At 37.8% G+C, this 72,089-nt stretch overlaps 1 long non-coding RNA gene across 1 annotated transcript; it reads right to left on the minus strand.

Annotated features, from left to right (window-relative positions):
- Nucleotides 1–24,861: 24,861 nt before the first annotated feature.
- On the minus strand, nucleotides 24,862–43,148 carry LOC119532430. Its single transcript, XR_005216540.1, has 4 exons — nucleotides 42,948–43,148; nucleotides 41,342–41,438; nucleotides 25,903–25,981; nucleotides 24,862–25,087 (listed from the first exon to the last, which is right to left on the minus strand). It is a non-coding gene; the product is annotated as an uncharacterized LOC119532430 (long non-coding RNA).
- Between the last annotated feature and the right edge of the window lie 28,941 nt (nucleotides 43,149–72,089).

Raw genomic sequence — 72,089 nt, forward strand, 5'->3', positions numbered from 1 at the left:
ATATTTCTGGGCATTGGCTTCTGTTTCCTTTAAGAGATTGGAGAATGGTTACTGAAATTGTTCAATTTGATTTAAAGTTAAATAAAAATGTGAAAGTCTAGGGTGCATTAATAAGATGATCCACCTGCTTTTAATAATAGGATAATTCACATCCTCATTGTCAGAGCAGAAAGCCTCCCGATAAGGTCAATCATTAAACTCAATATGTTTCATTCTTTGGTGCCATCTCACTTAGATTCTCAGTGCCACTTGTCTGCCCTTCTTTTCCACTATGCACCTATATTGCAAATTTAGTTCCATTAGGTAGATGCCTGCACCATTATGGAGAATGATTTCATCATTTTCAAAGTGCCAAGTCATTTAAATACAGTACAGTCCTTGGTCATATTTAATCCAAACATTTACACACATCCAGCGCCTTTTTATCTTTTTAAATAGAATGCATGGCTTATTTTTAAATTACATCCTCATTCATTCTCTACAAAAGCATCAAGAAAATCCATCCATGGGATTTAAATTCTGGTCCACAGGTGCTGCTTCCAATTCCTGGCATGGCCATTAAATCCTAGCCTCAGTGTAATTCTCGGCATGATACTCTTGTGTCAAGGCAGGAAAAGATAAAATAGAAACATTTTTTTTTCCTCTCCCAGAAATTATCTACACTGAAGTGTGCTGTAGCTTTTGCTTTCTCCTTTATTTATACCAAATTTAAAGAGCATTTTAAATAAGGATCCCCTTGTCAATGGGATATCAATGGGAAGTAAGATGCTTGAAATGACACAAGTGCTTACAAAAAAAAAAAAATTATGAGGTGTGCATGATTTCAATCACCACGTGGGGTCGATTAGATGTGCATCTATTTGGGGGAGGTTTCTTTTGGTATAATGGGGCTCCCCAGGACTTGGGTGCTCTGATTAATACCAGCACACTGCAACAGTCCTGAGAACTTGCTGGCTCCTGCAAATCCTTGAAACTATCTTTTCACAAATTCTCTCTCCTTTTGCCCATATTTGCCCTCTTATCAGTTTCTACTATCAACTATTAATTGATCATATAACAAATGCACAGATGCCCTGAAGATATAGGTGCTGTAGCTTGCTTTCTCCCATTGCTGTGTAGATACTGGCTCCATAAGAAATCTCTCTTGTCAGTTTGGGAAAGCAGTTAGACCTTTTGCTTAAAACACACAAACACACACACACACAACTTGGTCTCAGTCTACCTTGTCTCATTGTACACTTCCAAAAAAATTCCTAACAGTGCAGTGGGAACTTCAGGGAGAGTCTGAATGAGAGTCCCAAATAATCACAACTGTGCAGTTGTCCTGGGCACCTCTTTGATGGGCTGCCATTTGCTCCCACTCACCTAGAGAGTTTGTGGATTGCCTGATGTGTGTGTGTGTGTGTGTCTGTATGTGTACACATTTTAACAAATTTTCAAAAGTTGCCATGGGGAGAGAATAAAAAGAAAGCTCTTCAAAAAGAAAATTATTTTCACAGCAGCATCATGAGAAAAACACCCTGCAATGGATATCTTTGAAGGTCGACTGCAATCTGAACTAATTGGGGAGGGAGGGAGAGAGCTTTCAGTTTTGCTCACCTTTTATGATGGTCTCAGAGAAGTGATCGGTAGCCAAATGCTTCCTACAATGAGTGGTTTGGGCACTTTCTAAGCAAAAGGAAAGGCTCTTCTAGCTGCTTCTTGTTCATGTCACTGAGAGAGGTCACCACCTGTCCTCTTTTGCTTGCCACTTCTGATTATTGGGTAGGTTCTGCTCCAAAAGTCATCTTCTGTTGTGAGGACATTAATCTCCTCCCCAGCATGGAAATGACTTGATAAGAAGGAGGGGTGGGAACAGGAAAGCTGATCTCAAAGACCTCAAGATCACAGCCGAAGAGCATTATTTATAGGCCTTTTCTAGAAATCAACTTCAATCTGTGTGAATGTACTACGTTTAACCTATAACAGACAACAAGCTGGTGAATATTTGGCACAATTATGAAATTGGCCGCAGCCCTGGGAGGGAGCAAAGCACAATCTGGGAAGTGCTGGTACTTCTTAGAGTGTGTCTGTTGTGATTGCTAGCTGGTTTCCACAGATTCTTGCTGAATATTATGCCATTAAGCAGTGTGAAAGAAAACCAAAATATATGTTTACTGGGTACTAAATAGTAAGTGCACTTTCAAATGCTCTTTAATGGCTAGGCTTTAAAGTCATCGTGGAGCACCCTCAGAAAGCGAAAGCAGCATCTTTCACGGATTTCTGTTATTGTAACGACTATGAGATGCTGAACAACTGTGCACTGAGTTTTGTGAACACCCCACAACTTTGCACCCTTAAAGGCATATTCAGAAAGAGAAAACAGCCCTCTGCCAATATAAATTCTTGAACTCATAGTTTTACTTGAAAGATTGGTGATGTCTCAGCTGTATTTTCCCAGAACTTGAGTGACGCTCCATGTGTCTGGTTCAACATAATAGTGGCTACACCTCCCGGGGGATTCAGAGGGAGAATATATGTTTAGATGGCGAGTTATAGTGAGCAGAGGCTGTAAATACGGCAAAATACTTGTGGTGTGAAAATACAGATATGTTAAGAGGATTTATAAACAAAGTAGTTTTTGAAGTTTCCTGTTCATTGTATTGTTATTTTTTATGTTAAATGTACTTGTACTCCATGGCTGAACAGACAGGCAGGCCAAGGGAACAAAATAGAAAGTCCAGAAATAGGCCAAAAACAGACTAGACTTTCTTTATCTGGTAAAGGGAACATTTCAAATCAGTGGGAGAAAAGAGGACTATTCAATAACTGGTGATAGGATAACTGGGAAAAATCTGAAGTTGGATCCGTATTTCATAGCTTGCTCAAGGATAAAGTTTAAATAGATAAAATATTTAACTGTAATAAAAGGAGAACTAAAGAAAAAAGAAAAAGAAAGCATACAAGTACTACAAAAATGCATGGAATGGTTTCTTTATAACCTTAAAGTGGGGAAGAGAGAGAAAAGTCAGAAAAGATTAGTATATTCAACTACATGAAAATGAGAACTTCTGCATGAAAAAAAGTTGTAACTGAAGTCAATAGACAAATGACAAATTGGGAAAAAATATTTGCAACTTATGCCACAACCTAAGGGAAAAGTTCCCCAATCATAAAGAGCTCCTAGAAATTATAAGAAAGATACCAACTCCCCAAAAGAAACACGGGCAAAGTATCTGAAGAGATGCTTAACCTGAAAAGAAATACAAATGGCTCTAAAACAAAAAGATATGTGACCTCACTAATAATAGCACAAATTTCAATTAAACTATGGAGTTGTACTATTTTTCACCTATCAGATTGGCAGAATTTCAGAAGTTTGACATTATGCTTTGTTGGCAAGGTATGGGGAAACAGGTACTTTTGTCCACCATTGATAGAAGTGTAAATTGGAACAACCCTTATAGAGGGCAATTCAACAATTTTCATCAAGATTATAGATGCAGTTCTCTTTGGTCTAGCAATTTCACTTCTGGGAATTTATCAGACTTCAGATATATTTGCATACATGAGGAACAACAAATGCGCAAGGTTATTCATTATAAAAGCAAAATATTGAGAACAATCCAAATGTCCATCAGTGTGGATTAATTAAATATAGTACATCTATACAATGAAATACTATGCTGTTATAAAAGGAAGAAAAGAAGGAGGAGGAAGATCTCTGTGTTCTGATGCGGCTACAGTATTAAATGAATAGTGCAGAACAGTGTGAGTAGAATGCCATCATTTGTGTAAGCAAGAGGTAAACTAAGAATCTCTATTAGTATTTTTTAATATTTGCATAAAGAAACTCTGATAAAACTACACGAGAAACTAACAACATGATTTTATGTGCAGCATTGAGAGAACTGGACAGATGGATTTCAGGGATGGAGGGAAATTTTACTTAGTAAACCTCTTAATCTTTTTTTTAAATTTTTAAGCCAAATTTTCCAAATGTTACCCACTTAAAATTTTGTTTCATTAAAATAATTAAATGAAACAGTTACATTTAAAATGAAATCATTTTAAAAATCAAATAAAACAAAAAGTTTATGGTGGAAAAAATTATACCATTACTAATGAAATTAATTGCTTTGCTAATTAGGGCAGATATATGTCTATCGATGCAATGCAATGATGGAAGAAGATTTAGGGCAGCTTTTATAGAAAATATTAATTTAGTAGTCCTTCACTATGATATATCCCTCCATTTATAATATATCTATGATTTTTCCCTTCACTTTCTGGTTAAAATATCAGGAAAATTGAAAAATAAATTAAGGAGGGATTATCTCCATTTGGTTAGCTTCAAAAACATTTTTTACCATTTGAAATAAAAATTGGACTCAAGACCTCCTTTGTAGTCAGCTCTAATCTTTAAAAAAAAAAAATCATTTCTGCATTCCCAAAGTAGAAATTAACCCTAATATTATCTTACAACCAAACGAAAATTTGCCCAATTATTAATTCTGCTTCAATCTTAACTTCAACATGATACCTTTAGGTGAAACAGAACATAAGGTTAAAGAAGCACAGCCTCGAGAATCAGAGTTGATGCTACAACTGTATAGTTTAAAACTATATTTATTCTAAATTGCAAAATATTAGGTATTGTATGTGATGTTTAAGTTGCAGCTGTTGTTCTAGTAATAAATGTAATATTCAGCAGCATTTCTCATACATTACTCAGTTCATCATTAGTGCCATTTTGCCTCTTTATAATAATGTGCACTTTCCTTTAGAAAGAGCTTGGTTATTTCTTTGGTTGGGCCTATTTGCTCCTTTTTTATGTGAGATTTTTCAATACTACGAAATGATGCAGAGCAAAAAAGGTCCATCCACTTCATTTGTGTTGCCTCCTGCGTTACCTAAACCACAACAGCACAATGACAGACAACAGAGCCTTTCTCCTCTCTAACAATTCAGTCACCATGACAACCAGCAGAAGAACGTTGGGCCAGAAAAAAGCATTGAGCTTGAGGGACTAGACTAATCAAAAAATGGAATAACATGGCAACAATTACACTGATGAGTGAGAGGGAAGCTACAGATGCATTCAGACACCTATGGCACTGCAGACTCAACGCATTCAGCATTTTGTGTTTAGTGTCTTGTGTTTTTGAGAGCAGGTAAATAGACAAGATCGAATTGTGTAACAGAATGTCAGCGCTCTAGTTAAATAGAAAATTCCTTTCCTTTGCCTGTGCTACTTCAAGCGCATTGAAGAGGGTTTAGGGGAGATGAGGTTTTGAAGTGAAATGTGTAATAGATACAATATGAGTGCCACAAGGCAATGTTATTTAGTTTTAAAAAAGTAAACTTGGGTATGGATACCCCTCCCCTTTTTTTTCTCAAATATATAGGTACAAATAAAGTGAGGATGCTGCTGGGTTGGTGGCTGACACTATCTTAAATCCAGCGTCATGTCAGCAACATACCTGATTCAACTCCTTTAATGACTCTCTAGGGTATATTGGTTCCTATTGACAGAATCAGGCACCACAATTTTAGCAGCATCAGTTCTAGTGACTAGAGAAAGTTAAGATGAAAGGGGTATGATGGTTCTGAGGGTCAGATAACATTATAAGTAGATACCCTGCTCATCTCCCACTTCTACAACTGCCTCATTTACCTCCTTCAGAATTCCCTTCCCATCCTGCAACAATTTAGTATAATGTATATGTATATTCCTTTTAAATGGCATTTGTGTTTGCATTACCTCTTGATTGCAGATGTAGAGTTGCTAGATTGTAAATAGGTTTTGTATATCCTGACCTCTGTCTCAATTTCTCTGAATTTTTCTCATAGTTTTTGTACTTATGTATGTGTTGTGTTTAATTAATGGTGGACATTTTTAGTGAATCATGTTAGCTGGTTTTGAACAATAGACTTTTCAAAAGCAAATTTTTCTCCCCATTCCTTAAACAGAAAAATTCTAATTAGGATTATTTTCTTAAATTGTGAACAGGAACCCAACACGCATGTACACGCACACACACACACACACACACACACACACACACCAGAAGGTATGAAATAGAGAAATTTGAGGTAGGGAGGAATGATTCCTAAATTTTTATGTTGCCCAGTTTAAGTTATTTGTAATGGGGTGGGATTATAAGTCTCCAGTCTGCAGACTTCGAATTGATGCTATCCCCACAGATCTCTGGTTGTTACCTGTTCTGTAAGTTAGCATATTCTCTTAGGCTAGTTATTTTGACTTTCTGTGACTAAGGTTAGCTATCTATAAAATAGACTGCTTTTTGACCCTATGTTATTGAAAAGAAAAAAGCGTGGAGGAGGGACGAGCAGGAGGCATAATGAGTTTATTTTGAGCCTATAGATAAATGTTTATTGATGATAAGACAGGTTTTATAAGAATAAATGAGTTATTTTCTTTATTTTGATCTTGGTGTGAGGGCAAAAGCGTCTAACTAGAAATCACTCATTAGGAAGATGATTCTAAATCATTTTCCTGGGTTAATTTTCCTTTTGCTCAGGTGAGAGGGAAGTATGGTTAGGATAATGACCACCATTTAAAAATGTTTATTTTTTCATAGCTCATCTACTTCTCAGAAAAGAACCTGAGACAAGACACATAAGAAATGGGACTTCTAATAACACAGAAACTCATTAACAGAAGCTAAAAGACATCAGACAAATGTAGAGAGATAGTTGAAGGAAAATTCTTATAAATACAGCCTGGAAAGGGGTGCGATGTCTAGCTCTGAGCTTTCCAGCAGCCACGCAGAGAGGAGCCCTGTGAATTACAGAGAGTAAACATCTTGTTGGTTCTTTAAGAGAGACATTTTTCTGGCACTGAGCTCCTCCAGGTGGAATTTCCCTGGGTTGTGGTCTGGGGGAGGTGGCCAATGAATTGCCACAAGAAGTCTGGTTTCGGCAGATGTGGGGGACAGCCCTCTGTGGGAGATAGGGGGGAGATTTGTCTTTCTGACTGGCTGATGCGCATTCTGAGCCAGGAGCAAAGGAGGGTCGCTCTTTTCCTCCTTGGAACAAAGCATGAGTAGGAAAAGAGGAAAAGGGAAAAAGGGCATAAAGAAGAAATCCATAGCCCCTGGCAGCAAGTTCCGACAGCTTATTTGGAAACCACCATGTAGAGGACGGCTTCAATTGGGCCAAAACATTTGTTTTTACTAAAGACCTTCTTGCTTTAAAGGTAAAGAGGCTGATGACTGGATATTAAGAAAGGGCTTGTCAGATATAGTGGGCCTCCTCCCCAAAGAAAGCCGGTTGAGCTGCTGCCAGGCGATTTCATGCCAAATACGAATGGAAAGTGAGGGTTTCTATGAGATTATTGTGAAAAGATGAGTAAACAGCTGAATCAGCTTTGTGGGAGATAAACAGTGATAACTTGAGTAGACTACACTTTACAAAAGCCAGATCTTATTTTAGACAACATAAGCGTGATCATTCTTTCCATACAGTCGCTGATATTTTACTTTACTGTGAAGAAATCTGCTTATCAGTTTTAACACCCTTCTCTGAGTTGCCAGATAAAAGGCCACAGCAATCTGATGAAATTTATCTTTAAAATGTTTCTATTATGCTTGGTGACAATGCATGCTTCCACCAAGGACTTCTCTAGTATTTTTTTTTTTTCATCATGGATGAAGCAGGAATCAAAAAGGACTTTTCACTTTGTCTCTGGAGAACAGTACAGGCATGCAAACACAGAGCCTGGCATTGTGTTAAGCTTTGCAATGCTGTAGGGAACTGGTGGTGCCGTGCACATGCATCAAGGCAGGATTCTTTATATTCTAGCAAATTTATCTCAGCTCCCAAACTAGTTCATTCTTATCTAGTTTTATCTTTTCTTTCCCTTGAGTAGACTCACACATTCTGGAATGTGTCTGAAGGGGAGTGTTCTAGTTTCCTAGCTGCTAAAACAAATACAAGACAATGGGCTGGCTTAACAATAGGAATTTACTGGCTCACTGTTTCAGGGGCTAGAAGGCTTGATCCTCCCAGGGTCAGTATCTTCTGGTTTGCCAGCAATCTTTGGGGTTCTTTGCCTTTTCCATCACATGGCAATGCACAGGGCGGTGTCTTCTCCTTTTTCTTCCGGGTTTTGTTGACTTCTAGCTTTTGGCTAGACCCCATGGCTTCTCTCCTCCATCTGACTTTCACTCTGCTTATAAAAGACTTCAGTAATTTGGATTAACGCCCATCCTGATTCGGTTGGGTCACACCCTAACTGAAGTATCTTCTTGAAGAGATATTATTTACGATGGGTCCAGATCCACCAGAATGCAGATCAAGACCAAGAACGTGCCAAATTGGAGTATGCAATTCAATCCACGTCAGGGAGAAATCCACTAAGAGTTCAGATGAAGGGAAGAAGCAGTACACGGGTTTGGTTCAGCTTCTCTCATGCCAGGCCTTCATTGTAGGGTCATGAAGCCTGCCCCTTGCAGGGTATCTGCCCTCTGCAGACACTGGTGAATCACTTCATACCATTATTGCTAACCCTCTCTGCAGCCCTATAAAACTAAGTGTTTTTATCTTGCCAGGATATGCATGTAAGAATTCATGAATTAATTCATGTATTAATCTGGCATACATTCAACACGTTAGTGGAGGCCTACACTACAATCAGCAGATACTGTTGTAAATATTGAAGACCCAGTGATAAACCAGATATGGCTCCCTGCACAGAAATGGGAAAACTAACGCACAGAAAAGGAAGGGGTAGAACCAGAATGTGAAGTCATTTGTATACTTCTGAAGCTCATGCCATTTCCTCCACACCATGCTGTTCTCTGACCAGTACCTGTCTTCTGATGTGTAAGCTTCCTAAGGTTAAGAGCACTGATCTGGGAGCTCCAGGTCCAGCATTGCCACATTTTAACTGGGTGATTCTTGAGAAAATCATTCAAACCTCTCTAGCTTCTACTATTTTACCTATATACAGAGAATTTTAATACCAAATCCATAATTATATAGTAAGGCTTAAATGAGATTGTGTGTACAAAGTCCTTAGCACTGTGCTCAGCACAAATTACAGGTCCAATAAATATAACATGTAATTGTCATCTTCTTCATTATAGCTCTCTCTTACTCTGAGGACCTCTGGGGCTGTTTGCTTTTGCCCAGAATTAGTCTCTCCCCTTACTTCCCTAGCTGGCTTTGCTGCAGTGCTCATCAGAGTTTTTGCTCTCACCCAAGCTGGCACTTGTCATGATTTTGCTGTAAACACTGAGAGTCTGCAAGGACAGTGACGGAGAAATGCACTTGTGCTCAGGAACACTTACGTGACCTTACTTGGTACTAAACTATAGAAAGGGACACCATTTCTGTAATGAACATATAGACAATATAAATTATTCAAGGAGAGTTGTGTTTCTTAGCCTTTCTCCTATAGCCATTGCTCCCAAGGCTCTTCCCTGCACCTGCTGTAACAGAGAGCAAGAGGCATGGATGAACTGGGCAGAGCAGTCCCAAGAGAAGGACTCTGAAGTCTTGAGTTTTAGATCTCTGATCCTGAGACTCACAGAGGAGCGAATTACTTGTGCTCTTAATCCCCGTCTTTGAAGTTGAATGTGAGAAATGGTGGGACAGTCAGGAAGAGGAGCAAACCAATGACTCACATAGACAGGCCAAGATTGCAAGACTGGGGTGAGGCCCATGGGTAACTGTGGGACTGCCAGTCATTGATGTGGCCCAGACCACTGAGTTAGATAAAGGAGGGGGGTTGCAGCATATGTGGTAGGGTCTTGGGAGTTTGTCAGATGTTTCCTGTCTCCCAGCTAAATTTAGACTGGATCCTGTCATGGTCCAACAGTGACTTTTAACAGCCTCCTTATCTGTGCTTTGGGGAGGAACTCATCCCATCTGCAGTCACCCTAGGCCAGTAATTTCCAAACTTTTCACCAAATGGCACCCTCTAGCAGTTCTGGTCCTACAGGAGGCAGAGGCCAAGATGGAATGCAAAGTAGAAGAGATTTATTTGGAGGAAACACCTGTGAGGGATAAAGGGGAGAGGGAGCAAGAGGAGCCAAGGGAAACTGCACATGGTGATTCAGATCTGATGCCTGGGAAAGAGAGGAGCAAGGAAAGAGGATTGGGTAGAAAGAAATTCAGGACAATGATGCAGCTCTGAGAAAGTCTCCGCTAGGCCAATGGGCAGCCTAAGGGAGGGGGAGGCCTGCACTGGGGAGGACTGGCCCCTGCCAAGTGTGGTCTTAGGTTGGGAGCAGCCCTACCCCCATCCCCCACCCCCCGGAAGACAGCCTCAGCGTGGAGCCTGCAGTGAATCCCAAAGGTGCGTCAGTGGAGGCTTTCTGCACACCTCACTCCTTGCACTAGGTTCTCTTGAAGGGAGGTCTGATTGGCACACTTCCACAGCTGCCTTGCACACACTTGTTATTATTTTTTCTCTAATAAACCCCATATTTTGAAGATTTTTCCTATTAAAATTGCTTATATTGAACATATATATATAAAGGCATATGTAATAGCCCACAAGAGCTTTCTGATTAGAGGAGATAGTGATAACAATAGCTTCTGGGTCTAGGCACTGGCCTTTGTGCTTTACATATGTTACTTTAATCCTGTCAGCATCCCTGTAGGCAGGTACTATAATTATTCCCACTTTACAGGTTAGGAAACTAAGGTACTCTTCCAAATGAATAGAAGAGCCAAGATAAGAACTCAGGGGGCAATCCAGGTGATCAAATGCCAGCCAAAAGCCTCATAGAAGACTAATGAACAGTGTTGAGATATTGAAAAGAATTTTCAGTCCCTATTGCTGTTTTTGAGAAATACTACCCTGCGTTATTACCACAGCTAGGAAAAAGTACATATTCTTTCAAGTTCCACAATGTCTTTCTTTCAACACAACTGAGGTGAATATGAACTTCTTAGCAATAACGTCTTGTATCCAGTGCCAAATAGTCTTACATTTTAAGAGAACCCAAATTTGTTCCTTTATAAGGAGAGACAGAAAGCACATAATAAATTTATGTAGCATTTACTATGTCACATCAAGGAGATACAGGGATAAATAAGTGATGGCGACTCCAGAATTTCTATGTGGAAAGGGCTGGGGGACAGATATCTGAGGACAAGTGTGAAGGGATTAGGGACTTGTCTTGACACTGGGTTTAGCATGCTGTAGACTGTGTGTATATATAAATATATATATATAATTTTTATTGTAGACTATAACATAAAAATGATAACTTTCCAAGTACAATTTAGCGTGTAGTTAGAGAGCAAATTTCAAAGAATGTTATGGATTATAGTTCCACAGTCTCAATTATTTCCTTATTGTGAAATATAACAGATATGCAAAAAATTAATATCTTTTAAAGTATGCTTTAACAAGTAGTTATATAGGAAATTTCGTTTTGCAGAGTAAAGAGGAGCTGATGGAGATAAAGTGGTGTAAGCCCGCCACCTTCAAGCTCCTCCTTCACGTTGCCGTATGTTAGTTAATAAGGCATGGTTCTGTGGGCTCACAGAACTTACAGCTCATTTGAGGCATAAGGTGAGATTTATGAAAGATTTAAAGGAACAGCACAAGGCAGTCTTCTTTATCTAATAAGTAATATTACAACCTCAACTCCCAGTTCTTTTCCCAGGCCCCTGTTCTATTCTCAGTTCCACCCAACTGCTCCAGACTTACAGAGCTGTCCCTCCTCCATGCATAAAAAACATTCTTTCTTCATTCCCTCATTAATTCATTAAACAAAATCCTAGGGAGTGCCTAATAGGTGCCAGGCACTGGTATATTTCTCTGGTTCTTTCCCCGCAATTCTGAGCACATGGGAAGTACTTAATACAGTGAATCTGTCCTTGCTGTTTTTGTTTCTAGTTGATGGTCTCTGAAGGACCCAGGTCAGACTTCAGCTCCTGGGCAAAGCTTTCTGCACCAGCCTCCAACACATCATAGGCATTATGAACAGATTATGCCACCACCCTCTGTCTATGTCTGTCTCTTTCTTGTGAACACATCAAGGACATGACATGGTCCTACTCATCTTTGTCATCTTTGGACCTTGTCATGGGGCCTATCATAGAGTGGATGCTCACAAACTATTGTGTAATGAAGGAGGGAATGAAAAGTGAGCCAAAAAGTTCCACTGAATTGTTTGTTGCTTTAAAATGTATACATTTCTGCATTTCAGAAGGACTAGAAAGACACGTGCCGAAATGTAATGTGAAACAATGATTATCTGTAGGGGCTGGGATTTGGAAATGGTATTTTTTTCCTTAGTGCTTTTAGAGTTTTGTGGATTATTAACATGAGCAGCAATTCATGTTATCAAGAAAAGATATTTGGACTTTAACTTGTGGGGAGGAAGACATCAGCATTTCTAGGCAAGAGGAGAGATGTGACAAGAGCTAGAGCTGTGGGAAATTCGATGGGATGGTGGTTTGCAACATGGTCCTTGTCCTCCTCGCTCCAGGCGCTGAACAGACCATGTTTACTGTGCCTTTGTAGTTCAAATTATATCACTCTTTCATTGAACTCTCAGCACTCTGAAGCTATTATTGCATTCAGCCTTCCAATTAGGGGCAGGCATGACTAACCCCATTGGACAGGGGATCAGAGAGATTATGCCTTTGACCCAAGTTTAAGGACCCACACTATGCTCTCCTATAATCTAACCCTCTATTCCTTAGCTCAGAGTGTCTTATTCCTCTCCCGCCTAGTGCTAAATGCTTACTGACGTGAGCAATCAGCATGAGCCAGGAAGCCTAATTATGCTTAGTTTACAAGCAATGTCATTATTAATGGCTTCAGAAAGTTTCATTCCTTCTCCTTTCCTCCACTGTCCCTGACTCTCTCTTAACTGTTTTTTGTTTGTGGTTTTGTTTGTTTTTTTATTCAGCAATGATCCTTATATTTTTATTTCTTCTCCACAGTTAGAGGGGACATAAATGTGTATTTTGTACTCTTGAGCTCTGTTGCTTCCAAACTGGTATGTGAAGTTGCTATAAATGTTATGAGTCACTAAAGAGAAAGTTCAAGCCAATCCTTCCCCTCTGTGATGCAAGAAGTTATTTTGAAAAATGCAAAATATATCATGGTGCAGTCATTTGTGTCTACAGGGGTCAGCTGGGCCTCGCGGAGCAGATTCAATGGCAGGCTGTCTGGTGATCTGGCTTCTTGGGCATCGTGGGCACAGGCATACCCCCTCAGGCCACCACAAGACTCTCTAGTCAGAACTAATTCATGGGAAGATGACATCCTAGATTAGGAGGAAGTGAGTGGGCCTCACACATGCAAGGAATTTATAAACTTGAGTTATTCTTGACTAGATTTTAAAACTCTTCTAAAAAACTTATTAGTGATAGCATGGGCTAGATTCTCCCCTACATATAGTTTATTATTTCATAGTAAGTTGGGTGATTTGGAGAGATAAATCGAATACATTAATCTCCACTAACATGTTAGCCATGAGTCCTCATGTATCATCTTTCCCAGGCACCTTATGCTTTTGCTCAGTTAGCTTGTTATCTGTTTCTAAGAGGCCCTTGGTGAGTGAAGTCAATGGTGGGCTTTTAGGTCCCTGAAGAAGATATCTGTGGAAGCCCCCAAATCCCATCCAGAAGTAATTCCCTAATATAGCTCTATACCCGGCATCAGGAAAATTATCATATCATCTTTTCAGCCAAGACTTTTGGAAAATCCAGAGACAAACTCCTAATTACTTTAGACAAATCATTAATATGTTCTGGGAAGTCTGTTTTTTGTTTTTTTATTTCCTCCAAGGTGGAAATAATTGAGGTTGCTTACTGCATTAGTTGGTAGGCGGTTTTAGCAGGTTCTTTGAGGTTTGTGGCAGAGTGCTTCGGAGGTGTGAGTGTATTACCTGGCTTTGTTTCTGAGGGGTCTGGATTTGGTTGATTTTGGGGGATAGTATCATCTTCTCTTGGTAACTGACAAGACATCCAGGATGTTTGAACTCACCCCTGAGACAAATCCAAAGTCCAGTAGACAGCTGGTGGTATTTGGTAAAGGGTTGGTTGTGAATGCAGTAGGTTCTTTATGCATTTTTTGAATGAATAAACAAGTAGTTAGTCCCTAACACCTTTTCCACTGGGAGTTCACCTTCTTTAAGAGCCTGATACAAGGGGCACCAAAGACATAAGCAATGATTAACTCAAGATTCCAGTGCAGGGCCAAAAAGGCCTGTTTTGTTATCAGTTCTCTGAATCTCTGGGAGATCAAACATTTGATTAAACATATTTCAGCAACACAAACTACTGAAATGGCTTTTGAACTATTTTAGTCACATAGCTGTATGTTTACCTTCTACCCAAGGAAACGATATCCTGTCCTCTGCTCATTTGTTTATGTGCTTGAAGGAGCTGGGCCTCCACATCTATTCATTCCACCCTTTCTTGAATATCAGGGAAATGATTCAATTCAAGAAATATTTGGCCAGTGCCTACTATGTGCCCTGTACTCTATTAGAGCTGGATGGGTTACCACAGGAGTAAAAGGCAAAGATTCCAAGTGCTTCCAGGTTAATTAAGAAGGCAGAATGTATAAGTAATTCTTGTGTCAAAGACACATGCACCACTCAAGAGAGGCACCTAGAAAGTCACCCAGGCAAGTGTCACTAGGCACTGCTGGTTTTCCCCTTTTTCTCTAGCACATCCTTCTTGGTTTATTTTTCTAGCCTGTCCTCCTTTACCAAAGTCATTAAATGAATATGTCCCAGGAGGACACTGCTGCTTTAGTTACCAACAAGATCCCCAAATATATATCTTCAGCCCAGAGCTTTTTCTCTCAGCTCTAAACTGTACATCCAACTCCTTGACATCTCTTAGATGTCTTAAAGGCACATCACATTCAGTATGTCCAAACAAAACTCATGATCTCTGATCCTCACCTCAGATGTAAACATCATTCATTGCACCCTCTGCCCAAAAATGACCAAGGCAGAATAAATGTCCATTTGTTGAAAAAATGGACAGAAGCACCATGGAAACTGTTTATAATCAGTTATATTGAGCCGTCATCTAGAAATCATAGGAAATCTCACTCTGGTCTGCTTACTTAGTGGGTTGCCTCCCACCCCTACTGCAGGAATGCTGGCCACCATAGCCCAATGGAAGTTTTATTGCAAAAAGAGAAGCTAAGCCCCCTTTTTTAAATTCAGCATTATGCATACAGACAAATCATGGTTTCTCAAAGTCCTAACCACAATAACATCCAAAACTGACAATAAATGTTAGAAGAAAACAGGGAAAGAGTAGTAAACCAGGACCCACCAATAAAAGTTTCAGAAACATTTATTTTTATCTTTTTTTCTGGGACTGCAGATTAATTTGTGATCAGGGAAACTATGCTAAACCATTAACAAAAATAAGGGAGCAAAACAGAAGCTGATATGGCTGTGTCTCATATGGAAATGATGAACAGATTCTTGCTGTACAATTTTAGAAAAATAATCAGATATTTACTTGGTAACCTGTGTGGTACCTGGTTGAGTTTTACTTTTCTGAGACTAGCATGTTAACCTTGTATCACAGGATCTTCCTAAACATTATGCAGGTGGTCATCACCATCCCTCCATCACTATCCTTGGCAATTATCGAGCAATAATCTGTTCCAGGCCTGCACTGAACACTTCATGTATTATTGTTCCAGTTTGCTAAAGCTGCTGGAATGCAAAATACCAGAAATAGATAGGCTTTTATAAAGGGGCTTTATTAGCTTACAAATTTACAGTTCTAAGGCCATAAAAGTGTCCAAACTAAGGCATCCACAAGAGGATACCTTCACTAAAGAAAGGCCAATGGCATCTTGGGTTCCTCTGTCACATGGAAAGGCACATGGCAACATCTGTTGGGCCTTTTCTCCCAGGCTCTAGTTTCAAAATGGTTTTCTCCAAAATATCTCTGGGCATTTTCTCTCTAAGTGTCTCTCTCATCTCTCTTCAAAATGTCTCTGCCTTTTATGCTCTTATAGAGGACACCAGTAAACTAATTAAGACCCACCTCAAATGGGCAGGTTCACATCTCCATGGAAATAATCTAATCAAAAGGTCCCATCCACAATTGGGTGGGTCACATCTCCATGGAAACAACCCAGTCAAAAGATTCCACCCACAATAAGTCTGTGCCCACTGCCCACCAGAGTGGATCAAAAGAACATAGTCTTTCCTGGGGTCCACGACAGTCTCAAACCGGCACAGTTATCTTGTTTATTTTATTACAATACCTATAAGCATGTGATGCTCACCCTATAAACAGTGTTTCCCAAATTTTAACAAGCATCAGAATCATCTGGAGGGCTGGTTAAAGCACAAATTGCTAGTTAAAACATAGTTTGGGGGGTCCCATCTGCAGAGTTTCTGAATTAGTAAGTCTAGGGTGAGTCCTGAGAATTTGCGTATCTAACAGTTTCCCAGGTAACAGATCTGATGCTGCTGGTCCAAGGACCACACTTTCGGAACTACTACTCTATGAGGTAAATATTATTATTTTCCCCATTTTCCTGATGAATAAACTAAGCCTTTGAGAGGTTAATTAACTTGCCCAAGATCAGATGGCTAGTAAGAAGTGCAGCCAGGATTCAAATCCAAGTTGGCTGAGCTCAAACCATTAGGGAACACTGCCAGAAATAAACATTCTTCCGATCCCATAATCAAGGCCCAGAAATATGACCATTAAGATAAATCAGTCTTCAGGTAACTCAAAATATTCTCAAACACCTTGTTTTGTTTTAAGTAACCACTCATATAGCCATGTTTTAAATGGTCACTTCATTAAGTTTCAGTATATTAAAATCTGAAATAATTTAAGAAAAGTGTTCATTAAAATGACAGTTTGAAAATTTTGGTCAAGAAACATTGAGGAATCCAAAAAGAATTTGAACAGACTGACACCAGAAGAAAAACTCACATTCACTTTTCATAGAAGATGAAAGTAGATTAGTTAAAATCAGACACAAGTCTGAGCAAATCCTTTCCTTGGTGGAGAAGAGAAAAATCTAGCAAGCAGAGAGGAAAGCTTCTTGTGTTCATTCTCCAGGCAGTCATACCTGGAACCTCAACATTTTGAGGTGATAGGAAATGGTGGTCAGAGTCATTTTCAAGACTGTGCTCAATGGCTTGAAGTGGAATCTCTTTACCATTTATCTCCTTTGCTTTCCTCTGGACCTCACTCCCAATGCTAAGATTATCCCAATGCTTTCCAGTTTTTTTTCATTCCCAGGCTCGCCATACAAATGATAACCAACTGAGTAGCAACTTTATCCTTTATCCTTCTTCAGACAATTTTCATAGAATTCTCCCCATTTGTGAAACTTACAGGGGTACATTCAAGATATACTAAGAAATTTCCCTTTCCCTTCTGTCACTTTTCTCACCAAACTCATTTTTTTTTTATTCCTTAATGAAACTTCTGCTCCAATAAGCAAATCTCCTTTCTCAGCTTTTAAACATTTTACTTCTGCTTCCTTCTTTTTTTCTTTCTGTACGCCAATTACTATAATTCACTACCTTTAGGCCTGCTTTAGCTTCCTAGGCTGCTTAAAGCAAATACCATGAAAAGGTTTGGTCGGACAACAGCAATTTATTAGCTTACAGTTTTGAGGCTGAAAAATGTCCAAATCAAGGCATCATCAAGGTGATGCTTTCTTCCTGAAGACCAGCTGCCAGTGATCCTTGGCTCCTCTGCCAAATGGCCATGTCATGGTATCTTCTTGTCTCTCCCTTCTCTTCCTGGTTTTGTTGATTTCAGCTTCTTGCTTCCCTGGTTTTCTCCTCTGTATTCATTCCATTTATAAAGGACTCCAATAAAAGGATTAAGACCCATCCTGAATGAGGTGGGTCACACCTTAACTTAAGTAACCTCCTCAAAAGGTCCTACTTACAATGGGCCCACACACACAGGAACGGATTAGATTTAAGAACATGTTTTCCTAGGGTAATACAGCTTCAAGCTACACAAAGCCCAACTCAAAACTCCATTCTTTACAAGAACTGGTTTATTCTAGGAGGCGGCTGCTACAGTCTCTTTTTATATGGCTATGTACATGTCCTACTCTATAAGAACGGTTCAAGATAAAAATGAACTTATATCCTACTGCTAATTTACCTGTCAAATCTGGTGTTTCATCCTATGAAAAGCAATAAATCACTTGATAATCTTTTTTTTTTTTTTACTACAAGAAAAATTGTTTTGTTTTTTTTTTTAGCAATAAGAAAAAATGATAAAAAGAAAAATAACATGTCATACAATACAATATACTACTAAGGACAGCAAATAACACCACTACCAAGAATCACATATTACTTCCCTATATCCCCCTCTCATATACATTTAGCATTGGCATATTGCCTTTGTTACATTTAATGGAGGTATATTACAATGTTACTGTTGACCATAGACTCCAGTTTGCTTTGATTATGTTTTTTCCTGAATACCATCCCTTTTTCAAATTTCTACATGGTTGACATTCATTTGCTTTCCCACATGCAAAAACATTTTTATATTTGTATATTTAGTAACAGTCATTGGCCACTCCAGTTTTTGCCACGTTACACAGTCCCAGTCTTTATCATCTATCTTTACCTCTGGTGTCATACATTCTCCTATCCCACCTCTTTCAGCTTTACTCACAGACATCTTTGTTCAGTGTACTTACAATACCGTGCTACCATCACACAGTATTATGCTATCTATTTCTGGATCTATGCAATCAATCCTAAACATTCTGTAGTCCTTCAGCATCAAATGGCTGATCTCTGCCCTCTTTCTATCTCCTGGTCGCCTGTGTTGTCAGCTTTTAACTCCCAAAGTTTGTTCATTAATGTCTGTTCATATTAGTGAGACCATACAGAATCTGTCCTTTTGTTTCTGGCTAACTTCACTCAACATAATGTCCTCAAGGTTCATCCACATTATTACATGATCCATGTCTTTGTTCTGTCTTACAGCTGCATAATATTCCATCATGTGTATATACCACAGTTTGTTTATCCACTCATCCTTTGATGGACATTTGGGCTGTTTCCATCTCTTGGCAATTGTGAATAATGCTGCAATAAACATTGGTTTACAAATGTCTGTTTGTGTCTTAAGTTTCAGTTCCTCTGACTATATACCCAGGAATGGAATAGCTGGGTCATATGGCAAATCTATATTTAGCTTCCTGAGGAACCTCCATACTGTCTTCCAGAGTGGTTGCACCATTCTACATTCCCACCAACAATGAATAAGTGTGCCTCTTTCTCCACATCCTCTCCAGCACTTGTCATTTTCTGTTTTTTGGATAATGGCCATTCTGGTGGGTGTGAGATGATATCTCATTGTGGTTTTGATTTGCATTTCCTTAATAGCCAGTGAAGTTGAGCATTTTTTCATATGCTTTTGTAACTCAATAATCTTAAAAAAAAAGAAAGGCAGTCTTTTGTTATTGACTTCATCTAACTCTTGGCCTTTCTGGGCCAAGTTGGTAATAAATTAGTTTATAAGGGTTGAAAAGTTGTTCTGTTTAAGTTTTCTTCAGCAGTTCAACTAGTGTTTTCTATCTCTCCAAGAACCATAAACCCTTAGAGAGCAGATATTTTCTTTTGTTAAGTACCCACTGGACCTCATTCATTCATTCATTCACTGATATTTGCATGAAGCACTTTCTATGCACCAGGCAGTGAGGGCCCATCCTGTTGCTTTCAGTAGAAGCTTATTTGCTCTCATGAGCTCTGTACTGAACAGGGGCCTTCTCATCCAGAGCTTTGGGCATAGACTTGGGTAGTTGTGAGTCCCTTTAATTTAATTGTTGGGGAAGCTGGAAATACAGGGACAGGTAAAGAGGTAGGAGTTGTCTTGCTGGGAAGCCAGAGTGTTCTTGTAGTTGGGGAGCAGGGTTGGACCGGGTGAGATAAGGGGAGGCTTGTTGAGGAAGTGGAGTTGAGCTCTGTGTAACATTTTCTTTCAGGGATCCTTCCAGCAAATATGAAATGAAAGAAAGAGCTCATTTCCAACAGTTTTGCCTAAGCCAGGGGAAGAACTGTCATATTTTCAATAAGCAGAGATTATAAGTATCAAAACCAAAGAGAGTGGCTTTTTGAATTCACCCAACTTGGGAGTTTGATGTCTTTGGTTAACATCTTTGTACCTGAGTCTCCTTCCTCTATAAAATTAGAATTGGCATACTAATTAGCATGTTGATCCATAAATTAAAAGTAAGTTCCTTGAATAATGATATGCTGTACAGAATGGTTACAAACAATTCAAAGCTCAGTTAGAAATGGGTTATCTTTATTAGAACTGGTAAATGTATTAATGCTAAGATATAGAAAATGGGAGTATAACAGAATTCTATGTTTTTGCTCATTCTAAGCAATTTTTCCTGCAACCAAAAGGTAAACCATCCCAAGATCATAGTGACAAGCACTGCTAGGCAGTTTCAGCTCCTTTGCTTACTAGTTCTCCTTGGCTGGAAATTTCAAGTGACCCCATACTGCTGAGAGCCACAAAAGGGGCCAGAGTTCCTGGGCTGCAGTGAGTTTGTGCATGAAGGGATGAGATGCAGAGATCACTGGGGGACATCTTAGGAGTCAGAACCAAGTAATCCTTGGCCCTCGGGGAGAACTAGGAAATTTCTCTCAGATATTTTATGTGTTCATCTTTTCTTTCCTTCTTCCTTTCTGCTCCTTTCTCCACTGTCTGGTTAACTTCCTCATCTTTGTTTCACTGATCTAAAACCATGCCAGAATACCCACTTGCACTCACTCATGTCTGCTTCCCTCATGCCGTTTAAGATGGAGGAGTTCTCTCAACATTACCACACCCCTTCCCTAGGATCCTTCCTGTAACCCAACTGAAAGGCATTTATCCTTAGGTTTTTCTTACCTTCCCTTCCAAGACTGAGGGAAGGAAAAAAACCTGGTGGTAGCAGAGGTGATAATGGAGCACCCCAGAGAGGGATGGGCTGAGGAGTGTGGACAGCCTTACTTTCCCCTCATAGTTCCCAAGCAATGGGGAAGGGAAGTGGTTTGGAGCTGTTTGCACCACAGGAAAAAAATGTTCTTAAACTTAATCCATTCCTGTGGGTGTGAATCCATTGTTACTAGGACATTTTAATGAGGTTTCTTCAGTTAAGGTTTGGCTCACCTCAGTCAGGATGGGTCTTAATCCTATTACTGGAGTCCTTTATAAAATAAATGAAATTCAGACACAGAGAGAGAAAACCACAGGAGTGAGCTTTCAGAAGCTGAACATCAATGGAACCTGGAAGAAAAAGGAGAGACCAGGAGACGCTCTGCCATGCACCTTGCCGTGTGACGACCTAGAATGCCATGGTTGGGAGAAAACATCGCTTTGTTGTTGCCTGGATTTGGACTTTCTCTTAGCTTCAAAACCATGAGCAAATAAATACCCGTTGTTTAAGCTGAGCCATTGCATGGTATTTGCTTGAGCAACCCAGAAAACTAAAACAGGAAGGTGATGATGAAAAATAGCTTACACCTCAAAGACCCATGGTAAATTATTTTTACAAGTAAGATACATAGGCATGATATAGTATAGGGACAGCATATTTTACCTGGTAATCTTGCAAAGAAAATCTCTAACTACTAAGCTGACCTTGCTTCTCCTTGACACACTTTACCAACAAATATAAAACAAGTCTTAGTCTCTTATTTTAATAGATTTCAGGCATGCCACACCATATTTTTTTGCCAGGTAGTTTAGATACTTTATTATTAAAAGGAGAGAAATATATTGTTATAAAAATTACATTGAATTTTTTAAAAATTATTGTTGAAAACTAATCTCTGGGCCTGGGAGCAGACATTAACTAGGAAAGAACATGAGGGAACTTCCAGGGGCAAGAGTAATAGTAATTTTCTACATCTTCATGGGATTTAGGTTACAGAGGTGTATGCATTTGTCAAAACTCAGAGCATGTACATTTAAGATTTGTGCATTCCATCATGCACAAAAGAAAAAATCTATAAACAAATATTGAATTCCAGCTAACGAGATGCATGACAGAGAAGCATCTGCTGATGCCTGCAGTTCACTTTGAAATGCTTCAAAAAGATAAGATAGATTTATGATGGAGAAAGAAATGGATAATAAATTGATATGTGATAAAGACAGTATAGGAATATGTTAATGGTAAAATCTATATGGTGGCTAAATGAGAGTTCATTCTAAAATGTTTTTAAACTTTGCATTAAAAAATTTTAATATAAAATTTGGAGAAATCATAGTTGAGATAATTTTACACCATTCATCAGCCAACTGCTGTCATTTTGGAACATTCTGGTTATTCTGGCTCAATGAACAAAACCAACATTATTATACAGCTCATTGGAGTTTCTATGTTGTATTTAAGAAATATCACCTAGTCCTGTATAGCCTCTGGATAAAATAATTCTTAATGGAAATGATGCTTTTCTTCCATTGTATATACATTTGTGGAAAACACTAGTTTTGTGGTGAGAGAAACATTTTTCTTCATCCACAGGACTAACATACATTTTGCTGTAATAACTGCTACATTAACCATACATTGTTTTGATCTAAGATATTTCTGTGATTTTCTCCTACATAATATTAAAAATTCCAAAGGAGATGACATTTGAACTTGGTCATGAAGTATGAATAGGAGTTTATTAAACATCAAAAGAGGGAAAGAGAATGACCAGTTTCATTTATGTATCTCCCATAGTTCCTAGCCAACTAAATTCTAGATGAATATTTAGTCCAAGTTGCAAAAGGGCAAAAGTGCAGTTCTTAAACAAACTGGAAATAAAACAACTTGTTTAGAAATAAACTGTACTTTTACTTGGTGATCAAATTTCACTGTCAGGAATTCCGAGACTAGGAGAAACATTGGAAGTTGTGCCAAGATTTGTGAACCTCCTGGGAGAAATGAGACAGAAATGTACCAAGAGACCAAATACTGTAGTTTGCTTGACTTTCTTAAGGTAAATATTACTGACTTAATCCATCCAAATAAATAAAAATGGTCCCCCAAGGAGACCTACATGCTGCAATCCTCAGCAAACTTTTGGAACACCCCTTCTTGAAACGGTGTTCAAAGCCCCCAGCAATTTCTTTTGAATATCTTCAGAGATGGTGGATTCAATTTCTATAATAAGAAATTCATGCCGAGGAGACCTTAGTTGGGTAACACTGGTTTTGGAAAAAGTGCAGTGATTTTCTTGATGATCTAAATTTGTTCTCAACATTCTAAAAGCAGAGTTTCATAAATATCATTAAGCATTATCAGAATACATATTCAGGCTCCTGAGATGACTGCCTTGAAGGACAAAGTTTAGATGAGAATATATATACAGTCACACCTCAAAGCATAAAAGGGCTACTCTGATAGCCCAAGGTGGGCTCAGGCAGCTGTGTTAACTGCTCCTAGTTAACCCCTGAAAGCCCTGGTGTCTTAGGCAGTTTGCAACGGATTCCATGCCTTCCCCAGTGCCTGTTTCTACAAAAGCAGATCCTGAAATGTGATTTACCTTGTGGAAAAGCACTGTGGGGAGGCAAGATATGCCCTGTTGGGAACCATAGAAATGCTCCAGGATTGAGCAAGAAAAAGAAAGCGGTCACTCACCCTGTGACCCTGGTATTCATCCAGATACAACAGCTGCAGGAGAGAAGGGCAGGCAATAGTCCTCAGGTGGCAAAAGATAGAAGTGGAAAATGGAAACAGCCTGAATCATGCATGCTAAACAGAACCCTGAAGTAGTGGCTGGCAAGAGGGTATTGTGCAGGGAGGCTTGGAAGCAAAATGAGGTGTGGGATGATCATGGCCAGCACTTTGAAAATACAAGAGGGGTGAGGGATAATGTGGGTGGGAAGAGTCGTGACCCTCGTGTTCTATGGGTTACAAAAGAGTAGGATGAAATCAGGGGCCTTGAGTCTTTGTGAATTCTCTCCTGCTATCTAAGACACTCCCTTATTAGGAAACATTTTTCAGGATCTAATTGCTTTGTTTTCTGGCACCTATTTATTTATTCTGACTTTTAGTTTATCTGGGGTTATTGTTCTCCTTTAATGACTCTTTCCCTTCTGATTCCTCAGATATAGCAACTTACCTGAAGCCTTGCATTTAAGTGACATCTTATCACCTTCTATTTGCCAGACAAATAACATGGAGTCCCAGTGGCTAGGTAGCACCACTGCCTCCCATTCACCACTACCTGCTCTTGTAACCAAAAATTTGCAAAAGTCATTCTCATGCTCAGTTTTTTTCTTTGAAGGGTCAGCATGTAAAAGGTCATTGCATTTAAAACACCAGAGTTTTAGTGGATAAAGTTCAAAGTTGCACTATCCCTGTTCCCCTTTCCTAGGGAATTCTCTTCCTCATTCCTTTCCCCACCTTTTTTTTGAGAGCATCGCTCCTAACACAGAGGCTGATATACAGTAGGTGCACAATAAATATGTCATGAATGAATAAATGAATGGTCACTTGATAACACAAATCTTTCTAAGATCCTTTCATCACCATGCTTTCTAGAAACATGGAGAGAGATGACTTTCTGAAGTTCCTTTAGTTGCTAGGCCTTGAACATTTAAAGATATGCATTCCGAGAACTTTCAAAGCAGTAGAACTGTGATCCATTGTCAGCATCATGGGAAGTGAGTTGGGGGGAGATGTGTGTGTGTATGTGTGTGTGTGTGTGTGTGTGTGTATAACCCCCCCCCGCACACATAAACACACAAAAATCTCTTTGACCATTTCTCACATACAATGATAATTGACATAAATCTTTTATAATTGATACAAGATACAAAGCTCTAAAGCATCCACATTTCAAGAAGAATTGAATACTTTATCATTCGTAAGTTTATCATTCGTAAGTGTAATTGTAACTCACAGACAAGATAGACTTTTTGATTGTTTAGCGCTAGAAGTAAAATTATCTTGATCAGGTCCTCAAGTTATGCATAAGCAAACTGAGTCCCAGAAAAGGTAAATGAGCTCCCAAATCCACACAAGAAGCTGATGGCAAAGGAGAAACTGGACTCCCAGCCTGCCTCCCAGTCCAGTGATCTTTCAGCAGCTCTTCCATTGTGGCTGATTGTCAGAGTGCTGCGGGCAGTCAGTCTTGGGGAAGAGAACAGAGAAGCAAAAACTTTGTGGACTGTTTTATTATGACAGAGGGTTTAGTGACTTAAAGGGTTAGAAAGAAAAACCATTAAAAAGACAATTTCCAGAAATATTCTTTCTTTTAAATTGTAAGTGAAGAACATTTGCCATGAGCAGTATCTGTGAAGACTACACAGATATAAACAGAGTTTGATGGTGTTTATATTTTGCCTTTTAGATTAATTTGTTTGGAGGCAATTAAAAGTTCCTTTGTAATATTAAATACCCTTGGAAAAGTCTCATCTTAATCTATCTCAGTCACTAGCTCAGACAAGGAACAAGGAAATGGATTTACTAAACATATGGGAATTTGGAACATAACATGAAAAGGAAAATAAGTTTTAAAAGAATATATCTATCAGCATGAGGCAAAAAAAAAGCAATTGATTTCAGAAATATAGGTTTCAAAAAATAGTTTATTAAAAAAACTTGATCCTGCATGTATGTATAATTTCTTTTTAATAAATTTTCCCAGAGGTAAACAATATTGCTTTTATTTCTATTGCTACAATAAAATATTACAGCTGACCAGTTGGTGGAGCAATTACATTTCCGTAACTCTTAATGGCTATTTTGCTTGGGTACTAGTAATTTAATTAGAATCATGAAAGAAGCTATTAATAATCTAAGGAATAACCAGATTGATCACAAACTTTCAGGAGAAATGAGAGAAACAAAATCACTTTAACAACATCCAACTTATTGAAGACAATCTTTAATTAAATTAAAGAGGTGATTCCACTCTTGACAGCTTGAGAGTCCCCTCAACTCACCTTGAAGAGGTAGGCTCTGTCCCTGCAAAGCCACAGTTATACTCAGGTGTGAGAAAGGCATGGGAAAGTGTTCCAACTCCTGGAAGCACAGGTTAATGCAATTATAATTTTTAATGGCAAACAAGATACCCTTTTACAAAACCATACACTACAGGTTTCAATGAAATGATTAGCCTCTTTGGCTTAAGCAGCTATCCTAGAGAGATGGCCTCTGGGAAAGCAATTTGCTCACTCCAGATTTTCTCTAAAAGAATGATTGGCTGAGAGTTTGCCAGTCCAGGTGTTTAAGTGTCTCCAAATTGTCATGGCTTCTTACAGAGAGTTAGAAAATCTAACTTTCACCATGATATATTTAAGTGAAAAATGTAGGGATAGGTGTAAGTATGATTATGTGAAAAAAACCTGTTGAAAAGACAAAAGACTATAGAGAAATATAAAATAATAATGGTTGTATTTGAATAATGACACTCAGTGGTCTTTATTTTTTCTGTTTTCTTGTTTTCTAAAATAAACATTCATTACTTTTATTAAAACTATTTTTAATGTGTTATTTTAAAAGTAGGAAATTAGTGTCAGTGAATCGAAGGGATGAATATGAGTATAGATGTATATAAATATCCATTAAATAGTACTAACTTAAAGCTGTCTAAATACATCCTTGTCTTATAGACCAGGTGGTGCAGAGACTGGGCACCTGCCCTTAGCTGAAATCAAGGACTAACCTGCATGAGTTGATAATGTTACATTCTTTGACAATTTGGAGAGTAAAAGGGGCTGACAGGTTAGGGCAGGGCAGAAGATTTTGTTCTCTAAAAGCCAACTTTTTATTAGACATTTGTTGTTAAGGCCAGCCTTAAAACAAATATTTGTTAAGTATTGTTTTGGTTTGGCAAAGCTGCCAAAATGCAGTATACCAGAAATGGGTTGCTTTTTACAAAGAGGATTTATTAGTTCACAAATTTACAGTTCTAAGGCCATGAAAATGTCCAAATGAAGGCATCAACAGGAGACTACCTTCTCTGAAGAAAGGCTGCTGGCATCTGGTATACCTCTGTCACATGGGAAGGCACATGGCCACCATCTGCTGGTCCTTCTCTCCCAGGTTTCATTGCTTTCAGTTCTTGGCTTCAGTGGCTCTCTCAGCTACTTCAGGGGCTTTTTCTCTAAGTCTCTGAGTGTTTCTCTCTCTTAGCTTCCTCTCTCTCTCTCTCTTTTTTTTTTTTTTCCTATATTTTGTTCTCTTCCTAGAGGACTCCAGTAAAAGGATTGAGACCCACCTTGAATGGGGTGGGTCACTTTTCAGTTGAAATAACCTAACCAAAAGGTCCCACCCACAATAAGTCTGAACCCACAGGAGTGGATTAAAAGATTAATATGGTCTTTTCTGGGGTACATAACATCTTCAAACCAGCAGAAGTACCTAAGATGTGCCAAGCACCATTCTAAACAGCGATGTTAACACAGTAAACAAAATAGATAGAGACCATTGCTCTTTTGGAGTTTACATTTTAGATGGGGAAACTAAGAACAAACACATAAACAAAACTGTAGTATTTTAGATAGAGACAAGAACAGTAAAGAAAAATAAAGGAGGGAAAAAGGGTACAGTGTGTCTGGAATGGGGAGAGGGACGTCACTTTATAAAAGGGCTGTGGTGGCTTGGAGCTGTATACCCCAGGAAAATGCATTCTTAATCTTATCCATTCTCATTTGTGTGAGCCCTTGAAAATGGGACCTTATAGCTTGCTAAGTGTGAATAGCCATTTCCCCAGGGATGTTTCTCAAAAATTATTGGTGGTAATTGTTTAACATGAGAACTGCTTGAGGCTGGGTAAAAGTAGGCACAAAGAAGAAGCATACAAAAAAACTCAAAAGGAAAAGCTAAGGAATGAGATGTCCATGGGGGCTTTGAAAAACTCTGACATAGTCGTAGTAATCTAGAAGGCTATGCACGTACACAGGGCTTTGTGCATGTCAAGAGCTGTGTGCATAGCCAGAAAAGACCCAAGAAAGACCTAAGCCCTCACTTCTGGTTGACCTTGAGGTTCTACTGAAGCAGGAAGTGTGGGCTAAGGAGAGTTGTGAACTGCCTGAGCATCAAAAGCATGCCCCCAGACACACAAAGAGTTCTTCAGCAAAGGGTGGGAGATGTATTGGTTCTGGGTATTTGAGGAAATATCTAATTAATCATTAACTTACCACTAAGTTAACTAAGTAGAGGTTTCAGTGGCCAAATGTGACAAAGGATACAGACCTTACAAAACTAGTTCTGGATAGTCACTAAACAATCAAATGGCAACAACAACAACAAATAGCAACAACAACAAAACCTGGGAGGGGATCTGATTTTCAGAACGCCATGATATAAGCATCTAGTTTTCAATTAAAAATTATGAGACATGCAAAAAACAAAAATGTATGACCCATACCCAGGATCAATAGAAACTGTCCCAGAGCTATTATAATTACTCAACAAAGACTTTAAATCAGCTATTTTAAATATATTCAAAGAATTAAAGGAAATCTGTCTAAAGAACTAAAGGAAAGTAAGAAAATGATATCTCACTGAATAGAGAATATCAATAAAGAGGTGGAAATTATTTTTTTAAAAAAGAACCAAATAAATTTTCTGGAATTGAACAGCACAATAACAGAAATGAAAAATTCATGAAAATGGCTTAACAGCAGATTTGAGCTGGCTACAGAATGAACCAGTGAACATGAGAATAGGTCATTTGAAATCATCCAGTCTGAGAAAGAAAAAAGAATGAAGAAAAATAAACAGAGCCCAAAGACCTGTGATACAACATCCAACCCACCAATATACTCAAAATGTGAGTCCCAGAAGAAGAGGAGAGAGAAAAGGGACAGAAAGAATATTTGAAGAAAAAATGTCCAAAAATTCCCAAGCTTTGATGAAAAATAATATATACATCCAAGAAGCTCAACCAACTCCTAGGATAAAATGAAAGAGATCTGCACCAACACACATCATAACCAAACTGTTGAAAGCAAAAACAGAGAGAACCTTGAAAGAAGCAAGCAACAGGGACTCATCATGCACAAGGAAGCCTCAATAAGATTAACAGCAGAATCCACTGAAGTCATAAAGCAGTGGGGTGACATATTCAAAGTCCCAAATGGAAAAGACTGTCAACAAAGAATTCTATGTCCAGAAATCCTATTCTTAAAAAATGAAGGAGAAATTAAGACATGTCCTGATAAACAAAAAATGAGGGAATTTGTCACTAGCAGACTTGCTCTTCAAAAAATGCTAAATGGAGTCCTTCAGGATGAAATGAAAAGACCCTAGAAAATAACCTTAATCCACATCATGAAATAAAGAGCACCAGTAAAGGTAACTACATCAATAAATATAAAAGTCAGTTTAAATATATTTTGTCATTGTAACTCTTTTTTTCCCTTATCTAATTTAAAAGACAACTGCATAAAGCAATAATTATAAATCTGTGTTTATGGGTGTATAATGCTTGAGGAAGTAAGTTGTTTGACAACAATAGCCCAAAAGAGGGAGAAGGAATGAAGCTGTATAGGAGCAAAGTTTTTTGTATACTACTGAAATTAAAGTGGTATTAATCCAAATTAGAGTGTTATAAAATAAGGTGTTAATTGTTATCCCCAGAACAACCACTAAGGAAAAAAATCCAGAAAATATAGTAAAAGAAATGACAAGGGAATTAAAATAATAAACTATAAAATATCTATTTAACACAAAAGAAGGCAGTAACAGACAAAAATAAGACAAACAACAAAATGGCAGATATAAATTTGACCTTAATAATTACACTAAATGTAAAATGATTAAATACTCCAATCAGAAGGCAGAGATTAGCAGATCAAAAAAAAAATAAACAATAAACATGATCCAACTATATGTTGTATACAAGAGACATACTTTTGATTCAGACACAAGCAGGTTGAAAGTAAAAAGGATGGAAAAAGATGCATGCAAACAGTAACCAAAGAAAAGTTGGAGTGACTTTATTAATATCAGATGAAATTGACTTCAAGTCAAAAATTGTTTTTTGAGACAAATAAGGACATTTTATAATGGTAAAAGGGTCGATATATAAAAAGATATAACAATTATAAATGAATATGCATTTAACAAGAGTCACAAAATACATGAAGCAAAACTGATAGAATTGACAGGAGAAATAGACAATTCAATAATAATAGTTGTAGACTTCAGTACCCACTTCAATACAGGAAAGATTAGGCAGAAGATCTACAAGGAAATAGACAACTTAACAAAACTATAAGATCAACTAGACCTACCAGGTATAGAACACTTACACCCAGTAGCAGCAGAATATATGTCATAAACCAAGACTCAATAAATTTAAAATAATTGAAATAATAAAGTATAATCCATAACTACATGGATGAAATTAGAAATCAATAACAGAAGGAAAGTTGGGAAATTCACAAATATGTGGAAATTAAGTAACACCCTTAAATAATCAATGGAATCAAAGAATAAAATACAATGCCTATTAGAAAATAGTTTATGATGAATGAAAAGAAAAACACAATATACCAAAAATTATGGGATGCAGTAAAAACAGTGCCTAGAGGGAAATGTATAGCTGTAAATGCCTATGTTAAAAAAGAAGTAAAAATAACAACAAACCAAATCCAACAGCACATTAAAAGAATTATGCATCACGATCAAGTGGTATTTATCTCAGGCTCAATATAAGAGAATCAATTAATGTAATACTCCACATTTATTGAACAAAGCAGAAAAAAAAATGAACATTTCAGTTGATGCAGAAAAGGTATTTGACAAAATCTAGCACCCCTTCTTCATAAAGACACTTAGATAACTAGTAATAGAAAGAAATTTCCTCAACATGATAAATAAAAAGGATTATAAAAGAATACTATGAAAAATTATGTCAACTAATTAGATGATCTAGATGAAATGGACTAATCAATATAATACACATTGTAATAGAATAAAGGACCAAAACTACATGGTTGTCTCATTAGATGCAGAAGAAAAAACATTTGACAAAATCCAACAACCTTTCAAGAAGAAAATATTCAGCACTAGTAATAGAAGAGAACTTCATCAACTTGATAAAGGGCATCTATGAAATACCCAGAGTTAACATTATACTTAATGGTGAAAGATTGAAAGATTTTCTCCTAAGAGCAGGAAAAAGACAAGGATGTTCATTCTCACCACCTCTATTCAACATTGTATTGGAGGTTCTAGACAGCAGTTAGGCAAGAAAATGAAATAAAAAGTCATCCTAATTGGAAAGGAAGAAGTAAAAATATATTTTTAGATGACATGATTTGTATATAGAAAATCCTAAGGAATCCACAAACATACTATTAGAAGTAATACATGAGTTCAGCAAGGTTGCAGGATACAAGACCAATATACAAAAAGAATTATGTTTTTATATGCTAGAAATGAACAGTCTGGATATGAAATTAAGAAAAAGATTCCAATTAGAATAGCATTAAAAGAATAAAACATGTAGGAATAAATCACCAAAAAGACCTGTACATTGACAATTACAAAGCAATTAAATTAAATTAAATTAAATTACAAAGTAATTAAACATCTAAATAAAAATGTAAAGACATTGCATATTCATGGACTGGAAAACTTAATATTGTTAAGATAACATTACTCCTCTAATTGATCTACAGATTCAGGCAATTCCTATCAAAATCCTAGTTGGCTTTAGGGTAGAAATAAACTACTCCTAAAATTCATATGGAAGTGCAAGGGACCTAGAATAATCAAAACAATCTTGAAAAAGAACAAAGTTGAAGACTCACTCTTCCCAATTTCAAAACTTACAAAAAAGGCTAAAGTAATCAAAATTGTATGATACCAGCACAGAGACAGACATACAGACCAATGGAATAAAATTGACAGTATAGAAATAAATTCTAACATTTATGTTCAATTGATTTTCACAGGGGTGCCAAGGAAATTCAATCAGGAAAGAATAATCTTTTCAACAAATAGGGCCAGGACAAGTGGGTACTCACTTGGAAAAATACTACCTCATAACATATATAAAAATTAACTCAACGATGGATCAGAGACCTAAATGTAAGAACAAAACTATAAAACTCTTATAGAAGGAAACATAGGGAAGTATTTCCAGGACCTTATGTTAGGTAATAGTGTCTTAGAATTAACCCCCAAAAGCACAAGCAACAAAAGGAAAATAGATAAATTGGACTTCATCAAAATTTAAAACTTTTGTGCTTCAGAGGACACTATAAAGAAAGTGAAAAGACAACCCATAGAGTGGGAGAAGATATTTTGTAAATTATATATCTGATAAGGGGTTTAATATCCAGAATATATAAAGAACATTTTCAACTCAGCAATAAAATACAAACAATCCAATTTTAAAATAGACACAGGATTTGAATAGACAGTTCTTCAAACATGATATACAAATGGCCAATAAACACATGAACATCATTAGTTGGTAGGGAAATGAAATCAAAAGCACAATGAGGTACCACTTCACACCCTACTAGGATGGCTTTAATAAAAAAAGACAGACAATAACATGTGTTGACAAGGATTTGGGAGAATTGGAACCCCCATACATCTTTGGAGAACTGTCTATTAAAAAAACACAATGGAAACTTACAACAACAGATTTGAAGAGGCAGAAGAAATGATTAGTGAACTAGAGGACAGAACATATGAAATCCTACACACAAAAAAACAGGTAGGGAAAAGAATGGAAAAATACAAGCAACATCGCAGGGAACTAAATAACAACATGAAGTGCATGAATATGTGTGTCATGGGTGTCCCAGAAGGAAAAGATAAGGGAAAGGGGGCAGAAAGAATAATAGAAGAAATAATCAATGAAAATTTCTCAATTCTTATGAAAGACATAAAATTACAGATCCGAGAAGCACAACATACCCCAGAAAGAATAGATCTGAGTAGAACTAATCCAAGACATTTACTAATCAGAATGTCAAATGTCAAAGGCAAAGAGACAATTCTGAAAGCAGCAAGAGAAAAGTGATCCATCACATACGACAGAAGCTCCATAAGACTATGTGCAGATTTCTCAGCAGACACCATAGAGGTGAGAAGGCAGTGGTAGGATATATCTAAGATACTGAAAGAGAAAATCCAAGATTTCTATATCTGGCAAAACTGTCCTTCAAAAATAAGGGAGAGTTTGAAATATTTTCAAACAGATACTGAGAGAGTTTGTGAAAAAGAGACCTGCTCTACAAGAAATACTTAAGGGAGCACTATAGTCAGATAGGAAAAGACAGGAAAGAGAGGTTTTGAGAAGAGTGTAGAAATGAAGACAATCATTAAGTGTAAAAAGAGAAAGAGAGAAAAAAAGATATGACATATAAAATCCAAAAGACAACATAGTAGATGGTAGCACAATACTGTAAGTACACTGAACAAAGCTGAGTGTGAGTATGGTTGAAAGAGGAAGGCTAGGGGCATGTATGACACCAGAAGGAAAAATAGAAGATGAGGACTGGGATTGTATAACTTAGCAAACCAAGAGTGGACAATGACGGTGATTCAATGTAAAAATATAAGAATTTTTTACATGAAGGATAACAAATGAATGTCAACATTGCAAGGTGTTGAAAATGGGATGTTATATAGAAAAATACAATCAATGCAAATTAGAGTCTATAGTTAACAGAAACATTGTAATATATTTCCATGAAATGTAACAAAGGCAATATACAAAAGCTAAATGTCACTAAGAGGGGGATATAAGGGAGGGGTACAGGATTCTTGGTGTTATTGTTGTTTCTCCTTTTTATTTTATTTTGTTGTTTATTTTTTATTTTTTTCCTCTTCTTTCTTTGTGGGAGAAATGGAAATGTATAAATAGTGGTTATGAATGCGTAACTATGTGATTATACCAGGAAACATTTTTGTTTACTTAGGATGGATTGTATGGTATGTGAATAAAACTGTTTAAAAAATAAACAGAAAGATACAAGTGCTGGAGAAAATGTGGAGAGAGGGATGTACCTATTCACTTTGGTAGGGAATTAGAATGATGCAGCCCATTTGGAGGGCAGTGTGGTGGTTCCACAGGAGGCTAAGTATAGGGTTGCCATATGATCTTGCAATGCCGTTATTAAGTATATACTTGGAAGAATTGAAAGCAGAGACACAAATGGACATTTGCATACTGGTGTTTCTGGCAACATTATTCACAATTCGCAATGGATGGAGGTGGTCTAATGGTACATTGATGAATGCAAGGACAAACTGTGGTGTCTACATACAATGGAATATTGAGCAACTGGAAGAAGGAATGAAGTTGTGAGGCATGCCACTAGATGAATGAACCTTAAGGACAGTATGTTGAGAGAAAAAAGGCCAGAAACTAATAGGCAAATATTTTAATGTCTCAGTAATATGGACTAACTACAATGTGCAAACTCCGAGAATTGAATTCAAGAGCATAGGTTGTCAGGGGAAGGCTTATTGTAAAGGTTCCTAGATTGTAAACTCTTATAGCAGTCATGTCTATTCCTGAGTTGTTATGATTATTTCTAAATTCTGAGATGCTGAGCTCTTTGTGTATAACTTGGTCTTTCCCTGGAACTTTGGGTGTGTGACACCCAAGACTCAGAACTAGAGTTCCAAAGCTGTGAAAGTTAGCATTACCCCATACAGCAACTGTTAAAGAAAGCTGAAAAAGAGAACAGACTTCAATTAGAGATATTAATGAAGCTGATCTGGTTAGGACTACGGCAAATCAGACTAATGGGTAAAGGACAATACTGACTGTTTTAAAACTTCAACTTTTATGTGAGACCAAAGAAAGAAATGTTTATTTGGCACAAAATTTATATTTTCTGTAGCACATTATCTAATTTAACTCGTATGGTCAGTTTATTTGAACATCATAATTACATGGAACCTTGAATAGGGAGTGAGATCTTTTTGGTTTTTACAGGTGAGTATGATGCCCTGATACATCCCAGAGTAATTTGGGCAGAGAATAAAAAAGTATTTGCAAAACCCCTTTGACAGACTGGGGGAAAATGTGGAAATACTAACCTTACCAACCTGGGAAATACTTGATATTCTCAGAAGAATTTGGGGACTACCAATTTAATAGGCCAAGCCCTCAATCTTGGTGCTTGCCATTATGAAACTTATTCATGCACAGGAGAAGCTAAGCCTTCTTATAATTATGCCCAAGAGTCACCCCCAGAGAACCTCTTTTGTTGCTCAGATGTGGCCTCTCTCTCTCTCTGCATGTAAACTCACTGCCCTCCCTCCTATGTGGGACATGACTCCCAGGGGTGTAAATCTCCCTGGCAACACGGGACATGATTCCTGGGGATGATCCTAGCCCTGGCATCATGGAATGAGAAACCCTTCTTGGACCAAAAAGGGGAAGAGAAATGAAACAAATCAAGTTTCAGTGGCTGAAAGATTTCAAATAGAGTTGAAAGGTCATTCTGAAGGTTATTCTTATGTATTATATAGATATCCTTTTTTAGTTTGTAGTGTGTTAGAACAGCTAGAAAGAAATACCTGAAACTTTTGAACTGTAATCCAGTAGCCTTGATTCTTGAAGATGATTGTAAACCTATATAGCTTTTACAGTGTGACTGTGTAATTGTGAAAGCCTTGTGATTGACACTCCCTTTATCCAGTGTATGGAAAGATGAGTAAGAAAATACAGACAAAAAAAAACTAATTATAGGGGAGATTAGGGGCATAGGATGTTTGAGGCATTCTTTTTTATTTTTATTTTTTTAATTTTCATTCTTATTTTTATATTTTGGAATAATGAAAATGTTCAAATGTGATTGTGGTGATGAATGCATAACTATATAATGATACTGTGAACCACTGATTGTACACTTTGGATGATTATCTGGTGTGTCAATATATCTCAATAAAATTGCATTAAAAAGGGTGTTGGAATTTTGATAGGAGATAGTTAACTATTTAATATGGGAGAAATTATTACATAGTGCTATACTAGTGGGAATGTCCCAACAGAGTGGGAGAAATTGACTAGGCAAGAGAGAAAGGAGAGAATTACTAAATTGATGTTCTTAGTATTGAGAAGGGGGATGGCATTTATTGAACAAAGGAAGGCATTAGGTAGGAGCACAAACCCTATGGCATCAGTGTGAAGTGTAGTTGAGATTGTTTTAAGAGTTAAAGGAGATAAAACTTTTTACCTTGCATTAGGTAAATCTATAATTACCTGTGTCCCTGTTTGCTAATGCTGCCATTATATAAAATACCAGAAATGGATTGGCTTTTATAAAGGAGGTTTATTTGTTTATAAAATTAGAGTCTTAAGGCCACAATAGTGTCCAAGGTAAGGCATCAACAATAGCGTACCTTCACTGGAGAAAGGCCATTGGCATCCGGAAAACCTCTGCTATCTGGGAAGGCACATAGCTGGTGTCTGTTTGCTCCCATGTTGCATTTCAAAATGACGTTCTCCAAAATATCAGAATGAGCTTTCAATGACCGTCTTCAAAATAGCTCTCTAAGCTGCTCTGAGTTCCTTCTGTTTGTCAGCTCTTTTATATGGCTCCAGTGATTTAATTAAGACCCACCCTGAAAGCATGGGGTAACACCTCCATGGAAATTATCCAGAGTGATCACCCACAGTTGATTGAGTCACATCTCCATGGAAACAATCAATAGGTTCCAACCTAATCAATACTAATACATCTGCCCCCACAAGGTTACATTAAAGAACATGGTGTTTGGGGGGACATAATACATCCAAACTGGCACAACCTGGGTGATATTTATCTTTATATCATTTGTAGTCATAAAATATAATTTAAATATTTTTTATGGAGGAAGGAGCCCATAAAGGTGATAGTGCCTTAGGCCCATGAAAGTCGTAACATGACGCTACTTCCCTGCTCCTAGCTGAAGAAATGAACCATAGTCAGTGGGGCAAAAGCTGCAGCTCCCCAGGCTCAGCCTGGTTTGCAACTACAAGCCACCCTTCTCTTCCATTTAACTGGACTCCCTAGAAAGCAAGCTATGGTTTAGTCCCATACCTATTTTGAGGGCCTATCCATCTTCCAGTTCTCAGGCTCTGCTGAGGAGGAACCCAAGGATACAGAAAATTCAGCCCTCAGCTACCCTGTTTAATTCTCCAACTGAAGGCCAAATTATTTCTGGAAGAGATGGCACTGCTATATTTTACAGGTATTGAGGACAGAAATTAGATCTTAGGACTCTGATACTTCACATAGCAAGTATTTGATAAGTATTGGGTAACCAGGCAGCTGGCTGGATGCAAGGATGGAAGCAGGTATGGTTGGAGATGCTGAGGATGCCTGGACCCTTAAAGACATAAGGCAGGGGTCAGCAAACTTTTTCTGGGCCACATAATAAATATTTTAAGCTTTGCTGGCCATAAGTCCTCTGTTGCAACTACTCAAATCTGCCATTGTTGAAGTGAAAGCAGCTACAGACAATATGCAAATGATTGGTCTAGCTGTGGTCTAACAAAATTTTGTGGATAGTGAAATCCAAATTTCATATAATTTTCACGTCATGGACACTATTATTGTGTTTTTTCCCAACCATTTAAAAATGAAAAAACAAAAAATAAAAAACAAACCTTCTTAGCTAATAGGCTACACAAAGACAGGCAGTGGGCCAGATTTGACCCGCAGGCCATAGTTTGCTGACCCTTGACCTGACTAGGAATGAGGCTGACTTTGGAAGACTTGCTCAAAATGTAAAGGTCATGGTTGCTTCTGAGGCAACGGAGTCATTGGAACTACCCTGCCCATCACTCCAGCAGGGCTTTGGCCTGTCATCCAAGCCTCCTCACTACCTTGACCACTGAATCAAACTTAAAATTCCATCATCAAGGTTAAAACTTCTTTTGACCATAATTCTACAGAGATTCCTGCCCTTTCCACAAAGCTTCTAGCCTTGATCATCCCAGGAATCCTGACCTATCCAGGCCAAACAGATTTGATGTTCTGCCATCATTTCAAACTCAACATGTTTAAAATTAAACTCTTCCTTTTCTTTCTTCTATATAGGCCTCCCATACTTTTTAAGCCACCCATGTTGAAATCCTCAGGAATCTTTAAGTCTTCATTCTTCACCACCATATCTGATTTTCCCATCAAGCTACAAATTTGACCTCCTCTATCCCAGGTGTAAGGCAGAGTCTGGCAGACAGAAAACAGTCTTGGGTTCTAGGCCCAACCCTGCCACTTAAGTGGCTAGATGATCTCTGTGGTCTCTGACTTCAGGCTCACTTTAAAGATGCTTTAGGAATTCAGAGAAGGTCTGTGTCCCTGTGAACAAAGAGTGTTCAGGAAACATGACATGCACTTGCATGGACCTTGAAGAAATAGAGTGTAAATTGGTAGCATCTGAATGGCTTATGTATCTGGGATGTTGGCCTTCTAATTCTCTGATTTATTATTCTTCCTCTGCTCAGTGCCTTTTGTTAAGAATTAGTCTCCCTATATTAGCTTTTGACATTATCTATGCATTATAAGCAGGAAGTCACTTAAAAATATAGCCATAGCTTTTAGCACAAATTACTGCTAAATACAAGATTTTAAAAATTTATTCTTTTCATTGAAAAGGAACATACAGTTTTCTTAGGATTGTAGTCTGTCTGAAATGAGGGAGAATGGGCTGGCAGCACAAGGAGGTAATTTAGACAGAATTCCTGTGCTCTGTACTTGAGCTATAAACAGGGTTTTCATAAGGGCCTTGTGCACTTTTAAACTTTAATAACTTGGGTTGGACATGTTAGAGAAACAATCTATAAATGGTACTCAAAAGTAAATGTATTAAAGTTTAAGGCAACTACATTACACAATTGCACACAATATGTACTCATTTTAGATCCTGTGACAAATGAAATATGGCCAGCAGAATTGAAGTTTATGACAGCTCTAAGAAGAAAATTGAATTTGCCTTTAAATTCCATTTACGGTTTACTATCATGTTTCCTCATATGCTTTTTGAAGTTAAAAGTTTAAAAATGGCACATGGACTTTATAAAGACCCTATACTTGGATTCAGTGATAAGTGTAGTCAAAGAGAACACCATACCATCTCTTAACAAAGATAATATACCTGCTTATTTTGGTTGCTTTTAAAACATCTTCGGAAATAGAAAGTATGGTGAGTCTCCACAGTTAGTACAACTCAGTAAACAAGAACAATAAAACAGAACATGTGAAACAGGAGTCTAGTCCAGGCTTTGCCAATAGCTGAGTGATTCAGGAAGATAAGTTCTCTCTCCTATTTGGGATTTTTTTCATCCTGTGCTAAAATTAAAGGCCACCAATTAAAGGACACATGGTTTTTATAAGCTTATGAGGTATGTGTGTGCGTGTGCGAGTGCACAGAGAAAAGAAGGATCCTTTATGTATATTTTCCTATTTAAAAATCTATTACAATGTATCTTGCTTGTAGGAGAAAACACTAGGAAAAAGCTCAAAACAAATGGAATGTTACTATTTTCTGCTTGTTCCCAAAAGAGGAGGTTGCAACATCAAAGCCCACAAGTCTACCAAAAAAAATCTAGGTGTGTGCATTTAAGAGGAGAAGAAGAATGAGGTTTCTCCTGAAGTCCTTGCTGAATACATAGAGTGGAGAACAGGGACAGAGTTGCACAATTTGTAGATTGCTTTGGCTGGTCTCCATGTGCTTTGTACAGTGATTAATTTCCTGTATTTGGTCAGGATAGAGAAAAATTGGGCACACAGAAATTTGATGTGGCTTTTGATTAGAATAATTTATCAGACAAGTAGATAATGTTTCATGATATGATTGGAGAGCATTTTAATGCCTAAGACCAAGGCCAACCAGAAAAAATGGTATAGTCCAAAGGTGTTCTTATTCCCAGCCTCCCCTTTGGGAAACCTTTGCTCCACCTCATTGCTTTCTTGCTTTCCTGGAGGGGCACCAACTGTTCTTCTGCTCAGTCACAATATTCTTCTTAAGGGAATCTGATAAACATCTTCATTCTGAGTTGAAAGTTGCTATTAACTCCCCTAGTGGTTTTGCATTCTAACAGAAGCCAAGTTCAAGAAATAAGCCACTAATTGAATGATTTCAGGCAACCCTAGCATTGGAGAAGTATTTAAGGAAAGTGAATTCAAAGGGGCAGGGAAGTTTCTCAGAGCCCTGAAATTCTGCAGTTGGCAGACCTCTTCCCAGCTAATTCTACACTTAGCAGTCAGGCTCTACCTGAAGTCAGCTAAGGGATGCATACAGGGTTTTGGAGAGAGTCTGGAAATGTAGATTTGGGGGTGACCTGATGGACTTTAACATTTGGAAAAATGGAGATGACATTGCTTCTCTGAAGCGTTTTCTTGGCAGTACTTATTTAAGGCTGTGGCAACTTGAAAAGTTGTAGAACCGTCTAATACTTGAATCATTGTTTACTGAAGAACACGCAGTGGGCTTGGCTCCTTGGTTCAGGGCTGGAACATGAGGGGCCCTCAGTAAGACCAAATTTACTGCACTTAATAGAACTTAGACTTGGAAGTATTCTATATTGGAGTCTGTTTTTTGCAACTTCAAAGGCGTAATATGGAAAATATCATCTATGCTGGTCCTGGCTGTAAAAATTTTTGTTGAGGGTTCTCCAAGTTTTGGTGTAAAGTCTCTTCAAAGTGAAAGATTTTGGATACGGAAGTATATTGTTGTCTCTGTCCCATCCTGGCTTGCCTTAGGAACTTTCCAAAAATGTGTTATTTATTGAATTGTTATTTTGCTTATGGTAATGGTTTTGCACAATATCTCTAAACTCTGTTGGTTGGCCTATTTTAGATGCAATTGCCCTGCCCACCCCCACACCCCCACTTTCTGAACAGCACAGACAGCTAGAGTGTCTCAGCCAAAACAGTCACAGTGTAAATGGAGCATCAATCAAAAGGGCAAAAGCCAGAGCTCTTTCTTCGAACTCTTGACTGTCATTTGGGAGAAAGAGAACACCTAATGCATCGACCCATGTGATCTTGACCTCACAGGAAAAAGCTTTCAGAATGCTCAGGGCAACATTTAAGCATTTAGAATTTTTTAAACCCTTAAATTAAATTCAAAATGCTAATTAGTACTCTTTTGGTTTGTGTCTTCTCTATACTGGCAAATCTAAGGATTTTATAGAATTGATTGGAAACTGATTTGAGCAATACTCCAGAAAATTTTGCCCCCACCTCTGCTTCATCAAGACCACTGGTATTGTGCATTCTAATCCTGGTTCTTCCACCTAATATCTCTGGACTTCAGTTTCCTCATCTACTAAAAATAAGTAAAATTAAATAATAAAATATAAAATAAAATATGAAATACAGGAAAATACAGACAACGGTATCCATGTGCATCATTGAAGGTAAGTTCCTAATTGATAGAAGAAATCCTTCACCCAAACACACACACCTGCTATAATGTAGCCACGGATAATACTTTCACACAGAGCAGGAGTGAAGGCAGACAGGGCATTCAGCTGAGATTGAAACTCCTCCCAGATGGGGTACTGAAAACAAGAAAGAAACCAAATTCTTACTACACCATTAAGCCAGAAAAATGTACTTGAACTAACTCTTTGCTTCTCTTTAAGAAAATGTTTACAAATACCAGGCTCTCTTAGTTCTTGAACCAAATGCAGCACAAGCAAGGACCCTCTGCATATGGAAGAAGAAAGCAGAGCCTGTGCCCAGATGTCCCTGAACAATCTTGACGCCCTCAGCTTTGCAGTTGAAAGTTCATCTCCCCAGATACTGCCTCAGAGTTGTCATAGAATTAGATGAGATCATGTACACCAAGTGCCCTGCTTGCTCTAATGCACTTTGCAAATATGAGATATTGTTATTACTCCAGCATACCTACTGCACAGTTAAGATGCTAAGGCAACTCTGGGTGTCTAGGATGAGTTTCCTGGTACATATTGTACCAGCTCATGTGTATGCTCATACTTGACACCGTGGATGAGTGTTTTCTTTTTCACGGAGTGGTTTTGTGTTTGGAATAGGTAAGGAAAGCTCAAGAGAACTTTTCATTTCCTTAGCACTTCCTGTTTTACATATAGAGTCTCAGAATTGGAGGATACCCTAAAATCCCCCAGGCCTTGTTTAAATCCTCTCTAAAATACTCTTCCCTGTGATCTCCAGCCTGAACAGGGCTCCTCAGAGGACAGGAAACCTTCCCACCGTCCCAGAGGTCTATTCCCTCTCTCTATAGTTCTGTCAGAAAGTCTTCCTCTGTGCTCCAAGTTCAAATTTACCTCCTCAAAACTATTTTAAAATGTAGGTGATGCAATATCTTTTTCTAATAATAATAACAATTCATGCTTATTGTAGAAAGGCCAGAAAATGTAATGAAAGTATTAAAAAAAAAAAAAAACCCTAAAAATCACACACTGCTAACTACACCACCACTGGCTTTTCTCTATTTCAGTGCTTTCTTGCCTTCTCTAAACCACATCATGTTGCATATCCAATATTCTATTCTGTTTTTTTTTAAATAACAAGGTATCTGAAGTAATTTGCCATGTCATTAAATATTCTTTGAAAACATGATCTTTCCCAGCATTTTATTTTGCATATTTTCAAATCCAGCAAAGTTGAAAGAATTTTACAGTGATCTGCTATATACCTGCCACTTAGTTTCTACCACTATTATTTTACTGTACTTTCTTTATCACATATCTTTTTATATATTCATCCTTCTATTCATCCACCAATCCATCTCATCTTTTTGATGCATTTCATGGTAAATTGCAGACATCACTACACTTCCTCCTAAATACTTCTAACATTCATATTTTTAACTCAATTCAACATTTGTTAATAGTTTCTTTTCTTTTAAGGTAAAGTTTACATACAATGAAATGCAAACATCTTAAGTGTCCATGCACTGAGTTTGGACAAATGCATACACCTGTGTAACCAAAACCCCTAATATAGAACATTACCATCAACCCTAGAAAGTTCCCTTATGTTCCTTTCCAATCCATCCCTGCACCAAGCCCCCAACCATAGATTACCTTTGCCTGATCTTTTGCTTCATACCAATGGGATCATACAGTATGTACTCCTCTGTGTAAGGCTTCTTTCTTTCAGCATAATGTTTTTGAGATTTATCCATTTTGCTCTGTGTATCAGTTGTTGTAGTTACTATTTCATGGTATGAATATACATTTTATCCTTTTTTCTATTGAAGACTTTTGGGCTGAGTGCAGTTTGGAGCTATTATGGATAGAGTTGCTATGAACATTCTTATGCAAGTCTTTTTGTGACTGTTATTATTTCTCTTGAGTAAATACCTAGGAGTGGCGTTGCTGTGTCATAGGGCTATATGTTTAGTTTTTAAAAAAGCTGCCAACAGGTGATCTCACTGCCCTCTCCCCTATGCGGGACCTGACTCCCAGGGGTGTAAATCTCCCTGGCAACGCAGGATATGACTCCTGGGGATGAATCTAGACCCGGCATCATGGGATTGAGAACATCTTCTTGACCAAAAGGGGAATACAAATTGAAATGAAATAAAGCTTCAGTGGCTGAGAGATTTCAAATGGAGTTGAGAGGTCACTCTGGTGGACATTCTTACGCACTACATAGAAAACACTTTTTAGGTTTTAATGTATGGGAATAGCTAGAAGTAAATACCTGAAATTACCAAACTCCAACCCAGTAGCCTTGACTCTTGAGGACAATTGTATAACAATGTAGCTTACAAGGGGTGCCAGTGTGATTGTGAAAACCTTGTGGATCATACTCCCTTTATCCAGTGTATGGATGGATAAGTAGAAAAATGGGGACAAAAACTAAATGAAAAATAGGGTGGGATGGGGGGGATGATTTGGGTGTTCTTTTTTATTTTTATTTTTTATTCTTATTCTGATTCTTTGTGGTATAAGGAAAATGTTCAAAAATAGATTGGGGTGATGAATGCACAACTATATGATGGTACTGTGAACAGTTGATTGTACACCATGGATGATTGCGCGGTATGTGAATATATCTCAATAAAACTGAATTTTAAAAATAAATAAATAAATAAATAAATAAAAATTTAAAAATTGAATTGTCAAAAAAAAAGCTGCCGAACTTTCATCCAAATTTTTTTTTACCATTTTACACTTCCACCAGCAAAGTATGAGAGTTCCAATTGTTATACATCCTCAGCAATATTTAGTGCTGTAGTCATTTTAATGATAGACATTCTGGTGAGTATATAGTGGTATCTCCTCATGATTTTAATTTTAGTTTGCATTTCCCTGATCATTAATGGTGTTGAACATTTTTCCAGGTGCTTATTGGCTATTCATATATTTCATGTTTGTGAAGCATCTTTTAAAATCGTTTGCCCATTTTTTATTGGGTTGTTTGTTTTTTTGTTTTTGTTTTTTTTTTTTTTTTGCTGAGTTCAGGAGTTCTTTATAGCCCAGTTACCATTCCTTTGTTGAACAAATGTTTCGTGAATATTTTTCTCCCAGTCTGTTGTTTGCCTATTCATTTTCTTAATGGAGGGGTTGAAAACATATTTGTTTAATAGTTACACAGTAGTATGAATCTGTATAATTCAGTTCACCTTATCTGTATTGTTGGGTACTTAGATTATTTCAGTTTTCTTAATTTATAAATAATATTGTGCTGAAAATTTTTGTACATCCTTATGTTTTTAAAACATGAACACTTTGCCATATCTGTTGAACCTATTTCCCCCTAGTTTGCCAACCATACTTCAAATCTTTTAGAGTTCTTAAACTCTAAAAATACTGAAGAACAGCGGCTTTGCATTTAGGCAGGACCAAACCTAAAAATCAGGTATGGAACTTGGACCAGAGTAATCTGTCTGAATCTCAGTTTCCTCATCCTAATGGGTTTGTTTGTGAAGATTAACTAAGTTATGGAATTATAGTGCTTGACATAAGGACCCAGGGTCTCTCTTGAGGTTGCAGTCAGGTGGGAGCTGCAGTCAATGAAGGTGTGACTGGATGGAGAATCTCCTTCCACATGGCTACCTACCCTCTCACGTGGCTGTAGGCTGGAGAGCTCAGTTCCTCTCCATATGGGCCTCTCCACGGGAGGCTTAGGCATCCTCATGACATGGCAGCTAACTTCCCCCACAGCGTACTGTCCCCAAAGAGAGTGAGAAATAGGAAGTCATGGTGAAATGTATGACCTAGTTTCCAAAGTCATACACTCACTTCTGCTTTATTCTAATTTGTTAGAAGCAATTGACTAAGTCAAACCCACATACCAGTGGAGGAGACTTAGGCTCAACCTCTTGGAGGAAAGAGTTTCAAATTATATGTGGACATATTTAAAACCATTAAAAATGTTGAATAATAGCGGTACTAGTATATACTCTTTCTGATCCCCATCTTTAATAAAAAGTACCTCTAGAATTTTTTCATGACTCTTGGTTTGAGAGAGACATTCTTTATCATATTAAGCACAAAATCTTTGATCCCTGGATTTCTAAGCATTTCCTTTTTTCAATGGGTAGTTAATTTTGTCAAGTTCCTTTTGACATAATCATATTACTTTCCTCCTTTAACCTTCTCATGTGGCAAATAGCATTCATCAGTTTCCTAATGTTAAACCATTCTTATTATTCCCAAAATAAAGAACACTTGGTTAAATATACTGGTGGCTTTGATTTGCTGATATTTTAGACAGAATTTATGTTTTAGTATTTACATATGAATCCATCCTCTTATGCCTCACCTAATTTGTTTTATATATATGTCTTTTAAGCAACATATAATTAGATCTTAATATCTCTGATGCACAGTAAATGCAACATATGCTGTAGCTATTAATATTTTCTGTGGCCTTTGGGCCCAGATTTATGTTTAAAATTATTTTTGAAATGTTTTTCTTTCAAAAAATATTTTATATGTTTCTATTCATTCAGGGATCACATTTCCATTGATCATTTAGACTTAACTCTGTTTAAAGGGCTCAAATGTTTACTGTTAGTCCTTTTATGCCACAATTTCTCCTTTTGTAATCTATTTTTGATTCACATTTTGTTAGCTGTAGTATATTTTCAAGTAAACTTTTCAAAAGGGATCATATATTTTTTTAACCTTTGCATATCTGAGACTCTCCTTCTAATAGCTTCATGTATGAAAACCAGCATGATTCTGCACTGACTAACCTATTTGTACTATTTGTACCATAATCTCTGTATAATTTTGGTATTTACTTTGAAGCGAAGAAATTTGAGTTCTCTCTTATTTCTCCTTCTTTGTAAAAAAATACTTTCTTTCTTCTCTCTTTTTTTTTCAGGGTGCTATGTTTTTTGTATCACCCTTCATTCAAAGTAGTGGCCCTGTTTGACTATGATACTCTTAGATGGGAGTTTGTGTGAAACACACAAACTTCTACACTCTGCAGCAAGTTCTGTTACCCCCCTATGCTTCCTGCTCTGCCTCCAATCTGACTACTCATTGGTAGGAATCACATTTGCCAAGACCCTGTGTGCCACTACTAATCCTTTCCAACACTCCTTTGTTTCTTAATGGTTCCTTAGAAAAGCACTGTCAACATGTGAACAGTTGAGAAAAGGGGGGTAAATACAAGATAATAATCCGGTTTCCTCCAAATGCATACCAGCTTCAGGGAAATGGATACTCTCATACACTGTTGGCAGGAGTACAAATTATTACAATATTTTCAGAAGACCATTTAGAAATACACATTAAAAGTCCTCAAAATGTAAATGCTGCTTTTGAACCCAGTGATTCCATTTCTAGGAATGTATCTTACAAAAATAATCTTAGACATATGCAAAGCATTTTGCTCAGGGTTGGTGATTGTTTATAACAGTGAAAATTAGGAAATAGTAGAATACCGATCTAATAAATGCTAATGCGTGCGTCTAATGAGATACCCCATAAACATTAAAATATTGTGGTAGGCAAAGATGTAAATATGAAGGAAATATTAATTATATATTGAAAAGTAGAAAAATATAGCAAAGCAGCATGTACAGCACTATACCAAGTTTGTTGAAAAATTTAAAAAGAAAAATTTTAAAAGAATATATGTGTATTTATGCATAGAAAGGAGATATATAACAAAATATTAATGGTTGCTATCTTATGGGTGATTTCATTTTTCCTTTATATTATATTTCATTTTTCTTTTATATCTTTCTAAACATTACACATTTTCTACAATGTGCATTAATTACTTTTGTTATCAGAAATGTCAAAGTGATGTCTTTTAAAATGCAGCAACTGCACAGTAGTGGAAAGCTTCCTACCTGTGTCTCTGCCCTGAGTCAGAAGAGGAGATAGGGTGAGACCACATACCTTCCCACCGTTTTCTGTGTGGCATTTCAGTTAGGAATGCTTTCAGCTTCAAGTAACAAAAAACCTAACAGTTCATTAGGCTGTACCGATATTTATGATTTGCCTAACATGTCTGGAGGTAATTTCAGGATTGGCCTGAAATTAATTTCAGTGTGTTGACATTTCATCCACATGTGCGTCCCCACATAGTCTCAAGATGGCTGTTCTCTCACTTTCACTTTCAAGGCAGGAGACAGGGAAGGGGGCTGTACTGGCATGACTGGAAAGTAAATCTTCCTGGAGCAAAGGAGAAGGGGCTTGGGAGCAGCTGGTGCTGAAGTCATCAGAAGTGTTGGCCACAGGTGAGAAGGAGCTGTGCTCTTTGTTGAGACATATCATAGGCTGATTGTTATTTTTCTCATTCCAGCTTCCTCAATCTTAAAGCTAGTTAAAAAAAAAAAAAAATCCTTCAAGATGCTGGCAGTGAGTTGTGAGTTTCTGTCAGTGTGTTTTTCTTTCTCTGACTTCAGTGGTACTGGAAGTGGGGATATAGAAGACATCTTGAACCAGAGTTACTTGAGTTTTCAAACATATTTACATCCTTTATCTCTGTGAGCTTACCTCATGTGAGGTAAGTAAGCAGGTGTGTGTGGTTAATAAGTAAGTATGAAAACATTCTGCAAATTTTACATATGAGGAAACTGAGAGCCAGAGAGACTAAATGATAAAAAAAGACAGATGGTCATAAGCCAGGAAGTATTTATGATGTCCAAGGATAACAAGCAAGGAGGTAGGCACAGCACAGCAGGTTCTTAGTACCTGTTCCAAGTCAGACACAGTTCATTTCTATTGAGCTTTATTACACTATTTAGTCTAGTGGGAAAGAGCATTTCAGAAATAAAAGATACACTGTCCACAATACATTTTGGGAATCCAAGAATTTTTTCATTTCCCTGTGGCTATAACCAACCCTCACCTTCTTCTAGGATAAATACTGTCTTGAGTTAAGAAATTTTGCCTTATTATCCTATCTGTAAAATGGGAATTATTTACTTGCTGAGTGTTATTTGAATTAATTTGTTAAGGTGTATAAAAGGCTTTTTAAAAGGAAAAGTGCTAGACATTATTATTAGTTCTTCTAATGGTACATTTAGTGTACAATGGTTAACCCTCCAAAAAAAACCTGATGCAAGCTTGAAATTTTCTTTAATAGGTAGCACTTAGCTGATGATGTTGCTAGCTAAATGGTTATGAAGCTCTTTTAGTATTCTCACAAGTGAAATGAATCCAGAAAACAAAAATTAAATGAGTTTCACTTACAAGTGAACTGGATTTAGTAGTGGAGTTTAATTGAACTGCAAGCTTTGAATATTCAAGCAGAAAGATTTTGCTTTATGGTTCCATTATGTCAGTTTCACTTTTGCTGTATTATTTCATTCGTTCTAGCTTAATAATCCTTCTTACTGTTTTCTCATTATTTCCTATAAATAGCCATTGTTGAATGAATGAATTATTCTTCATCATCTGCATTGCTTGATTTTTCAATTAAAATGCTTCCTCAGCCTTTATGAGCTGCTTCTTTGCACAATATAAATCCCTTTATCATGCCCATCTTTATATTCTGTATTGGAATTTTTCCCAGTGGTTTCACATGCTTATATGTTTTCTCCCTAACTACAAAATACAGAAGCTACCTCCTTTACTTTCTTTGGAAACCCTAACGAAAGTATTATTAGTATAACAAACATAGTATAACCCTTTATGTTTACATAATACTTAATTTAATTTTTCAAGCATTTCACATCTATTTGTTCATTTGATCTCCATGGGAGGAGGGGGGTTGTTTTCCCTATATATGCAGACACCTCATATATCTTTATATCATTTTCTCCTTGTCAAATGAAAATAAAACTACAATCAATTCATGATTTATGAAGTCCTTAGAGAAACATGATATCAGTATTTTCATAATATTGCCTTCATTTTTGTCCATGCTCAGAACTCTGAGATAGGAAAGATTAGGAGAATGCAGGCCAGAGGGATTAAAGAATACGCCTAAAGTTATGTGCTCTTTGGTGACCAGTGTGAGACCAGAACTTAGGGAAAGCCTTAGACATTGGTGAAATAATCTGAGGTGGACATGCCTCTTGGTGGCAAAGAATCCTGGGAGGGACAGATGGACTTTGAAAAAAAAAGTTTTTTTCAAGCATAGGAAATCATCCTACAAGCAACAATTGAGCACCTCCCAAGCCAAGCACTCTCCCTTTATAAAGGTATCTAAGGCCTATACCCTACCCTCAAGGTGCTTTGTGACTTGTAGGTGAGACATACACTTACATAAGCCCTGCACATCAATGGAGTCTATACTTGGGGAAAAAAGATAAGGCCACATTTAACTGTGTTGGGTTCAGCATGTAAGATGAGGGAGGCTGGGGGAAAGGCAAGAAGTAGGAAGGAGTAAGGAAAACTTTACAGAAGAGGAGTAGATTGTATCAATGAGTGGAAATTTTTAAAAAAGATGTCAATAACTTTACATAAAACTGAATAGCCCTCATATCACTATATCATAATTATTGATTCGCGCATCTATCATTGCCACTGATCTCTGAGCTCCTCATCTCCAAAAACCATTTTGTGCAGATACTGCTAGTTGGACCCTAAAATTCTTCCCCCCCTTCTCCTTAGCATCAGAATGCTGACTTTTTGACTGGACCAGTGACACCCAGAATAAAATGTACCTTTCTCAGCCTCTCTTGCAGCTAGGTATGTAACTAAGTTCTGGCAAATAAGATATGAGCAGAATAGTTATGTGGGAGTTCTGGAAAGCCTCCTTAAAGGGAAGGGGATATATGCTTTTTCTGCCTTTACTTCCATCTCTCATCCTGCTGCCTGGGATACAGATGTAGAGGCTGATGTTTTAGCAATCATATTGGACCATGAGATGACCTTGATGGTGAAAACCAAAATAAGAGAGAAAGAAGGACCCTGGATCCCTGACGACTTTGTGGCGCTCGCATCCTTTGTGTTTGTACTTCCAGCCTTCTTTTACACAAGAGAATAATCCTGAGAGTATTTAAGCCATTGTAGTTAAATTTCTGTTAATAGTTGTTGAAACAAATCCTAACCAATACACTTTGGATCTCCATATAAGATAGTAGGTGCTTGGATTGGTAGGTGGCTCAAGATAATGCAGTTTAAATTTTATTTAATTATTTCCACTTCTCTTGTTCCAAAAAGAATTAAAGACAGAGTGCTAAATAAATGGTGGCAAATATTGAACTTATACCAGCTTATCAAGAAAGAACATAAAGGTCAAATCAGGAAAACAAATGCAGGAATGGATAAGCAGTCCTCAAGATAAAAAATCATAGAAATGATACAAGATAAATGCAAAGGCAAATATCATTCCTTTGTTAGGGAAGAAAATCTGGCAACATGGTTGTAAAAACAAATATTATTTTAAAACATGGATAATGAAATACAAAATTGGAAGTAGGTATTTGGCTCTAAGTATGAGTTGTTACTATACTAAAGGACAAAAATAAAATACAATGTGGTAGTCAAGAATTGATCCATATCAAGTTTGAGAAAGGTTGAGCTGCATGACTGGTGGGTAATATTTAAGGTAATAAAATGAACAAGCAAAATTATGACAGACATAAGCTATATCTGAGGACCACATGCTGAATAAATGCTAACTATGGCTTATTTAACAAACACTGATTTAACAATTCTGTGTCAGGTACTTTTCTAAACACTTTACACATGTTAACTTATTGAATCCACATAAACCTTTTGAGATAGTTACTGTTTTTATCCCCATTTTTTCATATGGGGGAACTAAAACCCAGAGAGATGATGTCACCTGCCCAAGATCACACTGTACGTAGAAGAGCAGGATTTCAAACCAGACAGTGTTTTTTTTTTACTCATATTTTAAAACCACTACACCCTACTGTCTTCTGACAGGAGAATGACACCCAGAGATCAACAATGTTCCTACTTACCAGCATAAGCAGGCCAGCATCTTGGCTCCTTTAGATCTAGTTCACATTTTGAAAGTATGGAAAAAGGAAAGGAATCAAAAAGGGCTCAGGACCTCTATTGTGGGACTTGCCCTTCTGAAGCTTGTTACTGCAAAGGAGAGGCTGAACTTGCATATAATTGTGCCTAAGAGTCTCTCCCTGAGTACCTCTTTGTTGCTCAGATGTCGCCCTCTCTAACTGAGCCGCCTCAGCAGGTGAACTCACTGCCCTCACCCCTACGTGGGACTCGACTCCCAGGGGTACAAATCTCCCTGGCAATGCAGGATATGACTCCCGGGGATGAATCTGGACCCGGCATCGTGGGATTGAGAGTATCTTCTTGACCAAAAGGGGGATGCAAAATGAGACGAAATAGTTTCAGTGGCTGAGAGATTTCAAATGGACTCGAGAGGTCACTCTGGTGGACATTCTTATGCACTATATAGATAACATCTCTTAGGTTTTAATGTATTGGAATAGCTAGAAATAAATACCTGAAATTACCAAATTCCAACCCAGTAGTCTGGACTCCTGAAGACAATTGTATAATAATTTAGATTACAAGGGGTGACAGTGTGATTGTGAAAACCTTGTGGATCACACTCCCTTTATCTAGTGTATGGATGGATGAGTAGAAAAATGGGGACAAAAACTAAATGATAAATAGGGTGGGATAGGGGGGATGGTTTGGGTGTTTTTTTTTTTAACTTTTATTTTTTATTCTTATTCTGATTCTTTCTGATGTAAGGAAAATGTTCTGAAATAGATTGTGGTGATGAATGCATAACTATTTGATCATACTGTGAACAGTTGATTGTATACCATGGATGATTGTATGGTATGATATGTGAATATATTTCAATAAAACTGAATTAAAAAAAAAAAAAAGGCTCAGGAAAAGTTAAAAAAAAAAAGCCGTAACATAGGAAACTTGACTCCTGAGAAAAAGCCAAAGATATTGAATGTGTTCAATTTAGAAAAAGGAAGATACCAATGAATTTTCCAACCTTCAATGAGTGTGGTCAGAAGAAAGAATGAACTACTTCACTGTGATAGCTATAAAGGAAGGCTTTGAAATCTCTGATCCTGATAGTTCTTAAAAGGAGAATAGACAATGTAAAATACAAAGATTAATTCTGAAGATTTTAGAAAACATTTGTACCACTCCCCCCATATAAATTCTTTGGAACTAATCCTTATGATTCACATAAGTACCCCTAAATTCTGATTGTCTTCTCTGCCTTTCCTTCCCTTGTCTGCCTGGGAACCCTTCCTCATCCTCCCAGATTCTGCCCCAATGTCAGCCCCCCCTCCCACCCCCAAAGCTCCCTCTTACCCCTCACTCTGCCCCTCTCTAGTGCAGTTGAATGAAGAGAGCTTCAAAATTTGAAACCCTTCTACATACTTCTATTTGAGCTGTTTTCCACAGTGTTTGCAATTATTTGTCCACATGCATGCATCCTTCTAACAGGTTATGAACTTCCTAGGGCAGAAACCATCTCTTATTTGTCCTCATAACCTTGGCAGCCAGCACAGCGATGGGCACATGCTTAGCACTGAAGAAAAACATATTGAATGAAAAAGGTAATAAATGACCACTTGTCTAATCATATATGCTATTCTTGTGTAACCCAAAGAGAGCAATATTTTTTTGCAAACGCTTCTTGGAATTTGACAATGATAACATGAAGAAGCAGATTCCACTGTCTGTGAACAGTATCAGAATAGAAGCCAAAGCAAGGTGCCAGGAAAATAGTCAGTGTTATCAACTGTTTTTTCTTTGAAAAAGTCACTCTGACCTTGCCCCCTGTAGCCAGGAGACACAATCATGATTGTTTGCCCTTTGTTCCCAAAAAGGTAAAGAAAATATCCCAAGTACAATAATCAAACAACAGGAAGACAAAAAAGGGGTGTGGGGTGGATTTGACCTTGCTGTTCAGTTTCCCTGAGAATTTTTAGTCGTCTTATTGTGCAGCCTCAGTACTTTGGCTATGCTCTCTGTATACCCCAAGGTCAGGTCAGCTTTGCTTATAGCTTAGGGATTAAACCCTCCAACCATTTTAGAGCCTGAGCTTTAACTGATCTCAAGAACATGCACCCAAACCTGCATATTCTTTTCTCTTGCTTCTTTTTCTGCTTTCCAGGGGATGGGGGCTCCGTTTTAAACCTGAGTTTCAAAAGATAGTGGCTAGAATTTATGCTGAAGTGGAGAAACAGGCTTTGGAGCTGAGCGGTGTCCTAATGCAGGTGAAAAGCATGTATTGATTACTTAAAGAAAGTTAAAATAAAAGCAATTTTTCTCCCCATTTCGGTGCATTGCAGCTTTTGGCCTATCCACTCGTAGCTAAAAAAGCATTCTTTCCTGATAATCAAGCTTCAGCTGTCTGAATTTCAGGCCGAGCCTCTCCTCCTGAGCTCTGCTGAAGAGCTGCTTTAATTAACCATTATACCACAGATGTTATTGATTTTTTTTTTCAAATCTGGTTGAAACATCATTGTGCTGGATCATGGCCAAAACTAAGGCCTGAATTTGTGTGTGTGCGCTGCTTTTACTCCTTCTGCATACCTTATTAGTCTCCATGTCTGTTAAGTGCAATCCTTAGTATTAACTCAGAAAATATAGAATTGATTTTTAGCCTAGCAGCCGTGATCTAAGGGCTCCTAATTTGAAATCTGAAAACCTTAGTTGCTGAGGAAGTCTTTCTGCTGTTACTCTACACTTCCTTGAAGTAAGCTTTTTATTCTTTAATTTAAAAAAAGAAATCGCCATCTTTTATTTCTCTTTCGCTCACATGCACAGGAACATGGCCCATTCTTTGCATTTTAAACAGGTTTGTTGTGAAAGTCCCCAGAACCTTATTCTTGCCTGTCCAAATTTTTGACCTGCAATGTTGGATGTATGAAATTTTGAAATGGAATCATCTCAACATTTACCATATTTTGAAGGAAATTTGGAAGAACTGGAGCAAAGTTCACTTGGAGCGAATTGCAGGATATCAGAAACAACAGGGCACCTGCATTCCTTTTACAATCCATCTTCCAGCGATGATAAACTCAAGGACCAAACAGTCACAGTAGGTTCCTAAATTCTGATAAGGTTTCTGTGAGTTTAGTGATACGTTCTTTAAACATAATTTGAAGCTTTTAAAATACTGTAATGGCAGCTCTTGACCTTTAAAAATCACATGGAGCAAGAGGTGGTGAAAAATGTTTATTTACTTTGCATTAGTGGCTAAACTCCTGTTCTTTCCTAGAACCGGTAGTTCCTTTATACTCAGGAACTCACGCATGTCACCCCCGTTCTTCCAGCACGAACCAGACAGGCCCACTTGAGCTGGAGAAACAATGACCTGCAGTCGGTCCCATGCCTCGGTGAGAAACAACAATGCAGGCCTCCTGACAAATTCTGGCGTCACGAGTGGAATCTTGCAGTTCAACGTGTCTGCTGAACAGAAGTTGGAAAAAGAAAAGATCATCTTGTAAACAATTAATTAATGTTTGTCATGAATTATCATTTTTACTTCCTTTTCAAGAGGCTCAAAGGGAATAAAAAGGCATTTTTGCAGGTGGTGGCATTCAAACTAAGGGCAATCAAAGGTTTGAGAGCTGAGGCACAGCACTTTGAGTCTCTAAGGGTGAATGGTGCTAGGATTAGAGCACAGCAGGGGGTTGAGGGCTTCAGGTGTGAAGCTTAATGTTTGTGATCAGCAAAAAAAAAAAAGTCTTGAATTTATCTAAACTGCTCTTCTGCTAACAGTACTTCTAGCACATAAATGTTCTGAAACTGACAAGTGTTCTCATTGCTCTTCTAATGCAAACATGATCTGCATTTGAAAGATGCATCCCTTTTGCCTAATTTAGAATGTGCATCACAAAGAGTGTTAGATGATGACCCCACAAAGACACACACACACACACACACACACACACACACACTCCAAACGTGCGTGCTGCATGTGAATACACACAAGCAAAGTGTCTCTTTCTTGCCTGGTTCTTCTCTGAATCTCCCACCAAGGACCCTGAAAGATTTTCTTTCCACATTCTTAAGCCAGAAGTTGAGAACTAGGAGACTCAATAGCCATCTGACCAGTGGGTTCCTCTGAATACTATACATGAATAGTTCCTTTTCATTAGGTTTAAAAATCACCTACAGTATATCATTCTGTATTTTAATTTGCAGCCCCTCCCCCCGCCCCCATATCAAGCTTCTGTCAGTAGCAGGATATTGCAGGGTATCTGATATATATTTATCAGATATCTGTACATACACAAAACCAACGATACTCCATTTCCCTAAAGAATTAGAAGTAATTTTGCAACCCCTAGCACCAAAAACCTAGGTAGGTGTTGTTGATGGTTACAAGGTTGCTAAAGTCCATATAAATACATCTGACCACTTAATGAATCCTCTCCATAATCTACTGCTGAACTCTAATTAAGTACTCATTTTCTCTATTTATATCACAGATAGATGTCACCTACTGGGAGAGCTCTAAAAGGAAAGACTATTAAAGGTTGATGAGTCTTCACTTAGTGAAAAATCACTCATAGGCAAAACTTGGGAGGACCAAGGTGAATCTGAGAGTCTTAATTTTGAGTCTAACCTTCCAAAATTCTTCCCCATCTGGTGGTACCCATCCATTTTCCTTTCTACTTTCATATTTCCTATCCCTTTTGGTATGCACTTTCCATTGTGTAATAAGCACAGGTTCATGGGGCATCAACCCTCCTTTTCCCCATCGGAGACTCTGATGGGTCTAAGACAACAAAGGTATACGTCGGCTCACACTTGCCTCTTCTTGTCTTGTCTCCTCTGAAGCCAACAAAGCCGAGAGTCACTCTGAGCTTTGGGGTCACTGTCCTGGACCTGGCATGGGGTTTTCCTTTGCAGCTAAGCATGTAATACAAACCTGTGGACTTAAACTTAGGAAAGACCCTAAGGAAAAAAAAAAAAAAGAAAGCATAAAAGAATTTGTGTACAAAGGGCCAAACTAGAATGCCAGCAGGTAAAAGACATGAAAGGCGTTTTAGAAGTTTTAGAAGATAAAGGGACCTAGAAGGAAAGAAAACCAGCACCACCTCTGAGACAGAATAAAGAGACCTTATAGAGGTCAAGGAACACCTTTCCTGAGATTTCTGGAAACTTTGGTTTAAGTTAACTTCTGAAAGTAAATAAAATGATTTTCCAGAAAAAGTAATTTCTCAAGATTATCGAAGTTCTCCAAACCAAGCATTTAGTTTGGTTCCCCAGTTTTCGTAAAGATGCTAAAATCCCATTAAAGGCCTAATACCAGTGCTTTAGAATCACATAAAAACAGTGAAAATAAAATAGAAATGTTTGCCATAAAACTGAAGAGAGTTTATGACCTCCAGGATCCAAAAGGAGCACTTCTGACCTGGGACAGGGACATTGGGGTCATTTCTGGATCCTGGAACTTCATCAGGGTCTACAGCTCTGTCTGGTGGCCCACACCATGCCCATCCTGGCTCTGAATCTACTTCCCATCCAATCCCCCACCCCTGCCCCACTTTGCTGAATAAACGCATGGCACCGTCTCCTGGACAGAAAACTTGCTTTATTCCATGCCGGTTCATGCCGGCTCCTGACCACATGCTACCATTCGTCCATATCATTTTGGATGACTGAGCTAGCACTCACTGGAGGGGACAGAGGGTTGCTGAAAAAGTCATAAAAGAGTGAAAAACTGAAATTATGTGTGGCTTTTATTAGTATTGGCTCAGTTAGTCTGGCTCTAACTGGAAAATATTTTACTGTAGGATGAATTTTTACAAAATTAAGAGACTTTAGCTTTAAAGTAAATGGCATTGATTAATGCAACCATAAAAATAAGTGTAAAAAAGTTTCAGCCATGCCATCCCCCCACCAGGAATTACATGGATTGAAAAAATAGGTAGCAATGGTTTTCTTTTTCGAATGAAAACAATTAGATTCCCCCAACAAGTGTTTAGCTGCAAGTTGGATTAACCCAAAACAGCAAAGAGCAGTTTTAAGGAATATAACTAGAAATGCATCTGTTTTTTCCTATAGCCGAAAAACTAGATTTTTGGAATAAACTCTCCCTATAAATTGCTAATAAATGCCTACCCCGACCCCAAACCACCCAAGAACGAGCTGGTAATGAAAGAATTAAAAATTGTTACCACGTGAACGGCTCTCCTGATTGGATCTGGCTTTTCCAAAGGGATTGACCTTTCTAGGACTTTTGTCTGCATAAGAGGCCCCACCTAACCCGTTACTATTTTAAGGAGATCTCTGAACTGGCTCCTTATTCCCAGCCCCCCACTCCCCATATTATGCCACCACTGTGTGCTAGTGCTTGAAATTAATCAAGGGCCCTATCTGGGAAAGGGATGCCACTCTGAGAGAAACGGAACTGGACACTTCTCCGCCTTCCCACGTCCCCTCACCCTGCCAGCCCCTGCTCCCCAAAGCTCCCCAGACAAAGCCCCAGGACTCCCAGGGAAGCTGCCGGGAGCCTCAGACCTGCCCTTGCCAGGCAGCTGCTGTTTGAACCCAGCTCTGACCGTAAAATCAAAAGTGGGTCCGAGGGAAGCGGTAAACACTGCGCAATGAGCCTTTTGAAGGCAGCTGATGCCTCATTTGGGGTGACATGTTGTGGCTGATGAGTGTGGATGATGTGGGGTTTTCGATAAGTGCCTCATCAGTATCCTCATCATGCTCGTGTTGCTCCGCCGCGGCGTGTGCCCTGACTTGATTGTAATTGCCCGAATCTGCTCCCGCTGCTCAGGCGCGCACAGTAATATGCAATAAAACAGCAAGAAGTGAATGTTAACCATCTGAGTTCTGACACGGCGGCTCTGCAGTTCAAGATCTCCATTAAGGACCAAAAAAAAAAAAAAACTGTAAGAAAAGAAGGAATCAGAAAATTCCCAGGGTCTGCGTCTGTGATCAAAGGGAAAGTACAGAAATTATGGAGTTGTTCAGCCTTTATAAGTTCTCATAGGTAGAGACTAACAGGTAGTTTGCTGGTATTTATTTATTAATTTTTAACAACCCAGGTGTCCCTGCTTTTATTCATTAGCTCTAGTAGCACGCACTGCTGGTGCATTTTACCAGGTGTGGATGGTGGTCAACTTTTTTCCAGGTAGGGGTAGGGGAGTCCTCCCAATCTGTCAGTGCCCTGAATATACAGGAGGGTTGTTTGGGGTACTGAATTTATAAGGTCCAATTTTTCATCACACCTAAAGCAGTAAATCGCTCTGGGTTTTTGACTTCACTAACACACAAGAATAGCATAAATTCTCTTCTGTCATTCCCACTGTCGCCACACATCTACTGAGGCCTTGTTTCAATAGTTCAAAATTAAACCTGATAATGTCAGGGGCACTGGGGAGCCAATTCCTGGGGAGTGAGGGGGTCTCCTGGACTGTGCAAGAAAGGAGGGCTTCCGTCTGGGAAAGGAGAGCTTAGTCAAGTGTGAGTGGAGTCATCACCTATCCTTTCTCAAATGGAGATATTTTAAACTGGAGTTTATTTTTAAAGAAATAAGGTGATTTTCTTAGGTAAGTAAAGTCAGACTTTGTACACATGTATCATTTTCAGTCTGAATTTCAGTATAGGTCCAGTGATAAATATGCACACTTGAAAATGTCACTTCCTTATATACCTACCTTTCTTATCCTTTCTTCCATACTGGATGAACCATAATTGCTTATCCTTTTAAGGTAAAAGCTACTATCCATGCTATTCAACCCATTGGCTACTTAGGAGCATATCTTAAAGCATTTCAAAGAAAATACCATATTCTTTGCAGTTTCCTGCTAATTGAGTCCTTTCAGAGCCAGGGGCAATGGTAACTTCAGAATATTTTAAATACTTATGGAAACCTTTGTCATTGTTTTTCATTTTTAAGAAAACAGGGTTTGCTCAAAAGCATTAATTCCCTTTTCTTTCCTTTTCCTTTCCAGTAGCAGTCTTTTCAGAACTTTACAAATGCTATTTGTCTGGACTGTGGGTTTTCTCCTTGCATGAAAAAAAAAGCCTCACATCTGAAACTAATGAATTCAGCCTGCACTTGCACTTGGAAGCCCCTATCCAGATGGAGTTTCATTAGCTGTTTGACTATCTGTATCAGAAACTGCTCAGGAGAAACAATTCCTGCCCACATGGATAATTAATAGAACACTTCACAGGAAAAGACTATCTCTTACAGTAACTACCTGGCCCTTGCTTGGCAAACCTGTCAAGTTTAACTTCCTCCTGCCTGCCTGTCCAGTCCTTCCTGCAAGCAGCCTAAAATCTCCCCTTTGGAAGGAGTGACCAGCTGTCCTCCTTATCAACAACCAGTCCTACAACTGCAGCCCACCAGGTCTCACCTCAGTTTCTGATAGGTTTGGCTTAGGACAGCCTAAGAAAAAAACAAAATTACCCTGTGGCTGGTGCCCTCGGTGATGCTGTAGGAGGCAGCCTTGCCCTCCATCCCAAGGCCGTGCCCTAGCCTGGTGTTCTGGGGGACCCTCTCTTCAATGATAAAGGCCTATCCATCTTTTATTGTAAAGCAAGATTTTACCCTGAGTTTTTGGATCAAATTCCATTTCAGCTTTTAAAATCCCGTCCCCCTACCCCCCACCCCACAAATTCAGGTAAAGAATGTCTTTCCGTTTACTGCCTTCCTGCTTTAACCAGGTGTGCAGTGTCAGCAGAACTGTGCTTTCACACAGCTGTTGCTTTCTAGCCAAGAAGTGGCTGCATTTCAGAGGTGGGTGATTCCAGCATCGAGTGCTGGCTCTTCTAATTAACTTGGCATTCTATTGCAGTTTATTAAAGAGGTTCCTTTAACGGTGACATACAAATGAAGGAGTATTAGGATGTTTAATCTCTGTAAGACAGACATATTAAATGAATACAATTTAAAAAAAAATTTTTTTTTTTTAGCTAAAAGAATGGTGATTGTGTCAGAGAAGCAAAAATGGACAAACTGGGAAAATACTCAATTTCCAGCAAAAGTGTGCGTACTTTAAATCAGGGTGCTTTGGGAGTGTACTCCGGGAGAAAAGAAGTTAAGTTGGGAAATGTTATCAAATGTCACCTGAACCACTAGCAAATTTCTTCTCAGAAACTGAAGGTTTGTCATTTCTTTTCACAAACTAATTATGAATTATGTCATTTCTTTTCACAAACTGATTATTGTACAAATGAACAAATAAGTGACCTATAAAATATATTGTTGCATAGGGCATTTTAAGTTTCTATTCTTAACTTTATTACTAAATTTAATAAGATAACCCAGAGGTATAGTAAATTGAAAAGATGTTCCATAAAATTGTCTAGATATAGATCTAGAATATCTATAAACTTTTGAATGCATATTCCTTCAAGTATTTTGTGTATATTCACACACACACCCTCACTTATATGTGTATATTCATGCATATCTAAAGTATAGGATAGCAAGAGTTTGCTTCCAAATCTAGTTTCCTACTGTAGCAATTAAGAGAAAATAGTGAAAGGAGGAAAATAAATGTTTAAATGCAAGAAGCTTTTGTTAAATGGCAGGTTTAATCAGGAAGAATGCATAAGTCAGCTTTTAGATGGTGTGTCTTGGTGAACCTGATTGGATTCAGCTTGTAAGTTCCGGCTCTGAGTTCTGCACAAGTTGAAGGATGTGCAAAAACTGCAGCATCAACAGTTCATTTCAAAAAGATTCCAGAAAAAAAAAAGCCCTCCAGTAACATTTCAGCATTAATGGGGTTGCCATAGGCACCAAAGGGAAGCTCAGTGTAAGGACTGCTGCCTGAGGTTACTTGTGGGGGATGGGCAAACGCAGGACACATGTGGGGCCCAGCATCTTAGCTGAATGGTAGCATCTTCATTCGATGGGGCCTCAACAAATGCTGTGTACTGCTTTGTCAGTAAGCCTGTGATATCCCTGTGAAGTGAGAAATAACTGATACCTTTGAATTTATAGGGAGATAAACTGAAATTCCTTGGCCAGACAATTTGAGCAGGGCTAGAGAGTGAATTGATGACCGTATGCTGGTCGTGCTCCCATGTGTTATATTTTAGGGCAGTGATCGGCCAGCTTTCCAGATAGCAGGTGAGCGCGTGTCAACATTAACCCCAAGCTGCAAGTAGGGACCAGAATCTGGTGAGCTCTCCTGCCCTGGGCCAAAACCCAGCAAGAGAGTCAAAGAAAGACTTAGTTCCTTCCAGAGCCAAACCTGGTATTTGAGTTTATTCAAGGAAATGTTGTAAGGCAGTCTTGATATTCCTCAGTAAATCACTCCTCCTTATGGACGTTCCAAAAGAAATAAAAATGTCCTCAGTTTGGACCTCACTCCTGGGGTTGAAAGGAGCAAATTCAACTTATATTCTATTCTGTGAACTTACAGAGGGTGCTTTATTGATTAATGGTAAATTATTGGTAGAGAATTAATATTAGCATCATGAGAAGAGTGTATTAAAGACAATGAAAATGGCGGCTGTTATGAGTACAGGAGAGAAAAATCATCAAATACCCAAACATTCAGGAATAAGGCATTCCCATCTTTCCTAAACTTGGGACAAAAGAGGACAGAAGAGGCAAGGATCTGATTTTTATTCTTTTCTTTTAACCAGTAAGAAGAACTTCTAAGGAAAAAAGAAATCCATGGAATAAACTAGAAATGTGCCTCAAGACAGACAAAGGGAATGCAAAATTAAATTCTCTATGTGAAAGGGAAGGTACAATGAAGCCTTCTAGATGAGATACCTTTGGAGAAAATTTCAATTTCACTGTTTCTTTTCTTGCTTGCTTGCTTTACTTTTTTCACAGATATGCTCTGTGGAAAGCCTGAAAGCCTTTTTATTATTTCTGATTTTCTTTTTCTTTTTTCTATGTGGTGTACATTCTTTTTTATTCCTTCCAATGTTGAAGCTGTCCCATTTTTCTAGATTTGTTTCTGACACCTAGCTCTGACCAACAATGCCTTCCATTGAATCCTTTCTTTTTTCTATTCAGTTCCTCTTATTTTCTTCATCCCTCCTTTTCCTTCTCCTCCTCCTTACTTCTTATTAACCCTCGTAGTTCCAGATACAGTGTTACTCTCACAAAGATGCATCTCTTTTTTTTCAAGCCTACCCTACTATTCTTCATAAACTCAAGTTTCTATCCATTATTCTACCCAACTAGATTCATGGACTCAGTGTTTTTAGCAACAGGAAATTGATATTAATTCACTATAAATTATGTAATTTTGCCTTTGTTTTGAGGGTGTTTGTAAGATGCTGTTTTTCTTAACAGAATAAAGTATATTTCAATCTCCACAAACCAGCTTTCCATTGCATTGACTTGCTAAGTCACTGATTTCTGAGGGTCATTTAACCAGGTTATGACATGATTTGAACATGACATGATGCCCTTTGTCCTTTGTTCATATGGTTTTTCTTATTGAAGGTGATGAGTATACCACTTATGTAGCATTTATGTCAGGAAAACATATCTTTAGGGAGCTAAATCTCTGACAGAGGAACTAAAATTTAAAGTTGCCAGGTAATTTCACTATCTTTAGCCCTTCTTCTAGACACATAGCCATAATATTTGGGTACATTCATAATATTTCAACATGAAAATTCCAAGTTTGTGAATGAAAGTCATTCATTTATAATGCCCTCCCTAATCATGGATATTTGCTTTTTCTCTTGCTTTGCTTATATTTTGATGCTATATTTCTCTGTAAAAGGCTCTGAAACATAAGTTTAAAAAAAAGTGTTCTTGAAAACCAGGGATTATGTTTGCTTGTGGATGGATATGGAAGATATAAGATTCTCTTTAAGTAATATAAAATAAAGCCAGAGAGTATGTAAATGTAAGTGTGCTTACTTAGCAGAAAAAAGTCTTCCTTTACATCTACCCAGAAAGGGGTTTTTTTTTCAACTCATAATTTGACTCAATTTTCAGAGCTTATACCACGTAAGAGCCTCTGTAGAGATTTTTACGTGAATCAACAATGGAATTTTTTTACAAATTTAATTAACTTGGAATTTTTTTGGTGGTATTTTCTATTTTGGAAATAAGGCTTAAGGAAAGCACTTTTATTTTTTTCTCTTCCAAGGAAACTTTCACTTTTAATATAACAACATAGAAAAAAAATCTTTACTTTAAAAAACCTTTAATAGAAGTAAAGCCTTGAGTGAATGAAACCTTTGAAAAACTTAGGGAAAGGATTTTTGGATGTATCTGAGTGACAATGGAGTATTATTTTTTGTGAGAATACAATCATTCATTCCACTCAATTTACTTTAGTTCATTAAGTAGAGAAATTTTAAATAAATGAAAGAAATCATCTTGAGGAAAAGACTCTAATCTCATTAGAAATCTGACTGAAATGTGAAATATTTAGGGAAACTTGGAAATGATTTAATGTAATATTTTAAAAAATATTTTGAAAGTATTTGTTTCCCAGATTCAGAAAATTCATTAAACTCTATACATAGCTTGTGTACCAGGAAAAGTTGTGGAATACAGAATTTATCTTTACCATGCTATTCTAAAATAGCTACAAAGCTGAAAATAGAGGCATGCATCCAAAGTATTTGTTCATGCACCTCAAATTATTTTTGGATATAGGTATCATACTTAATATCAAAATGCATGGTTTTTAAAAAACTTATCAGAGAGGGCAAATTGTCTTTTTTTGTCTTAGGAGTAGTTCCTCTTTTAATCTTATCATTCTGTTCCTTTATTTTCTTAGTTGTCGTTTGCAGCATAAACTTTCATTATCATCAATTGGACATAAACAATAATGTTTCTGTTTACACTGTGTTCTAGGAGGGATTTTTTAGCATAAATGAATTGTGAGTTTTAGACACTACTTTTCTTTTATTCATGAATTCAGAGGTATTGTACAGTAAAATATGCTTTCAGGATTGCTGAGGATATCATATTCTTTTAATAGACAACAGTAATTTTCTCCAACTACATTATGTCTCTCTGTGTCAGTCCAATAATTACACGCAATTATTTAGTGTCATTTCCTCTGGGATTCCCTGTCTCCTATGCACCACTTTTGACTGTTTCACTTTATTCAACATGCTAATTGCCGTATCAAAGGTTTACTTGAACTCATTTTTAAGTATAATGCATTTGACCATAAAATCATGTTTTTTCAGTTGAGTATGCATTTATATCAAACTTGGAGCTTTAAATTTCACTTAGAAGAAAACCTCATATTTTAATGCAGGTTTTGAATGCAGATTTACTATAAAATAAGTGGATAATAATGCCAGGTTATTTTGGAAAGTGTTCTTTTATGCAATCACTGCATTTAATACCATCACAAAATGGCCGCCCAACAGGTGGTCTTTTCAAAGTGTTAAGCCACAACAATCAGAACAAAAAGGACACCAGAATCTAATGTTCTTCAGAATTTAAAAAGCTGTTCACTTTCTTTTGTTAATTTTCAGATTTAGCCATGTTCATTATTGTTGAGCCCCAAATGCAGGACATTCTTTTTTGACATTTTGCCCTAAATAGACACTGACCGTGGCTGACTCGCCAACTAGCTGTTTTGTCACATGCAAGCGGAAACTAGTTGTGAACAATGAGTATGCATTCTTGGTACTTAAATGGCTAAGGAAAGGACCAGTTTTGACATGCTGCAAATCTGGCAAAGTCTGGGTTAACAAAAGTGTGTTTGACAAAAGATGAAGTTTCTTTTCCTATATTTTCCCCAAAAGTAGGTATTTAATTATGTCCTAACACGTTTTCTTCTTTTTGGCCTGGAGGATTGTATTCCCTAGTGACAAGCTCATTCACTCTCTGAGGTTATGGTCTGGCATTATGGACCATGCCAGTCAAAAATCTCCTTTGGAAGAGACTGTTCTTTAATAGATAATTATTAACAGAAGGGAAAAGTTTCCAAAAATATACATAATTTCATTGTACTATCATACTATGGTGCTAGCATTTCATAAGCCACAGTTGTTTAAGGAACTTATTAGAAAGTTAATGAATGTGGCAATATATTTTTCTAAGCAAAAGATCAGGCTACATTGAATATAAGTGGGAAAACATTTCAGAGGATTCAAATTTATTAACAGAAAAGTGAATAAAAGGAGGAAATAATAACTTTTATACTAAAATGTCAGACTTAAAGTACACCTTAGAATAAGTTGTTGAGTGTCCTATACATCACTGCAAAATCTGTAGCCTTTTAAGTCAAGGTTTTAAACATTAATATGTACAAAGTATGGCATTGTTTATATTTCTGTGAAGCTTAATAGTCCCTCAGGAAAAGAACCAAGTAATAGGTGCTTGTGAGAAGGGCATACCCATAGATTTTAGAATATGAATAAATAGAAGCAATGCATATGTATAATACCCACGTATCTGCAATAAATAGGAAAGTTAAAAAACCTGAAATAATATTGACTGAATGATATCATAGAAAGAGAAAAGCAATAAAAAATCTTGCATTTAAGGGCTTTATTTAAAAGTGCAACCTAGGGAATATCATGGGCTGCTCCAGATTCAGCTGAGTCACCCTTAACTTCTACATCAACAGCACTGTTTAAAGAACATTGATGTTCAGAATTGTAAACTCAAGCCATTTGGAATTCTGATATATCTTCACAATCATCAAAAATAGATTTCATTATATCTGGTTGGGCTTTTAAAACTTCTCAATATTATTATGTCTTTATCTTTGATACTCAGTAATATGTGTATTTTAAGTGGAGCCTTCAGTTTCCAAGACATACAATCTTTTAAAAATACTTTATTTTGATGCTCATAACTTTTATTAGACTGACCTAAAAAACTTGCATTCTTCATGGATTCCAAAGTTTTCTGGATTAGAGGATTTCAGCCTAATCACCTGAAATTCTATCTGATTTTTTAAGTAGATTAAAGTTTCACCATGTAAATGTGGATTTTCCTTAAAGAAAATCTGGGAAGAGACCAGAAGGTTTTCTGGCCAGGCCAGGAAATGGCTTCTATCATTTTCATGGCTTATATCACTTCCACCCACATTCCACTGGCCAGAACTCAGTTACATGGTACCCATCTGACTGCAAGGGAGTCTGGGAAATGTAGTCTTCCCTTTATGATCAGAGAAAGAAAATGGTATTGGTGAGTCTCTAAAGGATCCCAGCCACAGTGATCTTAAGGAAAAGATTAGAGATCATTTGCTTGTCCTTTTATCTACTTAGGCATCCACAGTTCCAAGCTATGCCTTCTTGTACATGCATCTTAAGTGAAAATGTCTTCTTGACATCTCTAGTCCATTATGATTATTTTTTTTTAACTGAGTTGATCATTAGCATTTGGGAAGAAAAATGAAAATACCCATCCAATCATTCCAAAATATTTTTTAACTAATCTGATTTAAGGGAAACAGTTTTAATTAGCTTTTAGTGGAGTTCCAACCCAGATTAGCCCAAGACCAAAGAACATCCCTGGCACAGAGTTTCCCATGATTTAATTGGGGACTTACAAAACAGTTGACGATTTTTCCTGATGGTGGCAGGTTGGGAGAGTGAAGTCAGCATTCTGCCATTCTGCAGAGAGACAGAGGGAAGTACCAAGGGGCGTGGGGGGAGGTGTTTATAAAGGTTTGTGACAATGGAGTTTCTTGTGAGATTTGGTTACAACAGGGTTTCCTGAGATTTGATTACTAACAGTGATTAGGGGACGGAAGTCTTAAAACTTCCCTGGGGGGGAGGGGCCTGATGCCTGGTCATGTAGGCAGTTGCATGTATATCAGTAATGGAGGAGGGAGCAGGGCCCCTGGCCCAGGGCCCTCACTAGTGGCATAAAGAAAAAAGCTTACTGCTATTTGCCTAATAAACAATAGCCCTTGAAGTTGTTCAGGTCTATCCAAGTGCTTAAAATCCAAACAAAGAAAAAAAATTGTATAATAAATTTACAGAAAAGAAAACTGAAAGATTCTTAAAGGCATTTGTGCTATTTCAATGTTACTAACTATAATTCAAAGGAAGAATATAACGGTGTGATGTTCAGCATAGTATATTCTAAAGTAAAAAAAAAAAATCTGTTTATTGAAAGAATTAGTGCTTCAATGAATTATTTATGTAGACTATGGCTCTCCGGATTATCAAATGTATATCCATTTACTTATTTTTAATAGATGACTATAATTTTTTATCCTCTGTTTCAAAAGTAAGAGGAGAGGTATAATATGTCTTCATGTGGATTTTAACATCAAGTAGCATTGGAGATGACTCTTCTATTATTATGCTCTTGGAGAGTTTGCAATATATTGTGGAACTAGAAAACTGTGCCATAATTTATTTGGGTAGCTAGTCTAGCCACATGGAGAGAAGCAATTCACCTGCACTTAGGAACCTGAGTGGTAGAGAGAATCCATTTTACTGCTGAGACCAAATAGATTTCTTCGGATGTTGTTTTGCGAAGTTGACTCACACCTTTTATGTTCTCTCCATTTGGCCTTTAATAAACATTAGTACAATAATAATCTAAATGCTTTGCAAGTGGTCATGAGCAGTTGCCCATCTGCTTTGGACAGAATTATACAAATCAATTACATAAATATAAAAGCCCAACAAATGTGGGTGAAATCAACAACAGAAATGAAATGTTTCTCATATGTAACCCCTTCAGTAACCAAAGGTGGGTAAATTATACTCATTAACCTCGAAAAATTAGATGATTTATACATAATAGGTTTTAAACAATACCTTTCTATTCCAGGTTATGAATAGTATTTTGTCCATGACACAGCATAGTTTAATTGAATGTCTACAAAGAGGATTGTTTTCATATGGTTTATTCCTTCCTAGAGAAATTATTCCATGAAATTAGCTTGCATTTGTCTCTCACTCTATAACCCAAAATAAAAATTCCAATTGCACAATTGTGCTTAGGTAAAATTGAATATTGACTGCCCTAGCACTAAAGTGAGCATGCATTTAGTTTTTTGTTTTTTGGGGTTTTTTTACTTCCCTACCAACAGGGAATAGGTACATCCGTCTCTACATTTCCTCTAGAATTTGTATCCCTCTATTTATTTTACAAACAGTTTTATTCACACACAATACAATCCGTCCTAAGTCAACAATCAAGCATTTTGTGTTTTTTTTGTTTTTTTTTTAAATCTTCATTTTATTGAGATATATTCACATACCACGCAGTCATACAAAACAAATCGTACATTCGATTGTTCACAGTACCATTCATCACCAAAATCAATCCCTGACACCTTCATTAGCACACACACAAAAATAATAAGAATAATAATTAAAGTGAAAAAGAGCAATTGAAGTAAAAAAGAACACTGGGTACCTTTGTCTGTTTGTTTGTTTGTTTCCTTCCCCTATTTTTCTACTCATCCATCCATAAACTAGACAAGGTGGAGTGTGGTCCTTATGGCTTTCCCAATCCCATTGTCACCCCTCATAAGCTACATTTTTATACAACTGTCTTCGAGATTCATGGGTTCTGGGTTGTAGTTTGATAGTTTCAGGTATCCACCACCAGCTACCCCAATTCTTTAGAACCTAAAAAGGGTTGTCTAAATTGTGCGTAAGAGTGCCCACCAGAGTGACCTCTCGGCTCCTTTTGGAATCTCTCTGCTACTGAAGCTTATTTCATTTCCTTTCACATCCCCCTTTTGGTCAAGAAGATGTTCTCCGTCCCACGGTGCCAGGTCTACATTCCTCCCCGGGAGTCATATTCCACGTTGCCAGGGAGATTCACTCCCCTGGGTGTCTGATCCCACGTAGGGGGGAGGGCAGTGATTTCACCTTTCAAGTTGGCTTAGCTAGAGAGAGAGGGCCACATCTGAGCAACAAAGAGGCATTCGGGAGGAGGCTGTTAGGCACAATTATAGGGAGGCCTAGCCTCTCCTTTGCAGCAACCATCTTCCCAAGGGTAAAACCTACGGTAGAGGGCTCAACCCATCAAACCACCAGTTCCCTATGTTTGTGGTCATGTTAGCAACCACTGAGGTGAGGTAGGCCAATACCCCTGCATTCTCCACAGGCGCATTTTGTTTTAATAAATTTGTACTGCACCTGTGGGCAAGGACTTCCCTTGAGAGTAAACCAAAGGGAACATTATTTAAGCTTTCTATTGGGCATTTGTCAAGAAAATCTTATCATCAATGAAGAAGCTTTCATGCTGGGGTCAAGTTAAACAAAATCTGAAACATTTAGCTTTTCATACGCTGTTCTTGTTCCATAAAAGTAAGACTTAAAGAGATTACATTTCTAACCATGAGATTGTTGTGGGAGACCATTGCTGGGGATCCTCCAGGGATAGGTTTCTGGTCCTGGTTCTCAGTTTCTACTGAGGTGAGACACTTCAATATCACTGTGTGTTCATTTCCCCCTCCCTGTCAAAGAAGTCTCCAATTTGCAGGATCTTAGCTGAAAATGCCAGTGCCAATCCTCTAAGAATGGTTTTGGAAGAAGCTATTTGCCATAAGTTCTCCAAATTGAAAGAAGCTTATGCATGAGGAAACAGGCTTGTATTAACATAAAAAGAGTATTGTTTTGACATAGAAAATGATTCTATTGCTCAATTAATTAAACTGAAATAGGACATCTCAGTTTACAATCATCCCTCATCAAGTGTTGTGGTAGTTTGAATCACATTCCCCACAAAGACATGTTCAAATCTAATCCCTGGTCCTGAGGGATAAGACGTAAATAAGATCTTTGAAGATCCTGTTTGGATGAGACCAAACTGAATCAGGGTGGGTCTTAATCCAGTATGACTAGAGACCTGATGAGCAAAGGTAATTTGGACAGGGAAACAGAAAGCCACAGGAGACCAAGGAGACAGACCACCATGTTAGAAGCAGAGACTGATTGTTAGCAAGCTACCACCAGAACAATACAGTCATGACTTGCCTTGATTTTGCACTTCTAGCCTCCAGACATTCCAGTGGTTTTAGTCAACCAGTTTGTGGTATTTTGTTATACCAACCCTGGCAAGTGGGCTTTGGAATTAGGTAATGGGCAGAGGCTGGAAGAATTTTGAGGCACTTGATAGGAAAAGCCTAAATTGTCTTGCAGAGACAAGAAGCAAATCTGGTGAGGGCTCAGAAAGAATTGAGGAGAGGTGTAGAGAAAGTTTCTGTTATCTTAGAGAATACTTATGTCATCATGAACAGAATGTTGACAGAAATAATGGATGTTAATGATGCTTCCAGTGAGAACTTAGAAGGAAATGATGAATGTGTTTTTGGAAACTGAAGGAAAGGCAATCCTTGTTATAAGTGGCAGAGAACTTGGTGAAATTGTGTTCTGCTGTCCGATGGAAGGCAGAATTTGTGAGTGATGAACTTGGATATTTAGCCAAGGAGATTTCTAAGCAATTTCTTGGAGGTGCAACCTTGTTTTTCCTTGCTGCTTGTAGTAAAATGTGAGAAGAAAGACAGAAAGTGAGTACTGAACTGTTAAGCAAAAATGTACCAGTACTTGATGATTTGAAAAATTCTCAGCCTATCCAAATACCATGCTCTGAGACGAGGGCCAGAAGTGGCCCTAACAGAGCCCTTCCTGAGCCGCTGAGAGGTGAGTCCCCAGAGAATGGGACTCCGGGAAAGGGTGTGGCTGCATAGCAATTTGCTAAAGAGATCAGTCATATGACTCATGGATCCAATCAACCATTTCAGAGTAAGTCAGGATTGGAGATGCAATTACCCAGGAAGGATCTGTGGAAGATCCTTTTGTCTGATGGCTTGGATCCCCTTGAATTGCATGGAAAACCTACAAGGTTTTTGAGAATTTTGTATAAGCAGAAACATTACTAGCCCCTGGACTGAAATGGACAGATTCAGGGTGAAGTGAAGGAAGAATGATCCCAAAAGTGGAACCGTGGATGCTAAGGTCCAGGCTGAAGGGACCTCCTTGGACCAAGAGAGAGTGGCCACTGCCTCAGGCTTTAGCAAGGGCGGTGCTTGGCAAGGGCAGGGTTGCTACTTCAGCAGGCCCAGAGGACAAAGCATCAAGTCACAGAAGACTCTTCTTTAGACCTTGGCATCTAAAGGAGTTTGCCCTGCTGGGTTTTGCACTTGCTTGGGATCCATGACCCCTCCTTTCCCTCCAATTTTTCCCTTCTGGAATAGAAATGAATATCCTAAGCCCATCCCACCTCTGTATTTTGGAAGCAAATCACTTGTATTCTAGGTTTCACAGATCCACAGTTGGAGAATAATTTTGCTCCAGGACAGACCACACCTATTACTGATTTTGATGAGATTCTGGACTTAGAGTTGTTCTTGGGACATGTAAATGTATTTTGCATGTGGGAAGAGCAGTCTTTTGGGGTTCCAAAGGGCAGGCTTTGGGAGATTGAATCCTGTCCCCCACAAAGACATGTTCAAGTCCAATCCTGGTCCTGTGGGTATGGACTCATTTGTAAATACAATCTTTGAAGATCCTGCTTGGATGAGGCCAAATTGAATCAGGGTGGGCCTTAATCCAGTATGACTGCATTTTTGTCACTAAGTTTTTGCTTGTTTCATGCTAACTTTTATTGAGCACTTACTCTGTTCTAAGCCCTCTGCTAAGGAATTTGCATCTTTCATATTCTTCCTACCACTTCTCCCTCCCATATTTGATATTTCTTCTAAACTGGGACATCATATAAATCTTGCAGATTCTAAGCCTTAAATTTTTGCTTGTCCTGACAGTATGTCTGGGAAATCTTTCTAATTTCCATTTGTCATCTTTCTGCCTATTTTTTTTTGTTTGTTTGTTTGTTTTTTTTTTTTTTTTTTAAATCATCATTTTATTGAGATATATTCACATACCACGCAGTCATACAAAACAAATTGTACTTTCGATTGTTTACAGTACCATTACATAGTTGTACATTCATCACCTAAATCAATCCCTGAC

Source organism: Choloepus didactylus, chromosome 4 (assembly GCF_015220235.1).
Source record: "Choloepus didactylus isolate mChoDid1 chromosome 4, mChoDid1.pri, whole genome shotgun sequence".
Lineage (NCBI taxonomy): Eukaryota > Metazoa > Chordata > Mammalia > Pilosa > Megalonychidae > Choloepus > Choloepus didactylus.